This window comes from Sander lucioperca, chromosome 10 (assembly GCF_008315115.2).
Source record: "Sander lucioperca isolate FBNREF2018 chromosome 10, SLUC_FBN_1.2, whole genome shotgun sequence".
NCBI lineage: Eukaryota > Metazoa > Chordata > Actinopteri > Perciformes > Percidae > Sander > Sander lucioperca.
This window is the reverse complement of record NC_050182.1, coordinates 30,096,759-30,162,780: the sequence shown is the minus strand read 5'-3', so window position 1 is coordinate 30,162,780 and position 66,022 is coordinate 30,096,759. Positions and strand designations below refer to the sequence as shown.

The following is a 66,022-nucleotide window of genomic DNA, read 5'->3' as shown; positions in this document are numbered from 1 at the left end:
TATTATTAATAAAAATTGTTTCCACATTTAAGCTTGAAATAGAGCCTGATGTCAAAATGTACCACCACGAAACCTTAACAACTTCACATCCTATTGTGATGTATGACTGGGATCAAAACAAATTATAAAAAATAAATAAAAAATAAAATACAGCACAACTACAATAGATTGCTTTTGATAAAACAACAATGATTGATTTCTTCATCTTATTTTGGTGTGAAAGGGTTTGCACCAAACACAGCAAACAAACAACCTACATAATGTTCAATTGACAGTATTTCAAAAAAAAAAAAAAAGTTAATTCTATTGTGTTCCATCTAATTTTATTTTATAATCAAAATGTCTAAGATGACTACTACATTTAACACAACCCCACCATTTGTTTAACTTTCAAGCTAGAAATCATTCTAGAAGATTTTGTGTCATTGTATTGTGTCATTTTGGAGCAAAACTCTTCAGTTGCAACTGTCCATATCAGCAATGATAAAGATCCCACTTGGTGATTAGTGTTTTTCTTTTCACATGCAGTTTGTGCTTATTACACTACTCACAAAAAGTCAGGGATATTCGGCTTTCGGGAGAAATTTCAGGATGAACCTAAAATCCACTATAACCTTTACAGGTGAACTTAATGTGACCTTCTCTAAACTTTTGAATGCGCATGTCCAACAGTTCAATGTTTCAGTACTTTCTGCACAATCGCTGTTCTCTAACAAGGAGCTTAACGGCAAAATTCACAACAGGTGTTTGATCCATGAATCGACCAATACATTTCCTGGTTCAATTAGAATTGGTATTTAAACAGTCCTCCTCATCATGCTGTTCACATTTTGACATCATGAGACCAAGACGACACCTAACTAGAGATGGTCCAATACCATTTTTTGCTTCCTGATACCGATTCCGATACCTGAACTTGCGTATCGGCCGATACCGAGTACTGATCCGATACCAGTGTGTCATATGTTTTATTATGTTTTAACAACTGTATACTACTATCCCTGTATGGATGTGATATGATTTCTATCTTTGTTGTCGGTCTGGCTCAGGTTAAACTCTTTGTGAAACATGAACAAACTCAAACAATGAACGCCCCAGAACTTTCTTTTATTATCCAGTTTGACAGTCAGTTATAACGGAAAAAGAACATAAATAAACTACTTTAACGTAGATTTTCTTTAGGTCTTTATTATGTGGTATCGGATCGGTGCATAAACTCCAGTTCTTCCCGATACCGATACCAGCGTTTTAGGCAGTATCGGAGGCGATACCGATACTGGTATCGGTATCGGAACATCTCTACACCTAACAATTGATCAACAGTACCTCGCCATTGCGAGGCTTCAAACAGGATGTTCTCAGACGGAAGTGGCCACTGAGCTTAGAGTGTCACAGAGTGTCATCAGCAGGTTGCAACAGAGAGACAGAGAGACTGGAAGAGTCACAGAAAGGCATAGAAGTGGATGCCCATTGGCCACATCCCACACTGATGACCACTTCATTGTGAACAGTGCCCTGCGGAACCGGATGATGAATGCCACTCAACTCCAGGCACATTTAAGGGAGGTGAGAGGCACCCAAGTGTCATGTCAGACCATGAACATTTACATGAGCGTAGCCTGCATGCTAGACGACCTGCAAGGGTACCTGACCACACCACCAGGCACAGGCGTCATTGGCTTGCTGGACAAGGGACCAGTGGGCCTCAGTGCTGTTTTCTGATGAAAGTCAATTCACGTTGAGCAGAAATGATGGCCGGCAACGATGTTGGAGACGTCAAGGAGAGCACTATGCATCAGCCATTGTTGTCACCAGACGACCCTTTGGTGGTGGTGTTACAGTGTGGGCAGGTGTGTCAAGTCAATACAGAACTGCCCTACACTTTCTGAGTGGTACAGTGACAAGCCCATACTACCTGAATAACATCATTAATCCAGTCATTGTGCCCCTGCATGAACAACACAGGCCTAATTTCATCTTCATGGACGACAATGCTCCAGCTCATCGAGGTTGCATCATTAGGGAACGGCTGCTGGAGACTGGGGTACCTTAAATGGAGTGGCCCTCACTTTCTCCAGACCTGAATCCCATAGAAAACCTATGGGATCAGCTGAGTTGCCGTGTTGAGGCTCGTAACTCTGTACCCCAGAACCTCAATGACCTGAGGGCCGCCCTTCAAGAAGAGTGGGATGCCATGTCTCAGCAGACAATAACTCGACTTGTGGACATCATGAGACGTTGTTGTCAAGCTGTAATTGATGATCAAGGGCACATAACAAGTTATTGAGACATTGACATTTTTTTGTTGTGGTATACCCACCACTGTTGTCGGCTTTTGTTTCAATACATTTTTTGAGATGAGGAAATCACCATTGCATGCTTCTACTTATGATATTATACTACTGTAGCTTGAAGTTTTTACATTTTCCATAAATTTCACCAGATATCCCTAACTTTTTGTGAGTAGTGTATATTAACCACACATGTATAATCTATATAGGCAAAAGTGAAATATGCAGAGCAGTCACTCACAAGTAGTGAGTCATCATTTTTGTTTTTCCAGTAGAAACAGTTTGTAAGTGCCATTACATTTCAGAGGGAAATATTTCACTATTCACTGCACTAAACCCTAAAACAAAACAGACATTTTACTCTTCCATTGATTTTTGGCAATACATTGAGTAAGCTTTATCTACAGACATAAATAACAGTGTTGAATAAGTGATGTCATCACATGACACTTTAAAAAAAAGTTTTAGTCAAATGTTGATGTTTCTCCTACAGCATCAACACTAAATGCCATATTGAGCGTGAGAGATGATCTTGTCTGAGTTTATGGTAACCAGAGCCCATCTACTGGTCAACTACAGTAATGGCATGCTTCTTCACTAATGTAGCCCCAAAACAATATATAGCCTACTACAGTATATTACATACTACAGTATATTACAGTATTATTATGTACAGTACTTGTACCACTATGGATCAATCAGTGCAATTACAACACCCAGAAGTTATTTTTAGGACTAGCTCATACGTCAAGGATTTATTAGACCGACACCTGGATCATTTACAGCTTTTATAGATATCACAACACTAACACAGGGAAGCATTTTGATCCTCTGGGGAAAACCCAAAACCAATAAAGTCTTTTTTATCCTTGTGAGTGTTTGATGTAAAAAAAAAAAAAAATGTACTTGAGGAAAGCCGATGGTACATTTATATACACAGCACAACACCAATCTGTCTATGAGTCTTCCTGGTTCAATAGTTTATCTGATACAATCCAAAATGTATTTAATGTTTGACATAAGAAAAAGTCTCAGATAAGCTGTCAGCACTTGACCTTTAAACCTAGTTTCATGTTGTTGTTTTTTGTTTAATGTGAATAAAACATTAAAACAGTTGTGATATGACAATGTATCATATTCTATGATAAACAGATAAAACAGACCATCACTGTAACATCAAATATCTAAGGAATTCATAAAATAACTACGATGTGCTGACGTTGAGTTAGAAATGTTTAGAATACACCATCCACAGCATGAAACTACATATTTATATGCAAGCCATCGTGCAGGTTTTAATCAACTGATGGTCCCTCCGGTATCTCTGATTGAGATGAATATAATTGATAAACTAATCATAAAAATATTAAATGACGCACTTTCCTTGGAAGTGCCCCTCAGCGATTACTAGAGCATGTTAGAGAGAATGTCATGAAAGGGAGTGTTGGTCTGGGGATAGACACTTCTGCCCTATAAACCATTACACTTTGCCCTATTCTATGTTATGCAGTGTTGCACTGAATGGATTGTTCCTGCATGGGTTAAGTTGTTCGGATGTTGACATGAACAGGACAGGCAGCTGTCACGTAAAGAAACATGATCTTGTGCCCTGGTGGTAAAGAATCATTGCAATGCACAGCAGAGTGGGAAACACACACTCTGCTGCGAGGGTTAGTTTATGTTTTTGACTGTAGGATCCGCTTGTTGTTGCATGACACAGTACAGTCTTGTTGGAATACACCCCCCGTGGTAAATCCCCGGCAACAGCTGTGTGCATACAGTGTGTGTGTGTGTGTGTGTGTGTGTGTGTGTGTGTGTGTGTGTGTGTGTGAGTACCTTGGGCTATTGCCGCACTGAACATTCTTGGGGAACAGCTGTGGAATATTTGACCACTGGCTGCATCAGGATTGTTTAACAGCAGATCTCTTCATTGACAAGTTTCTCATTTGCTGAGTTGCTGATGAATGGGCACTAATGCAGCTTTATGGATGCCTAATAGGCCTCACTCCTTTATTATAACAAAAGCTCATAAACGCTGAGGCAGGCAACCTATTATGACTAATGATGAATAATAGGAGGACAAAGTGCCTCTGAACAGCCTTATTATTTATGATTGTAAAGCAATTATTTCAACTTATGAGCATAATTTTCTTGATTTATTGCTGAACTCTTTCACTCAGCTAGAAAGATGTATGATACAAAGGTCTATTCTAAGAGTGGGAACATAGTGTTACCAATCATGATCAGTTGGCTGTGACCCAAAAGAATGCTTTTTGAGTAAATCAGGACACAGCGCACTAAAGCATCTAAGGAATGTTTACTGAGTGTGTTGAATCAGTATGGGTTGTATCTAATGGGATGTGACCATTTTAAACTAAATATACCACTGGGGTCAGTCCTGGTACGGCATATGAGTCATTTAGAGGATTCAGTGCTATTCAACTGTATCACGCTCACAATGTGAATGTATGAGATTATGCATACCGAAACATAAGAGCATTACTCGGCCACACTCCAATGGGATTTTGGGGAAACAGATGCCAATTAGACCATGGCGACTTCCCCTCAATGTAAATTTACATGCAGACATGAAATATCTAAATCACCACATGTTGCTGATCCCACACAGAGGATCAGCAACATGTTTGAGACTGTTTTAGGTAGCGTCTGCTTCTTAGGTACACTGAGAAAAACAACCACAATGTATACAAATCTCTCCGTTTCACAACTGATATTTGGAGTGCTTTAAGTGTTAACATCAGGAACCACATAATGCTGATACTGGTGATCAAGAACGTACAACCAAACTGTAGAGAGTACATACTTTTCACCTGGTACATGTTGTACCTGAAGTGGAAGAATTGCATTATACCTCAGACATAATATTTATTAACACATTCCATTTTGATTTGACTTTATATTTAATCATGTACAGTATGTAAAAATACCAACATCTCATACGATAAGATTAAGAGAGCAGACAGACAGGAAATTCATCTGTAAAAAATGTGTCTTTGAATACTATTTAACTGCCTAAATTCAAAGTGTACAGTTACAAACCAGCTAAATACAGTATTGTTTTATGTTATTTGGACAAATACATTTTGCAGAGGGAAGCACCCTATGGAGAGATCATTCTGCCTTTGTTGTGAGACATAAAAAAGTAAGTATAGGCTAATGTTTGAGGTTGGTTGAGTTGAGAGGTGACAGGAAAAAAGTCTCAAAGCTGATCAAACCGAGGATGTTGCAATCACAGTATGGGCATTTTAACCACTAGGCCCCAGATTAAAACAAAAGCTCATCAGTTTTCTTTTTCTTATTTACAACATTTAGAACAGTAACTTTTAACCTTCAGTCCCCATAGATCAAATCTACAGTCACGTAATGTAGATTTAAAGCAGCTAAAGTGAGCTAAACAACACAATGCCAGACAGAAAACAACAACCTAAGCAGAGTTCTTCAGACAATGGCAAAGAGAGGGACTTATCGAGGAGAAAATGTGAGAGTTTGCTTGTTTGTTCGGGGAAGAGGATCTTCCTGTTTTGGAGCTCAAAGTTGGCTGAAGTGGAGATAATGCAGTGGTAGTCTCAGACTGTCTGAGGGTCAGGGGCAAAGGAAATAAACAAAAAAGGCACCAGTTGCATGCAGAAAGTTTTCTAGCATGTAGGGCGGACTATATAGCACTGCATCATATGTTCTCAATTTGAGGGCCACCCTTCATCATCACAGCTGTCCTTGGTTAAAAAAATAAAATTAAAAAAAAACTTCTAAAATTGCTTTCATCTTCCTACCAATGCACTTGATACAAAATTGGGATGTGCATTACATACACACATGTTGCAGCTTTGTCAGACAAATGTTAAAAAACAAGTTCTCAAACACATTTTAAACACACACATTATATTGTATAAACTATTTGGATTTAGTTCTACCCAACAAGTGTGACTATTAATCATTTGGCTTATTCAATAATGTAATATATCATCCATGAAGAAATTAGTGTGATGTTTTGACAGAGATATCATTGAAGCAATAGGCCAACACACATTTTGAATTGTCATTGTAGGAAATGCAGGTGTAAATAATGAAATTAATGATGGCTGAATTCCATTTAGCTGCTTTGATTTTCTCCCTGGTATTGTGCATGCTGGCCCACTGTCACTCTCACTGGAACACTTAATATAGAACAGAGCCATCGTTAGTGTACTTAGTAACACCTGTGCATTTCCTACTATAAAAGTGTGTGCTGTGAGAAAGGCCTATTCATACACAAAGATACAAGTTGAATATTTGCCTACATGAGATTTACTGTTATTTAGAATAACTATAATTTCCCAAAGCACTCAGTTGATTGATGACAAAAGGTGACACTCCAAGCTTTGCTGGAAACCAGTGATTTTCATGTACGTACGTATGGTGGCAACAGTGAAGTGGTTCACTAGAGGTTCTCCTATTCCAGCACCATGGACAGAGTTCTGCCAGTGAGCAGCCTGTGGTTTCTCAGCTGACACAGTAAAGAGTGTTTATTTCTTTACCTAACGTTAGTTAATCATTAATCAGCATTTGTGTGTTTGTCATATAATCTTTATCTCTTTCTGTTTTACAGCACAGTATGCTGTTGTTTATTGTTGCTGTTGCTGCCACTTTGCGACTATAATGTAGAAATGCCTCAAGTTAAAATTAATCACCATGTCATCAACCCCCAATGGGCGCATGTAATTTCCGATGATTGACCTTCGACTGGCCTGTTACTTCCTGCCATTTCTCCTCTCTGTGTTTTTGGACTGACATGAATGTTGAAAATGTTTCCTGTTTTGCTGTGTAGGACGGCTCTAGCCCTCATCTGCACTTCTTGCATATTCAGGCACACATGGACGATATGTGCAGCGCAAAACACTGCATTCTTTCAACAGATCCTTATGATAACGCAGGCTGTGCTGCCTTTGAGTAGCAGGGGAAGTTATTATTAATGCGTGCCTTGAATTCCTGGGCCATTCATCCGTCTCAGGCCTCCTTTTGAACTCAGAAATGGGTTTGCTTGTCACACAATAGAATCACACATGCCGCCTAAAAGTTATTTTTTTCTTGAAAGTATCCTTCACGTTTAGTTTCTTATCAGTAATTTACAAAGTGCGCCTTCATACAGCAAACAAAGAAGCTCATGAATTAGAAAATAAGACAAAAACAAGATGAAATTTTCTTATTGTTTTTTAGTCTTCATTTATTTTTATATTCAAAGACTTTGACAGATATTGAGAATGATATATATATATATATATTTGATAATAAACCTTTTTAACATGTGCCCCCAAAATCACTCATAACAAAAGTAAAATTCTATAATTGTAAAATGACATTTTACAAAAGAATGAGTAAAAACATGCAATGTATGTGAGACATTCCTGAACATGTATGTACAGTATGTACCTTTTCCTCTGGTACATCCTTCTATATCAGTGCTGGCCTGGCCTGTCTGTACAGTGACACACAGACAACCTTACAGAGCAGACAGCCAGAGTCAAACATGACCGCAGGCACAGCATTCTCTTAACACGATAGTAGCTCCTCTCAATGATGATCTTCCACATCATTTTCCATGATGTGTTTGCAGAACTCTGTCACGTTTTCCACCCTCTATTCCCGGGTACAAACAGACATGTTAGTGGTGCTTCAGACCTTTCTCCATCTGACAACATCTTTCAGCAGCCCTTTGTTCCCCCTATCTATCAAAGGAGTGTCATTTGTTCAGGTGCTCGCTGCTCTCTTTCTCTCACTCTCGCCGCCTCAGCTGGCACATTGTTTAGCGGGTGCTCTTCTGCTGAGAGGACTCATCTCTGTGTGAATCAGCAGAATCCTGAGCTCTCTTGGAACTGCTGGCCGCAGCTCTGAGGGCCAAAAAGTCAGTCTCATAATCAAAACTATGATCAAAATGTCAGTGAAGTTGTGTGTGTTTTTTGAGGTAATCTTGTCATTCAAAGCTCACCTTAGGATGCTGAGTAAGCTGAGTTGATGTCTCTTTACAGATCTCTTTGATGACATGAATTCAGGACTGCACAAAAGAAACAGTGTAGTTACCAAAAATGACCAGTGCCTTTGAAATCCAGGCTCACCCTGACATTGCAGTTTGTCACTTTAAATGTTTTATTGATATTGCTGTGGTTAGAGAACCCCAGAGGTGTAGTCTACGTGATATGCAGGTATACACAGTATACCCACTAAGAAAGCTCCAGGATTTCCATATACCCACTTAAAAATGCCCAATGACCCACAACAACATACTTTCCATTATAGTTTTGATATTTTTGAATTGTCATCTGTGTTTTTCTTTTTCACATAGGCTAAATAAAGGTATTTATTTATTTAATTCTCAACATGGTTTTTCATTGCTTTTAAACTCCCACACGCTTTACTCCTTCGGCCCCTCAGAGCCAATCAGAAACAAGCATTGTGAACTTTGTGCACCAGCCTAAGATTGTTCTGCTCCCTCAGGCCTCAGCTGTATTGTTTTGGTGCTCACACCCCCTGACAATAAGGACTTACAGAACACAGTATAAACACATTTAGGCTAATAATAGCACTGCAGTGAAATGAGATGCTCCCTCACGCTGCACCACTCCTTGTCCTCCACAAAGGGCACTAACACATGCCTTTACTAACTAAGCAATTAAGATGGAGGCTACCAGATCTGGGTTAAAACATTCACAACTCTCAACTAATGCTTGAAGGCTGTGTGGGATGCTCGGGCCCCGACTCACCTGTGATGGCAGAAGTTGGTACAGGTTTGATCATCACGGTTGGCACAGCTGCAGCGGCCAGTGGACCTTCTGCGTCGGGACAAAGCGCTGCCTAGCCCATAAACTGTTGTCTTACTGCAGATAGAAAGGTACATTCAGTGCCAATGCATGTGAAATAAACATTCTGCAGACTTTGCTCTTTGATACCTTTCTGCACCACTGCTCATTTAATTATACAATGATAATGACAGTCCATGTTTATTTTGTAGATATTGGCTTCAAAGTAAGTATGCAGCATGTGTGTGTGTGTGTGTGTTTGTGTGTGTTAGGGGTGGGAATCACCAGAGGCCTCACGATATGATATTATCACGATACTTATGTCACCATACCATATTATTGCATTTTTAAACATATTGCAATATTCTGCGATATATTGCAATTCATTACCTTTTTTCCAACTTCAAATTATGTTCCTAAAGCAAAACTTTGTCAACATCTGTTTTGTCTAACAAAAGAAATGTCTCTGGTTTGTTCATCTCACTTCAATGTTCCATCTAGTGGACTGAAAAGCGATTGATCTTATTATTCTAGTACCAAAAGGTTAAATTATCATGTGCAATTTATATAACAAAAGGTCGATACTTGGCGTCCGTGTATCGATACAGTATTGCCACAGAAAATAGCACGATACTATGCTGCACCATTTTTTTCCCCCCACCCGTAGTGTGTGTGTGTGTGTGTGTGTGTGTGTGTCTCATTTGTGTCCCTAGACGGCGTGTCCTCATGCTCACCTGGGCGTGTTGATCCAGATGATATCTATGTGGCAGAAGTAGTGGCATTCAGAGTCCAACAGGTTGCTGCAGGCGCAGCGCTTGGTCCTCACTCTCTGTGCTGGGACCCAGTCACCAGCCTCCACCTCCGGCTGTTTCATCACCGGAAGACTTAAACCTAGTGCGAGACAAAGAGCCACTCAGTAACAGTGATCCAAACGCAGCATCAACTCCAAACTGTCAGTGGCCTCTGCCTTTACTCTTTTCCACTTTACTGTTTCTCAAAATACAAAACAGAAAGGTGTACATCACCATTCTACTATGTACATAATTTGCAAGTGAGAACATACAAAAAACAGTGAGCAAACAGACTTGTTATATGGCAATGTATAAATTCCTTTAATTCCTTTTATGCTAACATCGTAGGCAGTCAAAAAAGACTAAATCTAAAAGACTCACAAACAATCTCCTCATTTTATTTTAGATAAAAAGCCTGCATGAAATATGGAAAACACTTCCTCCTACTACTACTTGTACTTGAGGTATCATCATAATAAATCACAAACTGTCAACATCTAGCAACAGTAAAAAAAATCTCATTGACATGAAATTAGCAGCTTTTGTGTGATAAATGGATCCTTTCATGTTTCCTGTGCTTGCCAAAGCATGTATGTGCATCAACATATAGTGCTGACTATTATGCACAGTGTGATTGAGATTAAAGTGTTGCAACCCAGTATGTGAGTCTACACTGCTGACAAAAACAAAATAGCATGGCAATATGGTTTTTTTTCTCTCTCTCTTCTAGCATAACTGAAAAAGGTCAATTGTATGCATATCCCACCAAAATAACATATATAGATATAGACATAAAATAGATAAAATCGTCAAAAAATAATAAAAAAAAGTAGACTCACCATCCTCTATGGAAGCCCAAAGAGTGATGAAAAGAAGAATGCTGGTGTGAGTAGACATAGTTGATAGCAGATGGATGAAGCTCTGCAGAGATATTATCCATACAGTTACAGCTGTGTTTCTAATGTGCTGCTGCTGTTTGTCTGCAGGTGTCTGAGCTCTGTCACTCTCTTATACCTCACATGATGTCATGACAAAAGCTCCACCCACGGCTGCTTGCTACAAAGCCACAGACCCCAGGGTATTCCAACCTGTGATACATTACAGGATTATCTGATGCTTTGTAGCCTCTCTGTGACACTGGTGTCAGCTGCTGAGTGACATTTATGTCTGCTGCTTGCATTTGAATGAGGAATTGTCTCTTTCCTATCCCAATACATGAAATTTGAGCGGGAGGAAGAGATAAAGTCAGAGGGATTACCTAATATGCAAGAGTAGAGAGATAGAGGCTGGATATGATTTAAAAAGTGATGGAAGAGGACAGAGGCAAAGGAGCCCAACAGTGATCTCTGGGAACACACGTGGGAAGCGATAAGAGGGAGATGCAATGATATGCTGGGATACAATGGAGACATTTTAAATTGGGTTTTCCCTAAACCAGTTTCTCTATTGGAAAACAAATACATAAATGAAAGGTTAATACTGATATCCAGACCCAAATATGTAAATCAAAGGAACATTTTCATTTTCAACATTTAACTTGTGAAGCTACTACATAATACAAAGACTAACATTATGTCAGTCTGACCTTTGAATGTATTCTGAAACAGTATCAACAAAACTTATAACCTTTTAAAGACTTTCCAGGGACTATTGTTATTATTATTATTATTTATATTGTCATGATGTCATCATGAAGGCCGTGCTTCTTTTTTGTTCTGTGTGTTTTTGTTTGTTTTCTCTCATGTCCCTCCCTCCTGTGCCAATTACTGTGAGCTGTGGGCGCGGCTTAGCTGGCAGGTGGCACCAGGTGAAGCTCATTCCCTAATCAACCTCCTGCAGTATTTAAGGCTGGCTCTGTGATCCACTTGTCGCCAGATCATACTGTCTACCAGTGTGGTATAGTGGCACTCCTGGCTCCCTGTGTTCTTTGTTATCCTGGTGTTTTAGCTTGTGTAGCTAAAGTATTTTCTGTGTTTATCTCTTGTTGCAGCCTGCCTTGCTTGCTCGTACTCCTGCCTGCCTTCCTGCCTGCCTGCTTGCTCACCCCGCCTGCTCCTCTCTCTCTCTGTAAGGATTGGACTCAAGCTCAATTGTTTGTTGGACTCTGGAGGAGGCCTTAGCACATGGTCAACGCCACCACTTCACTGGGTACACTCTGGAGAGCGCACTGCACCCACCACTCACCACTGGATTCCCTCGACACAACCCTCCTTTTTGCCACCAGCACAATTATTGTATATATTTCACTCATTAAACACTTAATCTTGATTATTGTGTTTTTCGTCTGCTTTTGGGTTCCACCTCCTGTGCCGTTCCGTAACATATATATATATATATATATATATATTTTTTTTTTTACATTATTTGGTTATAAGTAAGTTACATGCAGTAACTCAAATCTATTGCACAATTTGGACTTAATACTGAAAGTGGAAATTATCAATGTATTTTTTAATAATAATGAATCAAATGACTACTTGAAATCAATGTGACAATGTAAAAGTAAGTAATGTAAGTAAATTAAAAAAAATATTTTCTGAAAAGATTCAGAAAATAATCCCCTCAGACTTACAGAGCTTCATAAGAAGTTTCAGCTCATTGTTTATCCGTCCGGTCTGCAGCTTTACAATTTTGATTCACTCTCACCGCTCTCATAGACTTGTTTTCGGCCGCAGCAGGCAGCTGTTTTCAGCAAAAAAGCTCTAAAAACCCACTGTACACTATCTGCTCAGCACCAAACGGCAGATACAGTTAGAGACTAGCTGGTGAACATAGCAGAGTTTTTATCAGCTAAAGAAACCGATCATTTCCTCAGGAGTTGGTGGAGACCAAAAACAGAGCTAAAAGAGAGTGAATATTGGATTTACATTCATCAGACAACCAGAACTTAACCAAATGAATGACACTATTGCTCAGTAACGGCTGGATGTGTGAATTAGCAACTGTTTGCTAACAAATTAGCCACATCAATTTAAAAGGTGTTTCCGCTGCACCCAGTGGCAAAAAAAACAAAACAGTCATTGTAGAAGTTACATTTGACTTATTTGATGCCTCCATGATGAGCGGTGAAGGCCCGCACACAGATAAGCGCGCAGCTCTAACTAGGAACACTGCCTACAGGCAGCATTGTTTCATGTCATGTCCCACCCACATGGTGCCCCAGTGTGCAGGTCAGGCATACCAGAGGCATACAGATAGCCAAATAGCAGCCTTTAGTCATGTAAATATAGTAAATGCATCTTCAGATTAGCGGTGTGAATATTATCTTCACTTCATTCATTTCCCTATAGATGACAGATGTCACTTTTCTCATCGGCAATTAGACTAAAGAATATGAGCATTAGGAGTAAATCTGGCATTTTGTTTAAATGTTTTGTCTAGTGGAGATACACAAGCATGAAGCAGGCTGTGTGTTTGGCAAGAATATACATTGTAAGATGGATGTGTAGCATAAACACATAGTCAGTTTTGTTTGTTCAGTAATACAAGGGTTGAAAAAGTCCTATTCATTTGTCATAAACCCTTCTATTGACAGTGTTTACTAAAAGAGTCTTATAATCCACTTTCCATGAAACCTGACACCTGAACATATAGAACACAGAAGAGAGCAGACTGTACTTTTCCTATGTGCACAGGGCATGTCCCGTGCACAAAAACGTGCCAATGAAAACGTGTCGCAAAACAGAGAAGAGGACAAATTAAAGCAACACCAAAGCACTTTTCCTCTTCGGTCCCCCTTTAGGTTGGAAGCGGAATTGTCCATTACCGTTCTCATTCGAACTACAGATCCGCTACCCGATCTGGCAAACTTGCATAGTGCGGTTTTAGCAGATAGAGGGCCGCAAAGCGAATGCAGAAGTCGTTCACCCTGTTACGAGTTGATGAACCACTGAAACGATTTTGGAAACATTATTTTAAGGTACAAAATAATCTTTGGTGTTGCTTTAAAAAGGACAGTCATTAAAATGGTTTTGCTATTCAAAATACTTTCACAGACTGTTTTGGGCTTACACTTAAAGCTTCAGTCTGTTCCTACATCTTTCTTCCAAGACTCCCAGAAGAAGACTGAGCTACTATTGAGTCGTTCAGGATATTCTAGCGTCTTATGTATAATCTGCCAGACTTCCTGTGTGGAGGGGGACAACAACAACAATATTTTCCTCTCACGTAAAGATTTGTGCAATTTCTGACATGGCGATGACATTGCCACAGTGCATCACAATGGATATATTTTTCAACACATTCTTGCACCAGAGGTTCAGTTCCCTCAGGAGCACAGATGTGTCCCTCTCCACAGGCATCACATCACATTAGGCAGTCCCGAAAAATGGATAGCCAGTAAAAGTGAGAGTCAAAGAGTCTCTTTTGTCATTCAGCCACACCCGGATGAGTTTTGCCAGCTTTTGTCCGAGAAGCAGGTGTTTTTTTTTAATTAGCAACCTTACCTCCTCAGTTAACTCCTTAAAATACGATCTCCCCCAACCCCTCTGGCTCTGTGTGGTCAGCATGTACAGGGCTTCAAAAGAGGAAGAATGATCATTCACTTCAAACTATTTTTGATATAGGTGTCTAAAAATACAAGCGCCTCCCCGTTGCCTGTTTTGTAACATTTTCTATGGAATGTCAAGACACAGCAGCAATCATGTTCTGGCTTCTTCTCAACACACTCGCTGATTGTGCCTGAGTAAGCTTTACGCAATCCACGTCTTGCTGTGCTGATAAACATTGTTGAATAGAAAACACTGCAAGGATAGGAGTGATACATTTATGTGAATATTGTTTTATAATCCTAGAGCTGGATGTGCCAGACTGGAGTGCTTTAAATAGTTTAGACACTTATATGATATAATGTTGGAGGGTTTAATCTTCGTAGAATCAAAAGCAGCATCTGGAAGTGATACATGTGTGTCCTTATATTAAAAATGGGCATTTTCAGGAAACAGAGAATTAATCTACATTTAACCCATCCATAGTTCCTGAAGTTGATAGGTTGTTCAAATTCAAGTTGGTTCAGAGTAGATAAGAAGAATTTCTTTGGAAAGGTGTGTGTCCCCTCTTTACCCCAATCGAAAGTAAAAGCAATACAACCATAATGTCAAATGACACCAATGGGTGTTGGTGATTTAGTAAGGACATCTAGTGGTTCTACCACAGGCATACAGCTGTCTTGTTGCTCCCACAAGAGAGAAAAGCTTAGTAGTTTAATTATGAGAGTGTGAGTCTATACCTGCTATTCAACCCTGGCCACATACTGGCAGGTGATGAAATAAAGGAAAACCTAACACCTAAAGAAATGAGTGGGGAAGCATCATACAAGCAGATGCTTTGATGCCCCCGGTGGCACAAGGGTCAGAGAATAGGTTGGTGAGTATGAGAAAAAAGGATGCAAATCATATACCATGGCAGTAACAGTCACTAAATCTAATCCCTACTAAACACCCATGGGACATTTTGGAGTGGCGTGTTAGACAGTAGCGCTCTCACACCATCATCAAAACACCAAATTGGGGAATATCTTTTGGAAGAATGCTGTACAATCCTTGCAGTTCAATTGGAGAATTCATGCCGCGATAAAGCAATTCGGGCAACTTGTGGTGGTGGCCTACAACCTCACAAAGAAACAGGTCATCCACCTGTAGTGGCATCTTTGTCCCAATATTCTTTTTGTTATGTCTCCACAGAGATTTGGAATGCAATTCATATTTTAAAGAGAAATCAGCATTTTTAAAGGACACATTTAACATTTTGACACAAAACTACTTGTTTTTAAGAAGAAGGAAAAAGGAAAACACAACTTTCCTAAAGGGAGAACACACATTTGAAAGAGCCGTAGCTCACCACATTATTACATGGGGGCTGCAAAGTACAACCAAACCAAGACAATGAAATACCACAAAATTGTGCCACATACAACAAACAGGCACATGCAACCACGAGCTGCACCACAGAGTATACAAAATAACACAGAAAGTTCTACCTCAAGTAGCACAAAGTAGTTTATTCTTCATGACTGCATACAGCCTCAGTCACACACCCAGTAACACCTTCTTCCAAAAGCAGGTTAACAACCCCTGATACAGTCATAGATGTTTATCATGCAGTTTTCTGTTTTCTTTGTCCACGTTCCAACTTCACTATTCTCTTGTGGAAAACCAATCCAATGTGGTTAATAACCACTTGTCCTAAACCTCTCGCACTATAACACAAAAAATAAAGTACAAACTCCATTTGAGCAAAAACATAATACTGTACACATGGCGCAATGGAAGAAAGGCACAACCTCAAGGGAGTCTGGTGCATTTTTTATTTCTTCAATGACTAGAAATTTTTGCTGTGTGTGAAATCTGCAGGGCACTTAATCCTCAGGTACCAGCCAAACGCAATCCCTCATCTTTGCCACCAATTCAAGTCACATGAACATCATGAAAAAGACACACAGATGTAACAAAAAACATCCTTTTTCCAATAAAAAAAAAGTAAAAAAAAGAAAAGAAAAAAAAGATCATTGTCATCAAATAACAATAAATAAGGAGCACTCTTCCCTGTACAGAGATATATTTTAATCTAAAATCTTTTGTAATAAAAAATAGAACTTCAGTGCATTTCCTTTGACACGCTTCTGCTTCTCCTTCAATACCGCTACGACTCGACTCTCTCATTTACCCTGGCTTTAACGCAATGGCCTTTAGAACAGAAACAATCAAAACACCAAATATTAACCCTCCTGAACAACACAAAAAAGCAGATATAAAATTTCACAGCCTTCTCTTTGTCTATCTGTACTGTACATCTTGAAACACAAACCTGGACAGAAAAGGCACAAGTAACTACAATTTGCGTAATACTGGACAAAAAAAATGGAATTATTTTTGATTAAAGATTTTGGTCATTTACAAATTTATTCATATTCTTTTTACATATATTTAAACAGACATTGAGATTACCAGTATCAATAGAGATACAGGAAGGATATATTTATATTTATATATATATAATTTATATATATATATATATAATTTATATATATAGGTAGACATTATTTTCACAAAGAAAAAAGTGCATTTTTATAACAAACCTGAATATTGCCAAAGAACAAACATTTAAGTTAACAATAGTATTGAAAACTGTATAAAAACGAAGCATAATAAAAAAACAAGACTAGTGTAGCAACAAATAAAGCAAAATGGGATGCATGATGCATCAAGGTGTAGACACCGTTAAGTGCCGTCTGTTCTGGCGTCTTCTTTAGCTCCTCCCTCCACCAGATCACCAACAAACGCTGGCTCCTCCCCCTCTGACTGCTGTCCAATGACATGCGAGACTATGGGGGCTGCTAGACTGAGGGGTGCTCTTGAACTGTATCTGACGCAGTGTTTGGTGGTCTCAGTAGCAGTACTGTGGGTTTCAGCGGAGCTATGTGAGCTGCCATATTGCTTTGAGTCCGTGGTCTCCAACTTAGTTAGTGCAGTGCTGAGAACGCACTGCCCTGACTGGCTGGTTCCTGCTGTCTGGTGCTCTGACCAGTGGTCTCCAGGAGTCCTAAGCCCTTGGGTTCTGGGGGTCCCGCCCCAGTATGATTCAAATCTGGCCAGTGATGGCCCTTCCATGGGGGGAGACGTGGGGGACGAGGGGGTGGTAGGTTGGGACCTAGGTCTGGCCTGTACCATTTGGATCCCTCCGATGGGGATCATCAGATAGGGGACCTTGGCTTGTTGGGAGTGCATGGGAAGATGGCTGAAGATGTTGTCTGCTGTTTGGTGGCCAGGATAACCCTCACAAGTGGAAAGACGGAAAGCAGGTGGAAACAAGCTGGCTTCTGGCCATGTTGGCCCGTCTGCCGTTGTACCCCTTTTCACCTGTAGAGGGAGAAAAGACTTCATCATTAGGCTACATTTTATGGACTTGCTCTGTTAGTACACCAGGTAGTGTACACAGAGATCTTCCTAGGAGGAAAGTGCAGGAAATACATTGTGGTTGCTGTTGCTCAGTTAAAATTGCTATGCGCAGTTCTGTGCAGAAAGACTCACCGGTTTGACATGACTACTCTTTGTACCAGGGCTCTCCCATGGCAGGTATCCAGGGGTCCTGTGCAGGAGCCCGAGTGGTGAGGGAGGGGTCCGAGCTTGTGATGACCGGTAGCAGCTGGGCGAAATGGGACAAAGAGGAGAAAGGGGTCTGATGGGAGATGGTCCTCTCTCAGGGGAGGGTGAGACGTGTCTGGGCGAGGACAGCTCCGTCCTGGGGGAGAGGCTGTGGATGGGTGAGGACAGCTCCAGACGTGGGGAAAGGCTGCGGCTAGGGGAACAGCTCTCACTGCTGGGGGAGAAGGCTCTTGGGGATGCCTTCCAGCCTCGGCGGGAGAACAGCGCTCTCCTGCTGCCTGGAGATGCGACTCGTCTGCTGGGCCAAACTCCCCTTGGGGAGGGCTCCTGGCCTAGGCTGGGACTGGGGCCTGGGGGCTCAGGGTCAGGAGTGCCCTGCTGAGAGCGCCTACTACAGCTGGAATGCCCTGCTGTCGATGGGTGGGTGTCTGACGAACAAGAGGACGGTGGATCATCATGGGATGCGGACTCCTCTTCCTCGTCATCATCGTCGTCGTTGTCGTCATCGTCCTCAGACTCATCCACGTCGGAAAACTGATGTTCCTCCTGTTCCTCTGAGCCACACACGCGTTCATCGCTTTCTGCTGTTTGCACAGACAAAGACAACACATATACATCTTTTAAATGATATCCCTTTACATCCATGTTGTACTCTTTAAAACTCCTGTACTGAATGTACAAAGTGGTGACAAAATCCTTACACTAGGGGACAGGAAAAACACATTTACAGTACACTTACAGGAACAAGCACAAAGGGTTAGGACAGCGTACTGTATCTTTCTGACAAACATCACCCACCACCCATCAAACCCATGTTATAAATAGACTGAGGATGACAAGACCGGATTTAATTGAATAGCACCATGCCTCTATTCACAAACTATCTCAACAGCCTTGTGAATGGAAAGACGGTTTAAATGGCGCGTCCTTGGCTGCAATGAGTGTAGTCTATCAGTAAGAACCAGGGGAGGGGGGGGGGGGGGGTAGCAGAGGAAGGTTAGGGAGGAGATCGTGAGGTGGCTGGCTTTGAGGAAGACAGAAGTGTCGGAATGCGTATTGTCATACGCCAGCAACACATATTTGAGAACAAGGTATTCTTGCCAGACTGGAGCACATCAGGAGACTGTGGAATGCTCTGTATTATTCATTTATTTATCTTCTACTTTTTCATATTTCTTATACAAGCCAGAGGGAGCAGAATAGAACATGGTGTTGCATAAGCTGTCAGTGCTGAGCAGCTATAATTCTTCAGAGGCAGAAGTTCATCCAGCTGTGTACTAATATTTCTCTACAGTGGATAGGAAATATGTGAGATGCCTCCCCATCCCCTCTTAAGTACCTGTTTCCTCGCTCTCTGGCTCGTCCAGTGATGACTCGGATACTCCCATTGCCTGGCATTTTTTCCCATGAGCCTTTGACTTCATGTGTTTAGTAAGGTTCCCTAGGAAGGAAGAAGAAAAGCACATAAAAATTGTCCACGACTCACACGGAGCAAGGGCAGTGATGACATTGCAACAACAGAAGCAAAATAGACTGTTATGATATAATGGAAAGAATAGTAACATGAATCATGTTTGTAGTAACTTAGTAAATTCTCTTCTTACCTTTGGTTTTAAAGGCAAAGTTGCAGTGTTTGCAAATGTATGGACGGAGATCGGTGTGCGTTCGGATGTGCTTTTTCAGCATGCTGGGCTTCTTACAGCGGATGCCACACTCTCCACATATGTACTTGCCCCGGCCGCGACCTCTCACATAAACATATTCTTCATTGGACTTGTACCTAAGAGAGAAAGTAACAAATATAAAATAATAATAATAATAATAATAATAATAATAATTATAATAATAAATTTGGTCACCACAAAATCATAAATTATAATTACTTTTTTATATACATGCAGACCACTGATTTCACTGTGTGGTAGCATTTAGGAACTGAATGCACAAATACCTAGCTTCTTCACTGACCATCTGTGGTGAAATTTATATTTAATTTTATTTCATTTTAAATCTGTATTCATTGATTTTTTTTGCCCACTTGAGGCCAACGGAACAAGCTGGGAACACAGCATTAACATATCTTCATCTTGTAAAGTTGTTATGGTGAACTTGTTAGCAAACAGTTGCCTATTTATTTACACATCCAGCAGTTATGGAGCAACATTAGGATTCATTTGGAGTCATGTTTCTGGCCACCTGGCAAATTTGAGTATAATATTATTCACCTTTTACCTTTATTTTGGTTTCCACCAACTCCTTAGAAAAAAATTGGCTTTTTTAGCTAGCTGCTAACTTTGCATTTCTGACGTTTGGTGCTGGGCAGGTAGCATACCGTGGTTTTATATAGCTTTTTTTTCCTGAAAACAGCTACTGCTGGAAACAAGGCTGATGACGAAAAACCAAAACAAGTGTTCTGTAGAGCTGAGGGGGAGCGCACAGTTGGGTGTTAATTCTCTGTGGCTTCGTCACTACAAGCGACCCCTTTCACATTACTGCCATTTGACTTGTTCTCAGATAGAAATATTGATTAGTGCAGCTTTAATAGTAATGATGAATGTGGATGTGGGTTTGTGTACGGCACAAATACATGCACACACAAAATAGACACACACACAAACAAGGGAAACTGAGAAACAAGGCTTTCTTTATGGAGGCGCGTTGGGGAAGCCCCACCAAAACCCCAGCAGCACTGAGTCCCTTGGCCGTTACCTCCACTACACCCTGGGCACACAAAGAATAGCAGCTTTTCTGCTGAGATCGGGTGGCCCTGCCAACAACAGCAGCAGCTAAAGAGAGGGAAGGGAAGCCTGGCTATGGCAACAACCTAAAATAGACACTATATATATATAAATCAAGCAACACATTTAGGTCTAGTCTATAAAAACACTGTTTATACGCAATCTTGATGTTTACCAAAAGGCTTTTTGTGGACACAGTGGACCACAGACATTTTACATCTGAATGAATTGTCCTCTATGAAAAACTCCATCTGCTCTCACTACTCATGAAAAGACGTACAATGCACTCTGAAGTGTAAACATCAAATGTGTGTTGACTGTGTTTTAATTTCAGGATATGCACATCTACAAGAACCCAGGCTGTGAATGCTCCCTGTTGTATAACAAAAGCAGCCCCAGCAAATCATAACAAATACTTACACAACTGTGAAACAGTGGCATTATGTTGTATTCATTCAGGATCTGGTTACTGTTTACTGTCATGCATTTCTTGCCACTGCTAAAACTATCCACCCACATCTCCGGAAAATCAAGGCAGAACTTGCACTTAACGCATCAAATTTTTTAAAATATTTTACCATCTTAACAATCAGTGTAATATTAACGCATACCTAACGACTGATGTAGCCTAGTATCATCTTTTCATTACTGCTGTTACGGCTTTGCATGGTTGAGCGGTGTTAGAAGATGGGTTAGGTCTATGTTACTATGTGTTCTGATGTTTGCATGGCTTCCTATGCTGAAGGTGGATACTGTTTGATGTGTAGCTGTGCTGGGGTTTTGCTTCCTGTGGCACTGCATGGCAAGCTGAGAAAGCTTTTCTGTTGTTTTAGCTGTCTGTATGGTGTCTTGTTGACTCTTGTTTGTGTAGTTTAATCTGTACTAATGTCTCGTTGACTTCTGTCTGTGTAGTTTAACCTGCACTAATATCTTGCTGCTCTTGCTGCTCTGGTCTAAAATCATCTGGCCAAAGGACTATAGTTGAAAATTAGCCGGCTGGCTAACACTGGCACATTTACAGAAATGTTGATTAATGTGTGTTGTCCTTTATAAATAAATAAATAAAAAAATAAAAAAAAATCAGCAGCACGTCTCTCGGTAAACTCAACCGACAATCTGCCCCTGCTTGTGCTGTAGCGTTACGGCCGTCACAGCAGATTGGTGAAGAGAATACCACTTTCAACCAAGTGGTGTGATTGATTGATAAGACCATTGAATTTCAAAGCAGCGACAACAGAATAACAATAAAATGCAATACTGCAGGTCCTGAAACATACTTCAATCACTATTTGGCTCACAGGAATTTGCTATGACCATTTGCCACTGTGGTTAAAGTGTCATGACAAATCTGCAATGTTAACCACTTACACCATGGAAATCAATCTGCATGTTTAAACAGAATCCAGGCGACAGTTCAGCTTGTGCTCACTAAGAGGGATTAAAGCTGATGTTTGACGGACCTTTGCTGCCACCAACAAGGAGCAGCTATGCTTGCTTAATTGCTAAGACATGAAGAGAAACCTGCCTTGGTCCAATATCTGTTTCTTTAGCAGTGTGATACTAATAAACTCTAGAGACCCCTGTCCCCCCCCCCCCCCTCTTTCTTAAAGGGATCTCTGAAATTGGATCAGGATGAAATCGTGCAAGTCACTGGAACGTTAACAAAGCCGCATGATGCATATTCATTAAAAAAAGTGTTGTTTGTTCTCCAGGATAAAATGAGTGGCACACACTCATGATTTCAAAGGGTTGATAAAAGGGAGATGGGGATAATGAGTCGTAATGGAGTCAGGGTAGAAAACATTGTGCTGTGTTCAAGAGTGAGGAGCTGTGCTCATTTGTATGCAAAGAGAAAAGGGGTGCAGGTACACAGAGAGAAGACACAGACGAAGTTGGGAGGGAATGAAGTGAAAATAATTCATAGGTAAGTAAAACTGGAGGAGTTGCCGAAGTGACACAGGGAAACAGAGGACGTGAAGAAGGGAGAAAGCGGTAGGCTGTTAAGGATGTAAATGCTCTTTCTGAATATGTGTAATGCATGGCTGCAAATGATAAAGACTGGTAATTAGTGCCTTATCTACTGTTAGGCAGACGACTCCTTTGCACTCAATCTGTGTGCACATTAACACAAAACACAGGCCTTAAATGTGTAAGTGCTGAAACACACACACACACACACACACACACACACACACACACACACACACACACACACATATATAAGAAAAGGCCATTCCTAAAAATCTCTTATGTCTCCTTATATCGCTAAAATATTTTACATTCCCATCAAAAAGAAAACCAGTGCGTTCTGAAATTTTCGCTAATTGGGAACATTTTACCTTGATTCACTACTCCATCTTTTACTGCTCTCCCATTTATTCTAATACAATTCTAATTTCTACTGTTGCTTCAATGTGAACAGATGTGGGGAAACGTTCAGCTCTAAACACAGTAATCCTGGGAAAGATGAGAGGGTCTGCTCTGGAAAAAAATCCTTCAGACATTTATAGAAAGCACAAATATGTCAATATGTGAATGCAGTAAAGTGTAAAAATGCATGCAGGTTTGAAGACAAACACATGCACGCATTGCACACAAACATGACAATCACGATAGATTACTTGCAGATGGCTTCACACTGTTCCTCTATGTTTTCTCAGTAACTTATGCAACCATAAAAACAGGTATTAATGAGTCTCACAAAGTGAAGTTGGAGACAACCTTTTCCCCATCTTCCCCGTTATCTCTCCATATTAACATTTCTAAAACACAGACATGAATGCCAGCAGTAAGAGGAAAAAGCTTGGCCGCAGGTACAAATGAAGTCCCTGCAGGTTTCACTGGTTCCACTCCCATCTGTTACTGTAATTCTCTGTGCACTCTTGTCAGCTCTCCATAGTTGCTGTTCTGCTTTCATCAGGCATTGGTTTGTGACAAAAGAACACATTACTTGTGTTATGAGGCCCTAAAATTATTCACAAATATTGAATTTTGAATTAAAAGATGTGCACGTCAACAGCCTCGCTCTTGTAGTTCTTACCCGCCTTCAAAGATGTGAACACGAGAGGGCTCACTCTGTTTGGAGGTAGAGGGTTCTTCCTCTTCTACCATCTCTTTATTCTCCTCCTTGTCATGCTGCTGCTGATCCTTTACTTTAGTGAGGGTGCTGGGTGGGGTGGCATGTAGCTACACTCAAGACACACATTGACAAATTCAAAACAACTTAAAATAAAATGTTAACAGTTTTACTGTTAAAAGAGTATTCCACCCAGTTACACTCCCCAAGACCTGTAAAATCATGGAGTTTCCCATCAAGCACACTAATGGGGTTATATGTAAAACCAACAGATTAGCTAAAAAGATAATTATATTATATTCTATAGAAGATTAAGGTCTCTTTAACAGAGGGGTTTTAAATGATAGTACAGTAAGTGTATATTGTGATTATGTTTACCTCTGACACACGCGGGGTCATGCTACTGGCAGGGACCAATTTGCTTTTGGCCTGGGCTGTAGCCATGGCCATGGTGTACGTCTCTGAACTGTGCTTCTGTTTGGAGCACAGCAGAGACAACGCCACCTTAGTGCTGAGGCCCGGCAAGTTGGGGTTGTGAGCACTGATGCTCCAGGTAGAATAAACTGAGCTGCGGGGGTCCCTCAGGGTAGACGGGTTGGGTTTAACATAGTTCAGGTAGCACCAATTGACTGAGGTGGAGGTGTGGAGGCTGGGGTACGAAGGGGCGGCTGGCCTTTCAACCCCCTTTTCTACAACTTGCACCTCCTCCTTTCTTTTACTTGTCTTTTCAGTAGACCCCTCCTCTTCCTCCTTTTCCTCTCTATGATGTTTCCTTGGTACTTGCTCCTGCTCGCCCTCCACTTTCACAGTTGTCACCTCTCCCCCCTCTGGCTGAGTCTTCTCCCCCTCTTCCAGTTTTCTCCCAGTGGCTTTACTTTCTTCTTCCTGTCTTACCTTCTGTTCTACATCCTCTTCTTTCTCTCCTGTCTTATGTTGCTCCCCTTCCTCCTCCTCTTTTACCCTTTTCTGGTGACGCTGGGCCTCTGTGCTGAGCTCCAGACTGGCTGCAGGAGAAAGCATGCGTTTACTTCCTCCAGCCCCCAGTGGACCGTATCCCTCCCCAGATCCTGAGGCCAGCTCCGTGGGTAGAGACAGGGGAAGCAGGCTATTGATGTCTGAGGAGGGGACCTTCAAGTAGGACCTTTGCAGCTTGTCCCGCTCCACCTGGCCCATGATGACCATAGCTGTGCAAGAAATGGGTTCCTGTGAGCGAGTGGAGGCCAGGATCTGGGACAGGGTGGTATACATGGCACTGGCATAGGTAGGTATATGGGTCTGGACTCGCACTGGCACCACAAGGGACACTACTGGTGTAAGCTGTGCCAGGCATGTGGCGATGACAGGCTGTGGGTGGTGGTAAGAGATTCTTACAAGGGATTGATATGTAAGGGCAGAAGACATGGAAGAGATGGAGGGTCTGCTCTCTGTAGTGGGAGGGGAAGGAACATGCGCAGTAAGTCTTGGAGGAAAAGGCAAGTACAGAGCCTGACTAGCTCTAGTCCTAGAAGAGAACTGGAGAGGAACTAGAGCAGGAAGCTGATGTATTGGTATACCGAAACGTTCTGCCATGTGGATCTGCGCTGGGTGTATCTGTATAGGTGAAGGTACTGTCTGTGAATGTAAGAAGGCTCTATGGATGGTTTGGGTGGACAGTACTTCAGAGATTGCTGTGGTGACAGGGAGTAGCTGGGATAGTGATCCTGGGGAAAACGTTTGCTGAAAAGGGAGCACATCCTGAGAGGGCGGAAATATTTGTGGCTGTAACAGCTGCAAGGCTTTCCCTGTGGCTTCCAGGCTGAACCGGGAGCTTGCCTCTGTTGAGTAGAGAGGAGGATGGATGGAGCGGGAAGGCCCAGGCTTTGGACTCTGTGCTCTGGACAGCTGACTCATGATGCCCCCTTCCTCCTGCTCAGGTTCACCTAAGGTGGCATGCTTCACAAGGAGACACTTTCTCCTTTCTTTCCAGGAGGATGCAGACTGCTGAGGGGTCAGTGACCCATAGTCAAATGACTTACTTCTGGTCTCTGAGACCTGCTCTGTTTGTTGGGGGCTGGCTGGGGTCTGCTCTGAGGCTGAGCGCCTCATCTCCTTGTGGCTTTGGTGGTAGGAAGGGAATGGCACCATTAACATCTGGGAGCTTTGGCTACTGGGGGCCCAGACAGCAGGCTCTGATCTTGATGTGTCCTCAAAAGAAGCAGAAAGGCTTGAAGTGTGGGAGATGTTGCTCTCTTGACTGGGGCTGCGAGGCAGAGACACAGACTCAAAGCTCGACTCTCCAGAGGACTGGGCTGCTTCTGCCAGACGGAGTCTCTTCTTCTTTGGTGGCAGCTTCTCTGCAGGAAGCTGGGCAAGACTCTGGCTACGTTGAGGCCACTGGAATTCCTCCACTCTCTCTGCCTCCTAGGACAGATAAATTGTTTATTTATCTATATTCGATATTGAATGCTCACCTGCTCATACTGTTTGTTAGGATGTTGAATTTAAAAAACACCCTTAAATCAATGCATGTTTCACATTTACTTGAGGGAGTTGAAATTGTGTAAAATGTACAAAAACGTATAGCCAAATACTACTTTAAATAATCACGTACCTTTGATGAGGATGCCGTCACTGGCAGCGACACAGATGGCATGTCAGCATCAGGCTCCACAGTAACAAGGATCTCTGGCACTTGGATATTTGGCTGGCGGATGAGGCGAGATGTCGAGGGTGATGGTTTTGGCTCGGGTTGTTGTGTTTGCTGACCCTCTCTGAGGTCTGGTTCCTGACTCTCCATGGATATACTCTCCTGCTTCTCAAAAGAGCTTGTGTGTTGGATGACAGACACACCCTTCCTGTCCTGCTGCTGTTGTTTTGGCTCAGTCTGTAAAGAAACACCTAGAAACAAACAAAAGAAAGAAAAAGAAGCTACCATTGTATTATATTGGTATGCTTTTGAATGATGACATTTAATTTTGCACTTCATTCCTTTAACCGCGGTGTAGTGTAATTTCACACAATGAGTTTTCCTTTGCTTTACATTAATGATGTAGAAGCAGGTATTGATTTATTATTAATATATTCTCCTTAGCTATTCAGGTTTGTCAGATGTTAAAAGAAGATAAAAAGGTATGACAGATAAGAAACGTATTGCTAATGTTGTTCTGATCTGCCGCTGCAGGTGATACATAAACAAACCTGAGTGGGCCTGGCTGTGCTCTGGTCTGCTTGGCACAGGAATGAGGTTTGCAGAACTGCCTGACATGGCTACAGATCCAGGGCTGGGAGGATCCTCCTCTAGACTTTCCTCTTTTCTCCTCTTCCTCACTGCCATGGCCAGCGCTCGAAATTTATAGTGGATCATCATCTGGGGGCGATCCTTACTGCATGTTTTACTTGCATCCCCGCTCTCTTGGTCCAGGGTTTTCTGTCCTGTGCAGATGCCTTTGTGGGCCTCGTAGCCATCACTGTATTGGAAGTGGGCCCCACATGCCTCACATTCAAACAGGCTCTGACTCTTTTGCTGTTGTTGTTGTTGCTGTGGCTGCCTGGCTTGTTCAGCACCTCTGGCTGAGGAGGAGGAAGTGGGGCCTGCCTCCTCCAGCATTAGCTCAGCTCCCAGTGGAACTTCTATGGCAGGCTGGCGTCTAAGCATACGCTGGGCATGGCCAACCCTCATCTCTGCTACCAATGCTTGCTGCTCATCGAATGACTGGCAGAGACGGTAACCTCTGGGAGACATGGTGCCAGAGGTGGAGGGCTCTCCTTGGCTGGTAGAGGATGGCATTGAGTGGCTTCTAAGAAGAGGCACCGTTGACAGCTCCTGGGCACCTGATGGATCTGCCTCAGGATTGTGGAGTTGCTTCAAACCACTGGGGCCAGGGGCTTCTCCTTTGGGATCGAATGTGTAGGGATCTTTAGGGGTGGTAAATTTGGGTGACTCCATGCTGCTCTTCCTGGACAGAGAGGAGCGCCTGGGCTTTACACTGTCAATCTCACTGGTGTCCACTACCGCTTCATTGATAGTGATGAGCTTGGTAATGTGTTCTATTACTTGGGTTTTGGGTACAGCGAAAGGAATGTTCTTCTCCTCCGTTCCTGAGGATGAGGAAAGTGAAGAATGAGGCTGCTGCTGATGAGGACTGCGCTGCTGCCCTCCCATCCTTCCATATTTCCCTAAAATAATTTCTGCGTAGGTTTTGGCACTGGCACTGGGAGGGCTAACTTGGGACAGGTCAGTGCTGCCTGACCCGGAGAAGTATCCAGACTCTGTGCTGCCCTTACTGCCAGGGCCTAGAGAGGAAGATGAGGTGGAGAGAGAGGAAGGAGGGTCATCTGGAGAAGCCAACGGGCCACGTTTCCTTTCACTAAGCCTCAGTGCCAGCCTTTGCTTGACAGCCTGGGAGTCTTCTGGCTTCTGGCTCTCCTCTGAGCCTCCCAACGGCTCCTTTCCACCTTTTCTTTGCTGGCCCAACATCACCTTAGCGGAGGATTTTCTGTGTTGGCCCGTCTCTTCTTCAGACTCAGTGCTTTCTCCCTCTGTGTGTTCCTCAGGGTCTTCTCCAACGCCACTGCCCTCTGGTCCACTCAAACTAGGCTCATCACGACTGGACGCCAGGCCTGCTTTAATGCGATGGGCATGGGACTTGCGGTGCTTGTACAGGTTGCTCTTGGTCTTAAAAGAAAAGCCACAGGGGACACAAGGGTAGGGTCTTTCTCCTGTATGAGAGCGGATGTGTTTCTGAAGAACACTTGGCTTGGCACATGGACGGCCACAGTAAGTGCACACATATTTCCCTGGTTTTGGGGGTTTCTTCTCCCCTTTTCTGGGTGAGCTGACCCCTTCCAGGCCGTCTTGGCTGGACTGAGATGGGACCCCATGACCATGCTCACCCCGGGTGGAGGAAGTAGATGGAAGGGATGAGGTTGATGAGGCAGCTGGAGAGAAGAAGCTGCCTCCCGAGGGACCTGGGGTGTCTGAATGCTGCCATGCTACCGCTTGCTGCTGCTGTAACCGAAGCAGAAGGTCAGTACGTTTGGGTTGGCGACTTTGCAGGCGGCCCAAGGCTCTGTGTACAGGGCGAGGATTAGGAGGCTGCTGGGGCTGCTGAGGTGGACAAGATCCCAGAGAGGATTCAGCTGTCACATGCTGCTGCTCTTGCCTTCCAGAGCGCTCCCCATCAGCCGGACGGCTGGGCTCAGCCTCCATAGAGTGGGGAGGAGGCCTCACAGACACACAAGGAGGGGCTCTGGGAGCCTCATGGGGCTAACCGCATGGCAGCAGAGAGGTCAGATGCAGGGGAACATCGACAGACTGAGTTGTAAATCACAACGAAGGGCCTTTTTCAGTGTGGGCCAAGAGTTATTCAAGATGACCAAATGAGGCATCATTAAAAGGTGCCCTGGAGCTGCATGGTTGCAGGTAAACATGGATCATCTCTCCGTACAAAGCAGTTCTGCTTCTGTCCAGCCTCAGCCATTCTAACAGCCCTCCCAAGGTCTTCTCTGCATCTTCTGGGTTGGTTGTCAAGAGTGTTAGCCGTTTAGCTTCTGAATGGGTCTAAAGAAACAGAAAAAGACAAGGAAGGACTGAGTTACAAAAATATAAGCATATTATTAGATTTTGTCACAAAGAGCTACAGCATGACAAAGTGCTGTTCCCTATTTCTTCTCTTCACTTGCTGAAAAACAGCACAGCAAAACACAAGGGGACCTTGTGAAGATGACTTAGGCTTCTTGACATCCTAAGGGGTTTCCTAAAACCCTGCCATGCAGTCTGAAAAACAGTTATGTTGGTAGAGCAGAAGGCCAAATCATAAGTTTCCTATTACCAAACTCCCTATTAAAATTTTCCCCCACATACCATACTATGACAAATAGGGTTACATTTCCTGGTGTAGTGTTGAGTGGGGTTAATGTTGTAATGAGAACATTAGCAATGTATTTGCATCATCACACATGTTATTGCTCTCATCTGTCTTGGCTTCAACACTTAATAAGCAGAAAGTGTGCATTGATTCAGGAGACAAAGGCACACCTATACTGTGAATCTATTAAGAAATGTGAGGTCAATACGTTCATGTTATTGGCATGGTGGCGATCTGAGCACACAGACATCTAGTATGTGCATGTTTAAACACGTCCTTAAAATTTAGACTCCTTTCAATTTGAGACTTCTACTCAAAACAGACACATCTGATTCATATCTGACCCACGACTGGCCAGCTCTGCAGGAGTCAGAGCAGCTCAGGGCCAGATGGGCACCATCCACAGCACAGGCACCAACAGAAGAGACCACAGTGTCAGGGCAAGGAGTCAAAACAAATGTTGGAAATATAGCCTATGCTTATCTGATCTGGCACTAAAGCTGAAGGGGGTAAATGGAAGGGGTGCTGTTTTCTAGTGGATAAAGGGACTCAGCAGCAACTGGGTTTCAGTCTACGCCCCTCACACTCTGCGGTTATACCGCCACCAGGGTGCAGTGTTTATGAGGGGCCAAGAGTGGCTGCTTGTTATGAAGTCTGTTGTGAAAGGGTACTGTGAAAACTTTTATCAAGATAAATCTATTGTAATATTTCCCACTCACACACTACTAGAGAGCTGTGTTTATGAGGAACCAATATAGCTGATCATGGAGACTTGCGGGTACGACGAAATCTCCTCTTTTATCAAGATGTATGTTCTGTAATATTCCCCACTTACTACAAATCCTGCACTCCATCTCAACTCGAGACACAGGATTCTTGTATCGCGGCCAATCAAAACACATTCTGGGAATAGATGGGGACAATCATAACATTTTCACTGAGCAGCCGTGCCCAACTGTAGACAGTTCCAGCACAGGCTCATCCAGAGTATCAATCACCTCTCAATACAGTACATTGACACTACTTGGGACCCCCCCGATTCTGTCAGACTCGGCAGATCAGCGCTTACTGAAGGAGGACGCCTTGTGTGTTCACCTTACAGCTGTAGATCTCTTTGATGGTGTAGACAGCGTGCACCACCTCTTACAGCAAAGAGCATACCAGGAGAGAAGATAACAAGGGACTGGAACTGATACAGAGCACCTCTGAAAGGAGATAAGAGATAGAAAATGTATATATGTTCTATAATATTAGAGATATGCATATGAAGTAGGAGTAAGAAAGAGTGCACAATGACGTGAGAAGAGGTGGGGAAGAGAGAAAAGAATCAGGGATCCAGTGGCTAAATAAACAGGCCCAGCAGAAGACTGCAGCTCAAGGTGCCAGTGGTGGCAAAGCAGCACTGACAGATTTTTTTTAATGAGCCACACTTTTGCTCTCTCCATATGTCTAAAAAAAACAAACTGCGAAGTCAGCCTTCATTAGAGCTAGTTTACAGTGGGATAAAGAGAGAAAGAGAATCAGTCTTCCTCTTGGAAACTGATTCTCTTGACAGATTCTCGGCTCCATCTCCACGTTCCCCCACATCTACTGAGCGCCGATCATCTGTTTAGTGTGTGTTTCTCCAAGCAGACCAATGCTTTGATTACAGCAGACTTTTACCATCAACACACAGCAATTAGGCAGCATAACTTATAAATAAATTATATTTCACTTTTCTGTGTTTTCATTTGCTGTCATCTGCTTGCTTTCTTCAGCTATACAGGAAGAATTTTGTATCTGGTGGCAGCCTTTTCTGTCTTGAACTGTTGAGCCAGAGAGACACATTACTCTCTAGAATTACATGTAGATAAGCTAGATCAGGAGGGAATGGAGTTTGCAAAGGTGTTATACATCAGATCCTGACTGAAGAGAGTTACATTTTAGAGAGAAAAAATAGATGACAATAAAAAAAAAGTAAGAGAGAGAGAGGGCAACCAAGTTAGTAGAAGGCTGATGCTGTGCATAGAACGTAGCAGGATTGAGCAGGAAAGCACAAAGAGCTGTAATAAATGTCTTTGCTCATGTAGTCGGTTATCGGAGTGTAATTTTAATGATCTTTGGCATAGCTATTGATGCAGCCCTTAAACAGGGCGATTAGAAGGTTTTAAGGTTGGGGAGAGCATTGCTTACATTATTCATGGCAGTCTAGACTGCCAGCTCTGAGCGGGGAAACACACAGTCAGGGGCTTGCCAAAAAGAAGGAAAGCCAGAGTCTAGCCTACATCAAGCCAAAACACACACACACACACACACACACCCTACAGAGCACATACAGTGTACAGTACGATTCTCCCCAGAGCCACTAACACACAGCAGCCCTGAATCTACTCTGACACATCTTACCAGCCAATCAGCTGCAGTGCCCTGAGGTGACCTACCCTCAGCCGATTCTCCTGCTGTTAGACGAGGGGTTTTCCTTTCTCATCATCCTCATTCCACAGAGATGACTTGTTATCAACGGCGCCTATTACATGCAGCACTATGGGCTTATACAGTACAGACACTAATAGAAATCAGTTGACAATGACAAGATCTCAAGTAAAGCGCATAGGTTATGTAAATTTGTCTAGCCTTATTGATGAGGGTGGCGCAACGGCGTTCTTTACTCTGCTCTATTTTTAGGCTGAGGTGTGAGCAGGAAGCCACTGATGCAGCTGTTAAACAGTGTTATGTTGTTTTGATTCGAGGTGTCAGATCAAAACCACAAAGCTAATATTAGTAGCAGTTTGCAACGACAAACTGTGAACACTGGAGCATTTCACCCCCCTGGTTTTTCCACCTCCAGTATGGCATGACATATTGTATGATGCTGCACAGAGCAGTCTGGTGGCGTACGCCAAGATTTGTTGTGTGAACTAGTTTCTGGTGTCTGTGCCTAAAATGTGATTAACGACCGGTCCTCAGAGAACAGAGAAGAGAATGAGTGAGGAAAGTGTGTGTGTGTGTGTGTGTGTGTGTGTGTGTGTGTGTGTGTGTGTGTGTGTGTGTGTGTGTGTGTGTGTGTACATGCAAAGGGGCTTTGTCAGCAGAAACAGGCACTGATGCAGGTACCTTAGGGAGCCCTGACACATGTATACACACACACACACACACACACACACATATGCTGTCACACACACTGCCTCCTTCCATCATCTCTGCTGTGTGTAATAAGTCCAGCAGTTCTACTTCTAATACTGTAAATCCCATAAAACAAAGATTTAGCTCAACTCCTGCTCAATACGTAGCGAAGGAGCTCTGCAGCAGTTTTACAGTTAAAACTTCATTATCATGCAGAGGAGAGTATGGCCGGGCAGAGTTTGTGTTCATTTCCTCATCAATACCCAGACGCATTTATGCAGCTGTTAATGACGGATACAAATATGGGCTAAACATTAAATTACCTGGTGCCCTGAGAACAGATAAACCCTCTTAAGTGCTTTCTAAAAAATCTGCTGTCATACCCCTCCAAACAAAACACACACACACACACACACACACACACACACACACACACCTCTCTCTCTCTTCCCATTCCCTCTTACTGGCGGTAGCCTGGTGCAGGTTCCCATGGAAACCAGCCTACTCTGAGCAACGGCAGATGGAGAGGGAGCTGGAGGTCTAAATTTATCTCCCAGCATCCTTTCTGACTAAAGACGCACACTGGCAGCAGGAAGTTAGGAGGGGAAATGCTTGGCCTCGGCATGCATTGGCCAGCTGGCATGACCCTTGACATCTAACCCCTTTCGAGTGACGACGGGTTGAGATGACAGCAGATACACACATACAGTAACATCTGCAGCAGTTTAAACCGCAAGGGTCATGATCTCAATGAAGCAATACAACATTTGATACTGCAGGAGGCTCTGCAGCATACCCTATGTATAAGGCAAATGGAAAGTTAAACCACAGTCCACCAACACCAAAAACAGAGCTGTCGATCAAACCACAAATCCTAGACGGTCACACTAACCATTTACAAAACCCCAGGAAGAAACAGTTTGGTTTGATAGTAAATGACTGGAAAAGAAAGAAACCCAGACAGAACCAGACGCCAGATAGGGCGTAAAACCTCAGAGGCCAACACTCACACTCAGCCGGGGATATCACTTCTGTCAGTTAAAGCCTCTCGCTAAGGAGGACGCCTCCTGAAAAAACAACACATACCAGAGCTCTCACTCACTCTCAGCTCTGTGCGGGATGCAGCGGGATCGTTGCACCTTGGAGGCGAGAGGGTGTAGAGAAGGATTGCACAGGGCTTTGATAAGACTGGCAGTTCACAACCGTCACAGTGTTCACTTTGATTAAACACAAGCCAGTGAACTGCAGGTCAATACCGGCCTTCAAACAAACATGAGTGGCAACAGCAGAGCCGGGTAATGCACACCTCGAAGGCAGAAGATTGCGCTGAGAGTTTTAATAATACCCCTGGCAGCAGAAAAAATCTGGTCCTTTTGGTGACATAATCAACTGTAAAAGCAAACTGACCACAACTTGGACTAAATTGCAGGTTACCGGGTTTTCCATCATTTTATTTGCGGCCAAGACATTCACGGATGGAAATCATCTTTTCATACTTAGTTCGTCAATTTAAATTATACAGTTCAACATTTGTCTCAGAGCGCTTTACCTCTGTTCGAAGAGGAACTCTATCCTTAGACCCTGGATTCGGATAATTCCACAAAGTTCCCTGAAATTCAGGAGAAAAAAAAGAGAAACCTCAGGCAAGATCGACAGATGAGGGATCCCTCTTCCAGAACGGGCATTGAGTAGGAATCTTGCACCACAAGGGAGACTCTTTCCAACTTTAAATAAGTCTGTGAATTTGAATCATTGTATCATAATGTCCATACAATTCAGTGACACTCTTTGACATGCAAAAAACAACTCAGGTATGTTGTCCTTAAACTGAGTTTTTGACATTCAAAACTTACAAAATACTCCTCTGGGTGCTTAGGTGCTAGATTATAAGGTACCCAATGACAAATTAGAAATAAAAAACGAACACCCTTGGAACAGCTGCAATAAGTTAATAACTCATTTTCCATAGCTGACAAGTAAAGTAATGAAAGAGAGGAGGGAGACTAGGGAGAGAGCGGAAGACAGAGATGGATTTAAATAAGACAGGAAGACAGAGTGAGAAGGACAGAGAGTGAGAGGTGGGCACAGATAGAGAGAGAGAGAGCGAGAGAGAGAGAGAGAGAGACACAGTTTAGATTACCTGACAGAGCAGTCTGGTCTTCCCCCTTAGAGACGCTTCACAGGCACTGTGAGACAAGCAGGGAGAGCCAAAGAGTGAGAGCGGATATGACTGTTTGAGTGGGTGTGTTGCAGAGAGAGAGAACGAGAGAGAGAGAGAGAGAGAGAGAGAGAGAGAGAGAGAGAGAGAGAGAGAGAGAGAGGCTGGGTGTAAGGCAAAAAAGAGTGATGGAGAGAGTGAGAAGGGACGACAGTAAATGAATGTTTCTACTGTACAAATGTAAAGGGAGGAGTAGCAAGATGCGGTAGCAAGAAGAAACTAAAAGCGACTCATATTCTCACAGCATGAGTAACCTCTCCACAAAAATCATACCATCCTCTGCGAAACCACAGTGATGGCAATTGTCACATTTCTTATTACAACCAAAGTGCAGGACAAACCAAAAAAACAAAAACAGGTTCAGGACAGGAGCTGCTGTTAAACTCGCACACAATCAGCTGCTGATGGCGTCACACTGGATAGGATTACAAACAGGTCCTACATGGGTTTTCCCATCACACAGAACCCTGAGGGCTACTCCTTGCAGTTATCACTTCCTTATCAGCAAAGTTATCTTATTGTAGTGGCGGATGAAGAAAAAAGCAGCAGGGATTAACCGCCTGTCTACAAGAACAAGTTTTATTTACGTTAATCTTCCACTCTCAGCCACTGTGCTGCATCTGTAAATGAATTCCAGAGAGTCATCCATTCAAGCAAGCCCCCGCATTACGCAGAACTTGGGCTAGGCCTATCAGCGGTGCAACACGAGAGAGAGAGAGAGAGAGAGAGAGAGAGAGAGAGAGAGAGAGAGAGAGAGAGAGAGAGAGAGAGAGAGAGAGAGAGAGAGGGAGAGAGGGAGAGAAAGAGAGAATTAAGAATGAATGGAGGTCCTGCTGTTCTATAGAGCTTTGCCTCACTGGCAGAGCACAGGAAGTGTGAGTCACACGCTCTAAAATAAACACACTCACACAACAACGAGCCGGCGCACAGAACAAGTGGATGGCTGGGCTGCTGATCAGAAGTCAGGCAGAGGGAATATGGATCCACAGGCCAGCAACACATGGTGGTCTGGGGGGCCTCACAGCCAGATGACGGGATGTTTCTCTCCTTCTCTAATTGATCAATTATATTTATTTTATTTTAGTTTGTCTTTTCAACCTCATCTAACCATACACCTGCTAATTTGCTTTCTTTATCAATTTGTCCCTCTGCTCTTCTCCTCTGCTGTTGTTCACATGTCCCCCTATTCTTTCTCCTCTGCTCTGTGTTTCCGCTCTGATTTCATTTGGTCCCAGTCAATAGGAGTGCTGTTCAGGACTTGGTGATTACCCCTGGCTCTGTGCAGCTGCTGGCTGACTGCTGTAGGGGACTGTGCTGAACTGATGCTGGGCTCCTCTCACAGGCTGCTGGCTTTGCGGGCCGAAGCACTGTATTGTGTCTGCCTGAATGTGCTCATTGTCACCCTTTACAGCACGCACCTTCTATACTGTACTTCCCTGCGAGGGACCTTCACCCATCCGTCATCCCTTTGTCCTCTGTTCTTCAGACTGAACAGTTCTGACGGGAAGGTTGGGGGGAGGCAGAGGCCTGGGAACAAAACTGCCACTGTGGCAATGATTGACAGGAAAGTTGCTCTACACAGACGCAACGATTAGTGAAGCCGGGGACCGGGCTGCAGACACACACAGTCTGGTTAAGAACTAGATAGAGCTGGCAGGCATTACGTTGAACAGTCGTGCAAACGCCAACAGAGAATATAATCATTTTGAAGACTGGGATAAAATGGGAAGTGCAACGATCATGAAGGTGTGAAAGCAAGCTTTCAGGATGCAAATGGTACCCATATGCTACCCACTGGCCCCAAGCATGTCAGGCTTGCATTATGTAAAGCTGTTCTCATTTTCAGTTAATGGAAACAAGGTTTCCCCTGTGGTATCTACATGTGATCATTTCACATACCTACCTATACAATATAATGCAGAGGCAAGCAAACACCTAAAATGTACACATCATGCTTTATAAGAAACTCCATGTTGTTTTGGAGCAGCCACAGACTATAATTTAGACCAAATGAATGGTTTGCGGATTTACAGACATACAGATGACATATTTTTGGACTTTCACCCTATAAACTGCAGACACAAGCAGTAAAACAGGCAAATATGGGAGTATGCAGAGAGGGTGCTCTCTGTTCTGAGGGTAGATTATTTCAGACGTGTGGTCTTCCAGTAAACTGACCCCTGTCTGTCCATAAGACTGTGGTATTATGATAGAAACAAAACCTATTTCAAGAGGGAGCCCACCTAGTGTATAAAAGCCACTGTGACTGAGTATTGCTCTACCTGTTTGCATTTATAAAAAAAAAAAAATGGGCTGAGTCTTCTGGAAACAGCATGCCAAACCACTAAATCCAAGTCATTACTTGGTTAAATGTAGCTGTATCATCACTTCATTCTCACACTCCACTTGAAAATGTAACAACATGAAACTTAAATACATCTAATTTGACATAGTTTGTAAAAATTTGACATAATACCTCATAACTTTTCTTCCAATGTACAGCTTTCAGTTTGAGAAAAGACCATGACTGGATAGCACCAACAGACAGTGTTATGAGTGTGTGTTATTAAGCAGACAGGGGAGCATTGCGCAACTAATGTCATATACAGTACTGGAGGAATGTCTAAATGTTTCTGATATGATCCCTTTGACCGCGTGACTCTAGGGATGTTAATGTGGTCTGTCAGTTGGTTGGGTGGTCCACCACTTTGGTCCCGACTGAAATATCTCAACAACTATTGGATGGGTTTCCATAAAATTTAGTACAGACATTTATGTCCCCCTGAGGATAAAATGTAATAACGTTGGTTATCCCCTGACTTTTTATTTAGCGCCATCATCAGATCAACATTTCAATTTGTCCAACACTGTTGGTTGATGGCAAAATGGTGCAAAAATGACATTCTCATCAGCCTCAGCTGTACTTTGTGTTTAGTGCTAATTAGCTCATGTTAGTATGCTAACACCCTAAACTAAGATGGTGAACATGGTAAACATTATACCTGTTAAACATGAGCATGTTAGCCTTCAGCTCAAAGCACCACTGTGCTTAAAAAGAGTACTCCACCATATAATCCAAACATTTAGCCTAAGTTTTTTGTAAATTTTTTGTCATACCTTGAAAAACGTTAAGCCTGTCGTATAAGAAAAAAATCACTTATAGTACTCCACCAGTTTATCATTACAGTTAGTCAGTTTATAACTAAGAAAATCTTGGCTTAAATCAGGAAATATTTGATCAGAAATTAAGCAAAAATCAAAAGTACCTTGTGCCAACTTTCAGCACACTTGTTTTAGATATTTGGATTAGGCATTCAAATGTACATATGTATTTTCACACAAACATACACAGGTATAATACAGCTAGTGGAGAGCGGTCTTAGACATGCAACCAACCGGCCTGCTAATGGAGTTGAGCATGCTAGTCTTTTGTTAATGCCAATCGATATGTATCCTCAGCAGATGTGATATCTGATCCTGTAAAACACTGAAAGACTGACCACCCTCTGTTTCACTCAGCATCTCTCTTTTTTATCTTGATGGGTTTCTCTGCCTCTCCTTTCTCCATTTATCTCTATTTATCTGAGACACAAAAATGTAAAATCCCATCTTTGCAGTCACTCTCCCCTCATTTAGTTCTCAATTTCAGCATGGCAACACACTCTCATTATATTTTCCTTTTCCATGGTGCTGAAGCATTAATAAGCGTCACTGTCTTTATATGCAGCAAAGTAAACTTCATGTATATTATGCGGAAGGCTACCAGGAAATCATGTCTCCAGGGTTGCTGTGGGTAGTCATTATGGAAAGTAGCCTGGCAATGAGTAAAGTCCCTGATTGGTAAGTGATACCATATATAGCGCTGATATATCATTAGCAATTTGCAACGGCAGTGTAAACCCAGCTATTTATACAGTATTAGAGCCTTAAGCATTAGTTTTGATTCACTGCCTCAAAGGCAAAATGGTCTTCTGACATGAAACAAACACATTAGGGACAGCAGCAGTGAACAAACAGACTCCGGGGCCTCATAGAGAGTTACTGTAACAGAGTTGAAACAGATACACAGTGTCTGTCAGAGAAACCTCATCTGCCTTTGAGCTCGACACCAAACATCAGAACGCAGCACGAGTGGTGTGCAAATGAAGTAAAAGAGTGACAAAGCATGGGGTGGGGGGTGTAGGGAGCAGGAGCAGATAAATATAGAAAGAGGAACTGACATTTTCAAAAGCTGTCCTCCCTGTGCCCACAAGTTTCAGTGATGCGTGGACATCAAGATCACAGTGCAAATTCTCCCACACAGCTTATTGTACCTGTCGTTCACAGTCGGCTGCGTTATATTTGGTCTCTTAAGTCATGGTGCAACTGAAAAGAATGGGCTGTGCCTGTGATGGGGCGATCTTCAGTTAAGGTGATTGGAGAGGGAACAAATATGAAGCTCAACCTCAATCTATTTTCGGTAGGTTAAGGTTAAAAATGTTTTGTTATTATCCAATGCAAACATGATATTGTATATAATACACACACACACACACACATATATATATATATATATATATATATATATATATATATATATATATATACATACATACATACATAAATATACATACATAATGTGTATTTTTCTGAACCACAGAATAAAAAATCTTCCTCTACATGCCGGTAAGATGTGCACGTGTGCAGTCATTCTTCATTTGAAAACAGCAGTCATTTCAGTGCAGTCATTTTTATTTTCACTGAAGTTATCTATTTCTCTATGAAGTCACCCATGTGGATTCCTCCCCAGTGATGGGAAACCCTGTGCTAGTTCCTCTTTCTGCAGCTGCTGTACTGCATCCTGTGTGAAGCTGCAGCAGGTACAGCAAGCACTGCTGTAACACTGTGCATGACCCGGCGCCGTGCCTTATCTGCACATCTCGGTAACCTGTAACTATGTGCATTCGAGCTGTTAAGTTGGAGATACTGGTGCTTTCAGCGCTGCCTGCACAAACACAGACACGGGGAAGAGTCAACAGGTGGAAGCTCAGCCTGAGTGTGTTCAAACACGAGGACTGGGCCGCAGAATGTATCAACACGGCCTCCGTCCCTGCCTCACTCTCTAGGCCTGGCAGAGGGACGCCCTTCTGATCAGGGAGTTTACTCAAAGCCAGGCCAGTCCAAGTAATTGCTACCCACAGTGACAAACAACTCCATTCAACCTAAGTGTCGGTTTACAGTTTACTCTCCCTCCTCCGCTGCTTGCCCCTGCTGCCCATTCTGCCCGGTGCCACGCTGCATTAGTGGCCTGTCAACAGAGGCTCTCCTGGCGCATCAACGCGTCGTCATCTGCCCTTCAAACCCAATGCACATATACGCAATGTGCCATAACCCGTCTGTTTATGTGTTTGTTTCTCTGAGAGTGGAGGTGTGTGTCTGGGAGAGAGAGGGAAAGAGTGCGAGACAGAGAATAACAAGATAGAGGAGAAACCAGTGTGTTCAAATGCGTAGGACAGAGACAGAGACAGAGAAAGAGCTCTTGTACATGGTCATTTTGTCTTCTTAATACATGGCTCCGACCTACAGTAGTGACTCTATCTGCCAACTGAGAAAGGCTGTCAAATGTGTACGCAGTGTGCAGCCTCTATATCTTGAGACTGCAGCTCCAGGGCTGAGTGAGACAGCTTATCAATCACACACGACAAGTGAGGCTAAAACAGTCTCTTAGCAAATCTGTTTGTGTGAATGTGTGGAACTGATATGTGTGGATTCTGAATGTATAGAATACAAGTTAACTATAAACTACACTAAAGGTTGCTTACTGCATGCATATCATGTAGGTTTTTGTGTTTCTCTAAAATAATTGTGGACATCAATACAAAAAAGGGATCTGGTTCTTGATTTTTTTGGTTGCTGTACTTTCATATCTGATCCTCCCAAACCCCTGATGTTCCCAATATTTCTTCTAAATATACCCTTAAAGGGTTGGCTCGATTGCACCAGAACATATTTTCTAACTCTTTAGTGGTGTCTGTCTGGTCCTGCAAATAGTTTTGGTTTAATTTTGAGATATCCGTCTGAGTCCGTCAATAATAACATTATTATCTCTTTACAGAAACAAGGACCTGGAAAATACCTTAGAAGCACCTTCTAGAAAATAAATAGTCCCTATGAATACTATTGTGTTCAATGAATTATCCATATAATGAAATTGTTCTTTTTGAAAGAGAAAAGTTGCTGTAGATTCTTTTTCCAAAGCAACCTTTCAATGCTGTGAACACCACAACAAAACGTGCCTCTGTTGTATTGGATTTCTACAGTTTGCCAGTGTCACATATGTATTCTTCAAGCTTGTTTCTCACTGAACATGTTAAATCATCATGTTGCTTTCACTGCATTAATCTTATCTTCACAGTAACAGTTGTCAACAGCAGAGTGCTAAAGATACAGAGCCTTACTGTACTGTAAACACAAAGTCGAGAAGGATTAAGGTGTCGAGATGAGTGTCAATACCTGCACGCTGCTTAGTAACAAAGCGCCAGGGACAAGCAAACATACACTGGGGCTCAATTTCTTTACCAAAACTCTGACTCCAAGTTTAAAGTTCCTGTAAAAAGAAGTTATTTCCAATATAAAAAAAAAAAAAATAGGGGACACCTTCATAAGTAAGTCAAACATGGCCCTCCCTATTGAAAAAACCAACTGGCCCACTTTGCATTAGCAGACAGACAGAAATGTGTCACTGGCTGTACTCATTGTTGCTGGGAGGTGTAGTCTAGTCTGGCCACTAGGGAAGGCCACACCGTCTGGTTCTAGGGCACGGAAACAAACCCATATTCCTGCACACTGCTTCTGAATAAGTTCAAATACAGTACATGACACACACATCATGGATGAACACTTTTTTTTCTCTCCCCCTGTCCAACCAGACCGTTCAAATTGCTCTGGAAGGTAAGCGAGCCCCGAAGGTCACATGACCCGCATTAGGGGAATTAGCAGGGCTTTACTTTAGCTGTCATCACCTCATAAAGATCTGGTAAGAGGAGGAGAAACCTGACTCGCCACCTCTTTCTCTCCCCCCCTTCTCTCCCCACCAACCTGCTCGTCCTCAGAGCTGCATCCTCCTGCCTCTGTGAGCCGGATCATTTGAATACAAAGCAGAGAAACAAAGACATCCTTAAAATAGAGATGCTGTGGCTTTCAAAGAAGCACACTGCAAAGACACAGTCAGAAAACAGAGGGAGAGAGATAGCAAGATGAGCAGGCTTATGGCAAGAAAGTGAGACACTGTATCGATGTAGGATAGGTGGCTGGATACATTGATTTCCTGTTAGTTCTTGCCCGGTTACGTACGGCCGACTTGTCATCCAATACAGGTTGAAGCACTGTCTCTGAACATGCCCTTAGCCAGGCTTCACTGGCTTTTCTGTATGGATACACACACATTGGATCATTATGTTACCTCAGAGAATGTTTCCCCACTGAGGATATTTACTGTAAGAGCTTTCTGTCATGCCAGGTTACAGGTACAACATTTTCTCTCCTAAGAACTGCAGATTGGGTGTCAAGCAGTTGCATGATGAAGCAAATCACTTCAATTATCAGTACTGATTGGGTACTACCTGTTTAAACCTGCTGTAAAGCAAGCAATATACAGTAATTGACAGCTGGAACCACATGCCTATTATAGTAATTTAATATTCCGCTAACCTGAAATTACCTAATTTTACCACAATCTTACAGAGGCATTTATGAACTGCTTATCAACTAGGATTATCTTCTCTTAAAGAAACTTTAAAAAAGGGGATGGGATTTCAGTTGTTTCCATGCTTTGAATTGACTGCCTCTGTGGTCAGCGTGGTCCAGTTCACCCTGCTCCAGATGATTCAGCTGTGCACCTCTTTTATGTTTCTCTTTCAAAAGCCAACACAATTCTCCAAATTGGAGAAAGAATTGGAGATGACTTTGATAGGAATGAGTATACGTATATGAAAAGTATTATTATTACTTTCCATTTTAACCACAAACCTTTCAAACAAACTGCACAATTGTACAGCTTGCTGTTTAATGGGAGTAACTCCATTTACAGTATCACATAGTCATGTGTTCAAACTGATGTATTGCTTTGCTGATTTGCCTGCCAACTGAGGATAACTGAATCCACACTGATGTTTGCCAAAGTAATAATATTTTGAGGTCGGAGCACAATTTTATTTCAAGCCATTAAAAAAATAAATATGTGGACGCGAACAAAACAAAAAAGTGTTTCATGGTTCTTGATTTCCTCCAGGTTAAAATTCCTCTATATTCCCTTCACAATAAAGTCTTCTTTCTCTGAAACACTGACTTTACATTCACACTGTAAGTGATATAATCAACAAGTCACTAGAAGTTCATTCATTTCCTAGAGAGCTGGAGTGAAGTGAAAGCTGGATGACATGCATGTTTAACAAGCTTGTCAGCTGACATTTTGTGGTCAGCAGCTGTAGATTCAGACAGGTTCAGTTAGGCAGTTTCTCCTGACAGGCACAATCAAAGTTTCCACGACGAAAACAGTATTTAGAAAACAGCTGAATCCAAATAAATGATTGAAAGTTATTTAACTCTTTTTCATTAAATGTGTAATTATTAAGAGTTAATGAGTGGCTTTAATCATGCTATTTTAACTTAAATATGATGAAGCGTTATAAAAAGGAATAAACATTAAACAGTATGATTTCCCTTTTTAAAGTCATTACATTGACGGAATTTAGGCTTATCATAGTCCAAATTTCATGAGTAAAGAGATGAATAAATCAAACAGCTACAGCTACTTCAGCAAAGCCTAAAGCTGACAGACTAACAGCATAACTTTCTGGAAGAATAGAAATGTGTTTACAGTACATTTAAATAGCAGATGGGACAATCATAAGCCTTAACCCACAAAACTTAAACAAATGGCAAGATGTGCCCTCCAGTGAGAGCGGAAATCTAATCTAAAGACAAAGAAAATCTAATCTGGGGACGGCAAGTAGGATAACTTTCATCGTTGAAGCAGTCCGACTACAAATTGAACAAAACTCAAACAGTGCATACCATCAAAGTTAACCGACATCTGAACAAATGCAACAAAGTGAAGGAGGTATAGTGAAGAGTGAGCTTACCAGCTGATGTTTATGATTGTGGAGAGAAAGTAGTGTAGATCAGGACTGTTTCAGATTCAGTGAGAACCCTCCCTGGGTTTTACACACACATGCACACGCTACCGAATACACAAACTGTCACAAACACAACAAAATCATATTAGGCAGGTCTTGGCAGACGCGATATTGTCAGCCCACAGTGTTCACTTTGCTCATTGTGGTTTGGCAAGACTCAACAGGCATTTGGTTGGAAGAGACGCCATTTCACTCGGCTGTAAGAAGGATGATTGACAGGTCTGGCCTTCCCTCAGACATCAACAAAAGTCTCAGTTTAAGGTTCAGTTGGTGTCTGGATATATATTGGCTTTGTTTCTATAATATAATATGGATTATATGAGAAAAATGCTACAAACTTGCTAGCGGTGAGTCGCTACAACAGAAAGTATGTTACTAGATCAATACTAAATAAAGTCAATGAATGTTACGAGTAGCAATATTTAGTGACCGAGAAGTATAATGAGTTACTGAAATAATATTATTTTCATACTAACAGTCTACAGCCATGTTAGCGCCTTCGTGAGGTTGCAGTCAGGCAAAGCAGTTCTTTAAGCTAAAGTGTAAAATGCTATCATGGTAATGTTTAGCGGGTAATAATGAACATGTTCCACATCTTAGTTTAGCCTGTTAGCATGTTAACATTTGCTAATTAGCAGTAAATACAAAGCCCAGCTATTGGTAATAAACCAAAGTATTGGACAAATTGAAGTTTTGACCTGAACGAGGCGCTAGATAAAAAGTCATCTGCAGCAAATTTTAGGGCAATTCATCCCATACAGTAGTTGTCAAGATAGTTCACTCAAAATAAAACATGTCAACCTCATGGTGGCACTAGATGAAAATTCAAGGGATCACTAAAGTCAGTAGGTTTTATCATTTTGGAACCGGAAGTCTCAAAATGTTATGGCAATCCACCCAATAGATATATTTTAGTATGGCCTTAAGTCGTGGACCAACTGAAAGAACCACATTGCCATCCACAGAGCCAGCCCACTAGCATGAAATTACTGACATTAGATAGAGGATAGAAATAAATACACATAATAAATATCACCCTCAGACTAAAGGCCTAGTCTGGCTTTAGAGGGATAACATTTTTGATAATCTTCATAAAGACTTGTTTGATGACACAGACTAGAGTAGTAAAGACTTGGCAGAATACAATGAAACACAATGTTCACCATGAAAAACTGCACTGAGGATAATCTGATAACACTGTAGTTACACAGAAAACCAATAAACAGTGCATTACACAGATTGATGGAATGAAACACTGATACTCTCTGCAAAGCAAACTACATCTTCTGAGTTGTTGCAGCTGCACTTGAACAACAAAAGAAGAGTGAAAATGTCACCCCCTTCCCAATCCTTCCAGCCACTCCAAAGCCATTGAGTATGCCATCCAACCTATGACTTGTGTATCTGTAATGCTGATAACAACATGACCAATCATGCACGCCAAAACACACAACCATGACCAATGAAAGAAAGACTGTTGTAGGCTTAGCAATAGGGACAGCTCGTTCTCACATGACCGGAGACACCATCCATCTCACAGGCGGACAAAGAAACATTATGCTTTTACACTGATAAAAAAAAAACTCCCAGGAAATTTAGCTCAAGAAGTTCACTCAAAATGTACAATCTTTGTTACACCACTTGCCATAAAGACAATTTTGAAATTGTGTAATCACACAGGGCATATTTCTTTTCTTTTTTACACCTGCAACAATGTATGTGTGTCTCATCTCTTTTCGCTCAGCAACAAATTGATTTCTCCACTCTACACCCTCCACTCCCCCTCCTCTCTCTCCAAAACTCTCACTAGGGTTTCTCCTGATCTCTCTCTTCTGTGTAACTTAGGCACTCCCACAGTAATGGACACCCTACTCAGGGGCAGCGAGTGGGAACCCAGCCCCACTGCTCCAGCTACTGTACTCTCAAAGACTCCTGATCAGATTATCAGATAGCTACATATTCACTACTCCAGCTTTAGTAGTGAGACAAAGAAAGAGAAAGACAGTCCTGGAGAACAAGGAAGAAGAGGAGTCGAGGGAGCTGAACCTCGGCTGGTCACATGTTTTCAAGCTGTGCAGCTCCTGGTCTCCTTGTGGGCGCGGGTGTCAGAGTGAAATATGTCGTTCACCCTGGGGCCAGAGATGCACCAGAAGCACCATGTGCCCAACCTACCACAACCTCCTTCTCCCTCCTCCTAGCTTCTTCACTGGCCCGGCAAGCTGTCAATCAGCTGACATCGGGGCAAAACTGGGTCCCTAAGAGGGCGAGCGCAGTGCCAATAAGCATATTACAGTTGCAGAGTGTTGATGAAAAATCAAAGTCTGCAGTGACTAAGCTGGGGTTGCTCCCTAGCACTGTGCTGACGGTGCAAAGCAGGGAAGAAAGGGGAGGAGGTGGGGGACTACCTGGGTGCAAACACTGGGACTGCTGACTGTTTGAGGTTGTTGAGGACGAGGATTACATAATAGAAATCACTATAACATCGCCAACGTAGGAAGAGCTTCCTACAGCATTCTCTGTCCTTTTCCTCAAAACATAATGCCACCAAGCATTTCAAAGTCAAAGCTTTTGTCTCAGTTATGGCTGTAAATCCTAATTCATATAAAATGTATAATATCCAATTAGTTTAAATTTACTGTTATGTGCCTCTAGCCCAGTATGTGCTGGGATATGCTGCAGAGATAAGGGTACAGTATAGAAAATAGATTGATGGATGTGCAGGACTTTAATGTGTTAGCCTCAACTATTTGCCTTCATTCCGTTTCTTTCCCCGGCTTCACCCACAAGCCATCCATCCTTGCTCCCACCGAAAAGTGTTGAGAACCTTGGCTTTAGCATCCAACAGCAGAGGATAAACATGTAGCCCTGTAACGAGCAGCACTCACTTTTTTCAACATCTATTTATTTTCTCAATTACACCGGGGCGAATCTGTGTCCGTAGCTCTGTGTGACAGACCATCTACAATATCAAACAAACCGTTTTCTATGCCTTCCATTCACAAGTTCCTTTAACAGAGCGATTCATGCTGAGCAGCAACATCACCTGACCATTAGTCTTCATCTGTTAATCCACCGTGACAGAGTGACAAATGTGACACGGGATTACTTCACTGAGACTGCAGGTTGCAGTGCATTGTGGAGCTTGATCCTGCCTGAGGTGATTCACCTGCTGTCATGCCTTTCATTTGACTGAGGCTGGTAGATGAACTCTGTCTCATCAAGGATTATTAGGATTTTGAGACAGACATCCAAATAAGCAAATACAGGTTAATCTTAGACTAACATTAAGATCAGTAGTACAGTAGACTGCGGTTGCTCAGCTGGACATATGCTTAGCGATTTCGCTGCATGCTGAGATCTCAGCAATTACACGAGTGGGTATAATGTTATCATAAATTATAAAATCAATGACCAGAGCTACAAAAATGAAACTAAGTTGTAACAAATCACAGTTTTCTGTTTACTAATAATCATATATACTTAATATATTTTTGCTGACTGTTTTTTAATGCTATGCAGTTTTAAATGTTTGGATCTATTATACAGCTGGTTTCTGTTCACCTCTGCTGAATGCAGACTTGACATTCACAATGAATGACACAACTCAAGCATGTTTCAACATTCTGCTAACATATCATATTGTGAATGCTGAGAATAGTTACCAAAATTAACATTTCTAAAACAGAGCAGCATGTTTAGCAGAATGGTTAGTTGTAATGTGAAGTATACGTGATTTGTAGTAAATGAGCTAAACATGGAAAACTACTGAAATAATCCTTTAATTGGGCCTCTGTTTATTTGTATCTGCTGGGACAGTAAAGTTTGTTCACTTGATGCGACATACTGTAGAGCCAATAGGGCTGCAACTAACGATTATTTTCAGTGTTGATTAATCTGACGATGATTCGTTTGGTCTATGAAATGTCAAAAATGTAACATAACTTGTCTGGCCAAAAGTCCTATTATTTATATGGCAAAGAGAAGCACCAAATCCTGCCATTTGAGAAGCTTGAACCAGGGAATATGTAGCCCCCCCCCCCCCCCCCCCTGAAAAAATGACTTAAACAATCCGAATGAATTTTCAAAATAGTAATTATTTTTCTGTCGATTGACTGATTGATTAATTGACTAATTGTTTCAGCTCTAGACTCAAGTTACTCACAGACTAATCTGATACAAAGGATCACAGGAATAAGCCTTTGGCATTGGCTGACTGCATTACATTCCTTGTCTTTACTCTCTTCCTGTCACTGTTGCTCTCTCGATAAGAAAATGTATTATCAAATAGGGAAACCCCCACGTTTGCTGAATTTAATTAGCCATGTGCCGTGTTTCTCAGAATCATTCCCCAGTAGTATTTAGCCATAGAACCAGTGTGCTTTGCAAAGTTTAGGCCTACACTTGGTGATTCTGATTGGTTTCATAAAATCAATCTGCTTTTTCCCCATCTTATGCAGGATAATAGCCGGCTATAAAAGACCCTTCCACCACTTTGGCACAGTACAAATGTACCGTAGTGTAGAGAGATAGGTTTGGCAGTGCTAGACTAGAATATGACAGGCACTCTGATTTTATTGAAGTACAGTGGTAGCCTGTGTTCTGTCTAGACCAAGTTAGGAAAGTTGTCTGTAGGAATGCTCATGCAAATATTGTCCTTCAATTAGGGGAAACAGACGCCCTCGCTTAGGTGCTGGATTATGGAAGCATCAGCAAAAACTTCGTACACATAAACAGTCACAGAATATATATAAACATGCAGAGACATACCTACACAATGTACACAAACACATCTTGTGTAAAAAAACACCTTTTTTTTGCAGTGTGACATCAAATGGAATACAACTGCGAAACCTGTACCCTTTTAAAGTTAGTTTTAACCTCAAACAGGATGTCAGCACAGCATCAGTAGCTTCGCAAAACCTCAACAAAATTGAAAAATGTTACCCCATCGCAACACACACAGACCAAAATCTGTAGAGTTTTGTGCCCTTTAATGGGGTGAGGAGCAAATGACCTTCCCAAGTGATGGCAGTGGACCACACAGCTGCATAATTAACAGCATCTAAAATCAGGTGTTCTTTATATGACCTTACCTGACAATGTCAGTGCACAGCTTGCCTACAGGGACTAGGTGGTAAATAACAAATGCACATGCATGTGTGCCACTGCACAGCACACATACAGGCCAACTTGTTTCAGATATTTTGTATGTTAGATTATGGATCATATAGCAGAGTATGGCCCAGAATATCAAAAGGAGCATGCCTCAGAGCTCCCCGCAAGCCAACACATCTCATTGCATGAAGGCACGCCAGGTACGAAAGCGTTCCTGAAGGCTGAACATGGCACAACGCAGACTGACAGCACTGTGAGAGAGACAAAACACATCTGGATTCTACTGAAGGCTGTTCCACAGATTTCACAGAGCTTTATAAAGAGTGCTGCTAAAGGAGGGGGTCCAGGGGTTAGTTCAACCGCTCTGCTTCAGTGACAGTGACATGACCAGGGAGTATTGTGCTGGAGCATCGCCTGCTGCCTTGATTTTCTCGGCAGATCCGCGGCTGAGTTGGAAGGATTTTCCTCCCTCCCCCCTTACAGAGCAGAAATCCCCTCGAATCCTCACTCGTACTTACTGCAGGGACGCTGTACATGCTGAGACAAAGGACTCCAGAGGAGGAGGAGAGGAGAGAAAAAGTAACAACAGAGGAGGAGAGCGAATGTAAAGAGAGGAGAGGAAAAGAAACAAGAGGAGAAGAGAGGAGAGAAAAGGACAGCAGAGGAAAAGAAACGAGAGGAGAGAAGTCAGAAGGAGAGCAGAAGAAATGAGAAGAGAAACAAGAGCAGAAGAGAGGAGAGAAAAGGAGAGGACTGGAAAAGAAACAAGAAGAAAGGAGACAGACAAAATGAGAGGAGAGTAGAGGACAGTAGAGGAGAGGAGAAGACTTTAAAGAGGTAAAATAAAAACAAACTGTCTCTCTTCTCCTTCATCCTCTCAGACACACACACACACACACACACACACACACATACATACATACATATATATATATATATATAGAGAGAGAAAGAGAGAGAGAGAGAGAGAGAGAGAGAGAGAGAGAGAGAGAGAGAGAGAGAGAGAGAGAGAGAAAACCAGGGTTTACACTTACCTAAAGTTTACTTTAGAAGTGTTAGTTAATCAACACAGATGAGTGTGGTGAATAGACACCTGGAGACTGATCTGTGTAGATGCAGTGTGTGCTGAGGGGTGTGGTCAGAGGGGTATCATGGGACCCAGTGAGAGATTTGGAAGAGGCAGAGATATCTAGTCGTGAAATATGATTCCTCGCCTGCATCAACGATCAATGCGCACACTGGGCATGCATCTATAGCTAATCCTTCAAGGCAACACAGAACCCTTACTAGAGAGCTACATGCCTGACCTCCTGAGGGTGAGGTTTAATTTCTTCATTCAAATATAAATATCCAGTAATTGAGAAGCTACTACGTGTGTTATCACTTCTTCGGGCAGTCCCAAGCAGCCTCTCCCTCCCAAGTGTTACACAAGCCTCACCAATGAGATCCTGGCTGAGCCCTTCACATACATACCTGTGGTAAGCAGCGCAGAAGCTTACAATCACTATTGCACAACACTGGCCACTGTGGAAAGTGAACACCTGCACAAAAATGCCCTCAATGTTGATACAAGAAGAACACTGATTATAACATATACAGAAGAGAACAATAGAAAATGCTAATCTATTCAGAGTGATACATGATGGCCAAGTAAAATGTTGAAGTGATGTAATAAACTTGTGGCCTATTTCGAGGGCAGGATTACCCCTTGACATTCCAGTTGGCTACCACCTGTGCCAAAGTAGCTAATGATTAACTCTTACGAAGAGGAGTGTTTGAATGAGAAACCTCTCTGCTGTGCGTCCTCTCCATGTCAAAACCTGTGCCGCCTGTACATCATTGTCCACATATATCATTACATGACCTGGACCAGGCAGGCACACAAACAGACCTATACAGTCCAGACCATTGCTCTCTGGCAAACACGAGGAAATTCTATCTGCATTTAAAGGGGCAGCCAACACAATGGCCTGGGCAAGAGGTTGAGTCGAGGCCAGACACTGACATCTGCACCACCCACACACACACATACACACTGACCAAATGACAAAAAAGCAAAACCACTGATTACAGGGACCACAGGACTATCTATTCAGAATACATTAAAATGCAACTGATTGCATGCAATAAAAATATTAGGCTAGTAGGGCATTTGTGAAGTTGCCAGACTGGCGCTCCTGGCATCCATTTTGCATTGTGTGTGTGTGTGTGTGTGTGTGTGTGTGTGTGTGTGTGTGTGTGTGTGTGTGTGTGCGTGCGTGTGTTTGTACAAGTGTGTATCTAAAAGTCTTGTTCCTGGTTCACTCCGGTCTCCCAGCACTACAGTGAGTCTATTCTTCTTGGGTGCTTCAGAAAACAGAATTAATGACCATCAGCAGGGACATGAAAAGGTTGTGTCCACCAACCACCAGGATTTTACAGCCTTCACTCAGTGTGTGTGTGTGTGTGTGTGTGTGTGTGTTTATTTTTTCTTGTAGGAGACTGATAATGCCATCCTTCTTGCATGCTCACGCAGAGAAAACAAAACTTTAAACATGCTCACACATGCCATTTAATACTTTGTGTAATCTGTCATGCATGAAGCAGAACAGTCTGCGAACTGACACACTTGTTCACTTTTTCTTCAGGGTCACACTATCTGTGTAACATCTAAGAATTTCACATCAAGGGTTCAGACTAAACTGTCGCTTTTACTTGTGAAAAAAAAAAAAATACTGTAGATCATTGCCTGATCCTTTGCTTCAGTGTGGCCATGGTTATCAGACCTTGTTATCTGCATGAGGTGTGTCTGAAGGTCTGAGCGGGAACTCCACACGTCCGCCTCGCTGCTGATGGCATCTCATGCATTTAGAGCAACACGTCGCCACCTGCATGGCTGACTCAGTGTGAGAGATGGAGAAGTGGAGTGGGTATGCAATGTGAGTGAAAGTAGGGATTCTGTATGAGGTGTTGAGTGCTTCTGTGTTAATTGGCAGAAAACTACCTTTTTCCATGTAGTGTGTTGCTTGTGCCAGGAAGAGATATATATACACACACACACACACACACACACACACACACAAACCTGCCTGACTAACTGACTGAGGTCTTCACTAATCAGTGTTAGTGCTGAGAGAGATGTTTGAACAATCTCATTGCACGTCTACAGCTATACGATTCTGAATACTAGAGCTTTTTGTAATGAATTGGCACTGCTAAGTATGAACACAGGTTGTACAGCTATACAGATACTCACATTCACTTCCAGCTTTAAAAAGTAGTAATTACTCTTTACAAGCCACCTTCTAAGATTTCAGCCAAGTTACAATGGTATAAAAACATCAAAGTAGCGCTGACTAGCTTTTATCCCCATCCATGTTTAAACCATAAATGGCAGTAATCCCCAAAGCCCAGATTCTTTTCAATGAATAAAATGCTTCACACAACAACACAACAATCTTGGAAATGTGCAAGGAAATGGAGCAGCACTCTCCTTGGGTGCCTGCTGAGCTAGCACCTTTCTTCAGCAAGCACCACAAGTGATCTTGATCCAGACCAGAGTGGAGCACTGTAAGGCTGCCACTTTGTGCTGATTCAATAAGAAATAATTGCATATTGGCCTCTCTCCACTCATCTACCTTCACCACCATGGTCTGACACTTTACTGTATTTCTGTGCTGTTACAGTAGAGACCCAGAGCTCGGGGAAGGACACTGCAGCATTGCTGCTATTGTTATTTTTTTACCATCCACATTCCTTTGGACTGGATGTGGAGATGCATTGAGGAGATATTGAACCTCCATTGATATAAAGCCGTATTTCTCAGCAGCACCCGGCTTTAGGGCAAACAGCTGCGTAACGACTGTGGTCTTCATCTGCAGAAAGCAACACTCTTCAAGTGCTATACTTACCTCACTTCCTGTCAAACTGGCATTAGAGACACAAAAAGTTAAATGACTTTGCCTCGTGTCAAACTTCTTAGTTTCCTGATTTCTTCACCTGATGTAATATCTATATGTTATATGTAATATTTGTTATATCAATATACTCACAGTCATGCTTAGGGACTCAAGCTACTGACAGTTAAGAGCAGTTGATAATTAGATAGATGGATCAATAGATAGATAGATAGATAGATAGATAGATAGATAGATGAAAGGTTAAAATTACTGCTAAATACTCAATGTGACTTCCATTCTCTGTTGGGTATGTAGCTACAGTATATGGGGAATGGGTTGTGAGGACACTATTTAGCATAATAAACATGTCAGACAATACTCACACAGTCATCACAGTCATTCATTGTGTCTGTATGCAAAAGTCATACTGTAATATTATTGTCATTATACGTAACTATGACTGTAAAGGTGAACACTGTGTGGGAAGTCTGACTATAAAAAGTCAAAATAACAGAGGGACTTGACAGTTGGTTAACTTCACACATCTATCATATTACAGCTGAGTACAAAAGCATGATGTCATCCCCTAAAAAAATGGCAAGTGTAGGTGTAGCCCATTACAAATAAAGTAGGCCTACAAAGTTTACAGGCCTGATTCGGGAATCTGTGTGACAGTCCGCACTGTTGCTCTCCTCAACCGGTATGCTATTAAGGACAAACGGGTTGAATGAAGGTATGAAGCATATATGCTGTCAGCTGTGTGTGCAGCGCCTCCGCCGCTACTTCACACACACACACACACACACACACACACACACACACACACACACACACACACACACACACACACACACACACACACACACACACACACACACTAGTTTAGAGTCTCCAAAATCCATCTGAACTGACTGCTGCTGTGAGCTCATCTTCGCATTTTTCCATCACATAGCCTACCATCATAACACATTACGAGGCAACTCAACTTCATGACACACTCTTACTGTAAAACACGGGTAGGATCCTGCGCTCAACTTCACACAATATCACTCCTCAACTTGACAACCGCAGCAACACAACGGAAACTAAGCAATAAACAGGCAATAATATTACGGTTAATATTTACCAGCTTGCTACAGTACGGGCGCTGCAGCCATTTATCCCGTAGCGAAAGGGCCAGAAGTCCGCATTTCCTGGAATGCGATGCTGGATAGATCTGCTCTCCGTGCCCGCGTTTCTGGGAAGGGAGAGCCGGATGGGCTCGGGGTGCTTCCCACTGTTGTGTCAGACCGGACAGCAATGCCACATTCAGCTGATCGCCACAACCAAACAACATCTCGCCCTACGCAAAACACACTCGGCGGCTCCGCACCACCCCGCACGGCAGATCCGATGGGCGCCGCCCCCCTCTCAGCCTCCACCAGTGGGCTGGCGCGTCGAGCCCGCTGCGTGAATAATCATGAGGTGGCAGAGGCAGCCATTGGTTGAAAGGAGACGTTTCCTGGTTAATGCTATTAATTCTAACTAGCCAGGCAAACTCATGCCCTGAGCTGGTTTACTTCAGATTTCTCTCTGATTCTGCAGCAATATTTCATCTCCACCGACTCATACCGCCACACAAACGCTCCTGTTACACCACAGTATATGAATAGCCTACCTAAAGAGATGCTGACATTGCATCACACACACAAGAGATAGGCTATTTAATGGAGGTCAGGATCTGGGGCCACAAATCAATTAACTGCTCCTGGATGACTGTGTGAACTGTTGAAGGGTCACAGGTGGTGTTTTGCAAACAGCTGAGTGAATTTCCTGCTGATCTGATGACTCTTTTTCTGACTGACCTGATCTCTTCATACCTTAGGGACAGAAGAGTCGGTGATGCAGGTCAGATCCAGTAAAGACCACAGAGAGAAGCAGTCCTGGTAAATGTGCTGCATACATTGGTTTAGATCAAATGGTGCTCTAAAGGCCAGTGGACGTCAGAGCTCAAAGATGGTGGTGATTGGCATCTCATCACTGTCACGGTGCACAGGTAATGGAGAAATAAAGCTGTTGTAAAAAAATAAAAGTCATGTAAGGACAATAGTAATATCTTTCATGATGTCTAGTGGAGGGGGAACTGTTGTAGAATACAGTTATTGTACAGTTAGCCCCACTCTTTTCTGTCTCATATTTTCAGAGCTGTCTACATCCAGCACGCTAACTCTTTGTTCCCGGTGTTGAGAACAACTCCGCAGCAAAGAGGAAAGGGAAGGAAAGTAGAGGAAAGGTGGGAGGGAGGGAAGGTGGGGAGAGGTGTCTAAAAAAGAGGAGAGGAGAACAAAGAAAGACAGTAGAGGGAAGTGAGAGACAGAGCAGGAGACGATTGGATGGAGTGCAGGGACTCGCTGTGGTGTGAGTTCTCCATACTGCTACAATATGACTCTGACAGGCTTATGTAACGAGACTGGCCTGGCATTTGGCTCACAGCAGACGCCGGCTGCACTGACTGTTATATAACTGCATTAGCTGCTCCTCTGAGCTGAGGGGGAGCATGCGCACAGGAGAGCCCTACACACACTTAAACACACTCAAACTTTCCAGCTTAGTGACTGCATTGCACTGTGGCCAGAGTGAGAGAATGGAAGCGATCGAACAAAATGAGAGTAAAACGCTGAAAGTCCAGTGGAAGTTCAACAATTTGCTAGAAACAAGCAGATCTATTTAGTTCCCACATTTTGCTCGCTGGAGAGAAACTACGCAATGAGTGTGACGGGCATCAGCATCATCACTTCCCTTCATTCAGCAACAGGTTTCCCATCCTGATAAGCCTATTCAGGGTTTAATGTTGGGTAAATGTTTCCAGTGCACATGCAGTATGCCAGCAGGGCTCAAACTCAATTAGCTCCCCTGCATGCAGCACATAATTTAATGGGCATGGATCCCACTCTTAAAACCCAATTACACCGTAGACAGGCATTTCCAGTCATCCTGTCAAAGAGGTGGTCAGGGATGCACAAGCCTCTCACAAAACGATGCTTACCCAAATCAACATCAGGGACCAAGCTAAAACAGTGCGATTATCTGTGTGTTTCACCGTAGAGAGTGACCTTCTTTTTAACAAGTGAATGCAAAATGCAGCGTAAAGCTGACATTTTGCAGACTAATGTGGGAAAAGGGGAGCAAAGATTAAGGTCAGGGATGACACTGCAAGCGATAGCCATTGTTTCAGTCAATCTGCAATTAAAAATCCCAGGATGTCTAACCAAGCATGGCTGCAGAGCTACACTAAGTGGTTCATAATCAGCGCATTACAGCCTCTGATCTCTTATTACAGAGACAAATTGCATCTGATGATAACAGAGGAAATGAAGGTGGGATTTATGACACTGGAGCCAATGGCCAAAGACAGAGAGCCTCTTAAATCTGTCCTAGGAGGAAAAAAACGAGTTCACATTTGTACACCTGATGATAACAGGGGAAATAAAAGTGAGGTTTATGACACTTAGCTAATTTGTTCTCAGATGCTGTTGGCTGTGTTCAGAGGCTGTTAAATTTCAGATGGGACTAATGGAAGAGTATAGTGCAAAGAGTTCTTTAGTCTCGTGAAACTCTGTCTAGTGCTTCCATAATGCTTCAATCACTGAGACAGAGAAATGAAAAAGCAAGAGGTAAGTTTACAAGTGTGAGGGCAGTTCTTTAAAGAGTAAAGTGTGATTGTGTTACGATTGGCCAGAGCAATAAAAACTAAAACAATTAAGATCAAAACACCAGAGATTTGGTCTGTTTCTGTTAGAGGAGGGACATCATCGGTTTACAACGTCTGTGCATTTGATGATGATGATCGCGCAAGACTCAACAGACCCGTTCGTCTGACCCATGAGGTGAAGCCATGTGTCAGACCAGTGTGCAGTGCACTGCTACAAAGAGACACGCCAGAACTTCCACTCTGCAAAACATTCATGCAATGTGCAGTGTTCCAGCTTCAAGACAAGTCCAGTGCAGGAACACTGAAACAGACAGCGAGTTTACACAAAAAATGTACTACTTTCAGCACTGAAACAAGAGTGTTTTCATGACGTTTGTTGCTCTAGTTTTTGCACATTTGCACCAATGTTTTTTTTTTTCTCCAGCCAAATTGCAAATACAATCCTATAGTTGTCGGGAGAGTCTTCGTTTCCTACACTACATGCAAAGGAAATAAGAATTAATTCTCGAAACTAAACTGTGACACAATCCATTAACTCAGGATTGTCATGGATAGGCTGAGCGAGGGGGGTGGCGCTGTGGGAGGGTGGAAGTCGACAGGAGGTAGTGTGTCCTGAACAGTTCCAGAAAGTGCCAACTGGTGTGAGCGACTGTAGCAGCCAAAACCAACAGGCCTTGTCTGCCAGCTAGGCGAGAAGGAAATAACACAGCAGAGGCTGCAAGCAATGGCACACACTCCTCTGTCTCTGTACCAGAACAAGGGACACATCAGACACATTTACTGATGCAATTTACAGTAAGGCAAGAGGGGCAAAAATCTGGTCAGAGCTATAATTATTTACTGGATACACATATATTTAAATTTAGCTTTGGACCTCTGTCACAGGAAGCAAACTGGCAGAGAAAACATTCCGCTAAGGGGCAAGAAATTAAAGGCTGGTGTGTGTGTGTGTGTGTGTGTGTGTGTGTGTGTGTGTGAGTTAGGGAGTGAGCAAGAATCCATCAGACAAAGTATGTGCAGAAGCAATGTGCAGGGTATGATTTGCTTGTTTTGGAGTGTCATCTACACATGAGGCTTCACACAGAACATGCTGTGATGTGTCTGTCAGCCCCTCCTTTGTCCCCAGCCCCCCCCCCCCCCCCCCCAAGATACCTCATGACCGTAACCTATGGGGTGATGTTCAGAAACTAAAGTGTTATCACTATCTGCACCCTGGTGACACATTAGAGATAAAGAGATGCTATGTAACATCCATGGGGCACCCAAATCACCCTAAACGTTCATGTTTGTATCATGTTAATTACCTTACCAGGTGTTCTTGGACCAAAGTAAATCCAAGGTAATCAAGTGATTTTATCAAATATTTTCTCCATCTATAAAGCGTACTTATGCGTAAGGATCATTTTACTTAATGTATCTGACATTTTTCATGGGGCACAAATGTAAGGCTTCTATTGAGGCTCCATCAAGACAAAGAGTGAGTTACAGCATTTCCATCTTTATTAAAAAGTGTGTATACATTAATTACAATATTAATTCATGTCATAGGCCTATGCCTTATTTGCATGTAATTACTGACTCAGCACAATGCAAGGCAAGGCGTAATAAGCATACGTCAGCATTAGTGTTAATTTTTTATTTTTTTTTTAAACGGACAAAAAGGCACTTAATAGTGTTTTTAAATATTACATGTTATGACCTGTTCTGCCTAAATAATTCAGTAGTGCGATAATGGTGAAATGTACAAAACATTCGACAAAATTAAAAATGTATTTAAAAAAAAAAGATTCAAATTTATCGCAAGACTCTAGTCAGTCTAGGGCAGTGAAATGTTTGAAAAGAAAATAACAGCCAAACGATAACCGTTCCAGGATTTTACCAACAAAATTTTTTTCACAAGTACAAAACACACTACTCTTATTTTAAGTTATTCCATTCCTATTGAAATTGAGGTAACCACTATATAATGCATAAAATGATTGTACCACCATCACAACCATCGAGATACTATGAAAGTCAATACCATTAAACAGCAATTGATCATTTCTGAAATGCGCCATTATTGTTTCGTACACTGTAACAATTGAAAAATTCCTTTTTCCCCCCCATCAATTCAATAACACGCTCTGCAACACTCTGGAAATAATGGCATTTGTGATATTGAGGGGTTCACGCCATCACCTCCTGAAGCGTACCACTGCACATCGCATGATGCTGACTGCTATGGATCAATACATCATGTCTCCCTGCTGCAAACAGACTGTTATACAGGTACGGATTGTTGCCTGTGGCTGTACAAGGCCAAACACAGTCAGACATGGAAAGGTGTAGCACCAGAGACAAATTACCCTATGTTGAAGTAGACGAGGAAGAGCTGCGATTAGACTTTTGGTCTATTAAGACTCTCTGGCATAAGGTGTAATGACGTGGAATTTGCATACAGCAATGCAGCAAAAGGGAAGCCCTGTTATGATCTGTAGGGCGTGTCATATTAGTCTTATCTAACTCTCACACTCAACTCACTCTGGGGCTCAGAAGGAGGGTTCCCCTCGTTGCCCCCAGCACTTAAAGAGTCCAGCTAATCAGGGATTCCAGACCTGGCCAATCAGAGAAGTCAGATCTCATAGGCCCTCAAAAGGGAATCTGTTTCTGAAATGTCTGAGGTATCGAGAAAGTGCCTTGTTGAGTCTTTGTGATAGGTCAGACTACATGTGGAAGGTAGGGAGTTGACAAAGATGCCATCGGCAAAGAAAATAACTTTAACAAAATCTGTAGTGACTGGCACACTAAATAATCATACTGGAAGAAGTAAAACAACACATCACAATAACAGCAGAGGCAATTACTTGAAAGAGGAATACAAAACATGTCCTTGATAACATCCTTACAGTTTCCTTCATAGCATCCTTCACACTGCCTAATGCACTAGGCAAGAACACAAACAAACAATCAAATACAGCTAGAAGACAAGGCGTACTCAGTTGAAATCCCTGTCAGGGAAGATGAGGGGGGCGATGAGGGTCCAGAGGTAGAGCCCCAGGCCCAGCCAGCTGGAGCTCATCTTCACCCACACAGCTGGCATACTGCTCTGCATGGCCTGGGTAGTGGTGTCTGGCCTGAGAGAGGGCACACAGGGAAAAGTACAAGTTAACTCAACACAAGTACTGACAAAACAGCACTGTAGGGGAGTAGCATTTTGATTTTTTTTTTCTTTTCCTAAATTGAGCTGATTGAGAAAATGGCATTCAAACTGTGTTAAAGGAAGGGCTAACTTTCAGGTGAAGTAATGTGCCCTCTGGTGGACGTACTGGAGGCCTACAATGCCTGTGCAGCAACTACTGAAAGCTACAGATTTCAAAACATTTGGGCATCTCAGAAGCATCAAACAGATGTGGGTTTGTCTCAAAATGGATCATTTTGTCATTGACATATTGGAAGAATTGTGTGTTTAAATACATATATATGCAGTTTTTTCCTCGTAAAACAATGTGTGGACTAATACAAAAGTAATCCCTCTCAATCGTCACTTATGACCCACTAGAAGTGTGTGGCTGTGTTTCTATCTGCAGAGACTCTGCCCTCTGCCTGTATTTTCTCTTTTTTGTTTATTTTAGTGAGTGCGGGACATTAGTGGGCATCAACAAAGAGCCTTAGGGCCCATGTGAGCTTGTAACCCCCAGCCAATAACAGTTTGCAGGCTGTGCAGCTCAACATTTCCAACCGCCGCATGATGCACAAGTCTAGCTGACACAGACAAGAAAACAGACAGGATGAAGCTATGCATTCCCTCATAATCCAACAATGCGGCACCTTCCTGCGGATGTGTTTATTTGTGCTTTAGAACATAACCGCCGTGCAACAATCCGAAATGATCGTTTTATTCCTCCGATTCACTGCTTTGTACAGCGCTCCCTGAGTGACCATCTTTGAACCCTACATATATATACTCATATCACCACATATTCTACCTTTAAATGCTGTCAGTTTGGTAATAAAAAGGCTTATTTGCATTTGTTTCTGTGTCACATACTGTATATGTTTATATTTAATATTTTCACTTTTTTACGCAAATTCAACAACAATCTTATCTGTTGATCACCAGTGATCCTACAGTTACAAGACTACAAAACTTTTTTCACAGCAGCTAATTTTGTCAACGATGGATCATTTCCATTAAGTGTCCCGGTAAGCATGCACATTACCAGGACCCTGGAACCAGCTGAACTAAGTAGAATGCAGTCATTTTTAATATTATTAATCATTTTCCTGCTATGACATGCCAAAATGTCTGCTATAAAAAGGCCTCGTCTCTAACCTTTAGGTCTCTTGTGTTATGTGTTTAACTCTGTAGGTGAGAGAGACTTACTGGTACCAGTTGGTGAGAGTCATCATGATGTACAGAGAGGCCAGACAGAGGTGGAAGTGGAAAAAGGAGTAGCTGTAAGAGACTTTCTCCTCCTCATTGTCCACGGCTCTGCGTATGCCGTCCTCTCCCATAACACCCTCTCCACCTGAACCGCCGCCCTCCTCTGTCTGCATCAGCTTGTTTACCTGGGTGTTACTGGACGAACGGATGCTAGAGAAGAGACAGACAGAGACAGTTTTACAAAAATATAAATAATACACAAAACTGAACATAAAACAGAATTTGTGATGGTTTTAAACCCACCTGGCATAGAGAGTACAGAAGAGGAAAATGATCAAACCAACAATGCCCTGAGCGTCCCACCACTGCACCTGTCCTGGGGCGCCGTCAGCAGATGGTTCAGTGGTGACGTTTGACACTAGACTCAACAGGCTGGGGTTACACTTGCGATCTAAGACATCGGAGCAAACACACATTAGACAAGACGATTGATTAGTTTGAAGAAATACAAACTACCCAGAGCCCCCAGAGCCCCCCCCCCAATACCATAATGTATCAACTTGTGCAGCTAGAACATACTACAGCACTGAAACAGCACTGTGGAGATAGTTCTGGCAATACGAGACTACAACATCGTTGAACCGCAAAAGAGATAGTTCTCCGGAATGACACGAATTATGAGCATTTTTTAAAAGAAAGGTTAAATTCAATTCTATGTGGGTTGTTGAGATGCATTTTGGAAATGGATCTCAAATGCCTACGTATGCCTAAAACTAACCCTACAGTTACCAAAAGCTTGCCTATTGTTGCCATTCACTTGGGAAAGGCAGATCACAAGACATGAGACAGGGAAGGCGTGCTAACTACTATTCTTATAGCATGCCATGGAAACTCACCAGTATGATCAAAATGCTGCAGCAGATAATCAGCAAATATGTGTATTAAAAACAAACAACGACTATAATCACAACTGAGCACGTAACCAAAAGCTACCGAAAAGAGTTGCAACTATATTTCAAGAGGAGACTCACTTGGATTGTTGGTCATTGCAGACCAAGTGACATACATGGTGTAGAGGGAGATGAGTGAAGCCTGGAGCAAACCAGAGTGTGGCTGAGCTTCCTGTAACAAATAGGACAAACATACCCAAAATGTGTTTTCAAATGTATCCGCATTAGTATGGATGGACGCGGCTTTAGACTGGTCCACACTGTACCTGTATCTTGGGCAGAATGGAGACAACAGAGATGATGATGCACAAGATAAGGTTGAGGCTGATGAAGACCTTGTGCTCTGTGCAGTCGTCAGGCTGCGTGTAGTAGACGTAGAAAAGCACCACAGCAGTGATAGCCAGAGCGTAGTGGATGAGGGTGAAAGACAGCAGGCCTGGAAATGACATGGACATACATTTACACATATGGATTAAAACAACAAATATAAAAGTGTGCTACTGACTTGGACAGCAGAGCAGATCTGTCTCATCTATTCAAATATTATGTCAAGTGTATAGTTTATCATTTGACAAATATATAGCATATCATGGCAAGAAACACCTATTTTAAGTGAATGCTGTACCTGCAAACCAGCATTTGTTGTCACCATTTTCAGCATTTTCTACCCACACCTTGTTCCAGGAATGGGCAAAGTCGATGAGAAGAATAAGTTGGATTAGGATGAAGATGAAGGATCCCACTACTCCGAAGTAAAACCACACTGTGAAGTGGAAAGGAAACACAGCTGATACAGCTTCCTAGATATTTCTCCTACTGTATGCCTGAGCTACTGATAAATCACAAAGTCAGGGTCTGCTCCAGAAAGAGATACAATATATTACTGTTTATAGTAATTCAACAGAGCATGTAAGTACCAGCATGAAAGGTTCCGTCAGGGATGAAGAAAGCTCCCACTGTAATCCCAATCAGGATCAGAAATTTAAAGAACCAGAACCTGAAAAATTCACAAATTCGCCATCAGTACAGCAGACAGACGGAAGCACATCCCAACATTCCTCAACACATGTATTCCATATAAACCCAATAAAGCACTTACCCATTTTGAATAGCTGCACGTGGGTCTTTGCTGCTACGGACACGAATCATGATAGCGAAGAACAGAAAGAAGAAGCAAGTCATGGCGAAGCACATGCGGTACACAGACTTGTAGCCCACAATGACATCACAATTAACCTGGTTTTCGTAACCAGGTATAGCACTTCCTCCTTGGCAAAATCCGGGGATCTGCAAAACAGCAGAAGGTCAGAAGATGTGTAATTAAGCTTATCCAGAAAGTATTTACTAGAAAGAATATCAATACTTCATTTGAAGTAACAGCATCTAGCGACATATTTTAATGCAATACAACTCTGAACACTGTCAATCAATCACATTAAAAAGAACAGTGATCTTACTTTACGGAGGTGTGTCTCCATCCCAGGAAGGATCATGATGACAGACACCAATGTCCCTAGCAGCAAAAAGAAGGAGAAAACCAGCCGTGTGATGGTGGAGTTGTTGGAGGAGGGACAGCAGCCACACAGAAGGCATGGTGCTGAGCCACACAGACAGGAGGCCTGTTAAATGATAGAGGATGACAAAGGAGTGGGAGGAAATAAAGAGTTAAAGCTTTGGGCAGGATAGCTTTTCAAATCAGATATAAGTCAAATGAATGTAGCTAGGCAACTGGTTTGGCAGAATACCAAGTTTTGTTCCATTAGAAGAAATACTGGGCTGGTAAATTTTTAAAAGTGCTAGCTATAGCTAACTAACCTATCTTGGTTAAATGTTTATAACGTTGACTTTAGTGAAAATGGCCTGTTCTCAGCGGTTCTGACACTTCATCGACCCCCAATAGCTGTGCTCATTCAGTACGTTATCGTTAACGTAGCTATTTCAAGGAACTTGCTGGGCTAGCTAGCTAGCTAGCTAGCTTGCTAAGTTCCTTGAAATTTGAAGCGTTATGTCTAGTACAGCTAACGGTTGTTATTTGACGTTAATAAGAGCGTATAGGACAGTGGTAGACTGTCACGTAACGTTAGTGCTTAACGTAACGTTAATTCCTTGGCTAACGTTAGGAAAACGAGAGTGAGCTAAAGCCTTCCGTTAGTATCTAAGATAATATACGTATTGAAATTAGATACTTACACAGCTGGCTAAAGAGCACAATGCCAGACAAGCCCCCATCTTTACATTAAAATGTTAAAATAAATGGTGGTGGCCTTTCGCTTATACACCAAAACAAACAGTTGTGAGTTGTTCCTTCTTCTCGTTCTTCTTTCCGGCAGCTTGCATACTTAATGTTGCACTATACTGCCATCTTCTGGAGTTCGTTAGCTTCTATGGTGTCCAGCATGTCAGCTTTTTCTCCTTTTCAGTCCTGTTCTTATTAGGAAATTGAAAAAGCACCTTCTGCCTTGTACACTTTCACCTCACTCGCTCCTGTTATCCCAAATCTTTCTCATTTTGGAAATGTGCAAAATGAGAAAGATTCTGGTACCTTACAATGATCACAAAAACCAGTTGGATGCTTCCCCATAATGTGATGTGTGCTGTTTAGGTTGCTGTCTGTCTCCTTGTTACTTGCTCTTTATTTTGTTCATCTACTTCTTAAATGTCTCCCTTTTATTGTGTTAGTCCAGTGATTTAGCCACTGCTGATTTACCTTTCTCCGCATGTGTTTCCCTCTTTTGATAATTTAATATTGATTTCAACAATTACTTTTTTGTCTGCCTATTTTGCCAACCTGTCTGCTCTCTCATTTTTAAGGATACCTGAATGCGCTGGGACCCAAATGAATGTTATATTCCCCCTGTCTAACCATTCTCAAATTTGTAAAGATGTCATAAAGAAGATCCTGATGACCTCTAGCTTACAGTACCTGACTTTTTGCTTGCAAGGGCCGACACAGAATCACTCAGCTATTAGGCTACAATGTTTCTGCAAATAACCTGTTTACTCCATTCTACTGCCATCAACATATAGCAAACAACTCAACTGTACATTCAAGAAATCAGATGTTCTTTTGCTAAATCCCACTTTAAAGCTAGTCACAGCAACTACACACCCTGTTGCTTCTGTTAGTGGGTCTTTTGATCCATCCGTACAAATTTGAACACTGTCTTTATACTTAATATCCCTATAATATTCATTGCATAAATATATGGTCTTATTCTTGTGTGTAAATGTAAGTAATTCCTGCTTTTCAAAATAAAAGTATTCACGATTACCTCAAATTACAAGCTTTACAACATAAAAGACCTAGTATGCTGGCCCTCCAAGAGATGAAAAATAAAATGATGCTGCACTTTTAGGAATGATTACACATCTTTGTGTTGTTAATGTGTTAAACATTGTTGTATGTCTTGTGCCACTGTTTATTTCTGCCAATCCAACATAGTACTGTGTCTGCAGAGCCCAGCGGATAACAGGACAGAAAAGATGAGGACTTTGAAACCTACCCTCTGTCCTCTTGCTCAGCATCTCAAAACCTGAATGTCTTGGATAACAAGAAAGAGTCTGTCAGGTGTGGACAGAAGCTTCTTCAAAGACCCTGCTGTTCGTATTGCACCAGCACAGCAGGGATTCAACAGTGATTGGGTTATTAATAGACCCTTTAATATCTGACCTGGAATAAGAAATATGTCAGTGCCAGACACTCAATTCATTATCTAGCAAGTTGGTTTTGTCTCCACACTACACTGTCTTATTATTCAGACACAGCTGAGTGGTTCTTGAAAAGAAAAGTATATCAAAACTTTTCATTGCCTTTACTCCACCCAAAATACTACTACGTGAGAGTATTTTTTTGTCCTGCCAGCTCAAGAAGTATGACTTAAAAGAAAAATG

General features: G+C 42.4%; 3 protein-coding genes across 10 annotated transcripts; all 3 read right to left on the bottom strand.

The window, feature by feature from the left end:
• Positions 1-7,612: 7,612 nt before the first annotated feature.
• LOC116049285 (endothelin-2) lies at positions 7,613-11,456 on the bottom strand. Of its 2 annotated transcripts, XM_031298808.2 has the most exons (5): positions 10,713-11,456; positions 9,817-9,973; positions 9,047-9,160; positions 8,275-8,340; positions 7,613-8,176 (listed from the first exon to the last, which is right to left on the bottom strand). In XM_031298808.2, the coding sequence occupies exons 1-5, from the start codon at positions 10,768-10,770 to the stop codon at positions 8,092-8,094; spliced, it is 480 nt and encodes a 159-aa protein (XP_031154668.1). In that variant the 5' UTR covers positions 10,771-11,456; the 3' UTR covers positions 7,613-8,091. The 2 variants fall into 2 exon arrangements, with proteins under 2 accessions (XP_031154668.1, XP_031154667.1); XM_031298807.2 differs by lacking the exon at positions 8,275-8,340 and having other exon boundaries at positions 7,619-8,176; positions 10,713-11,449.
• Positions 11,457-15,851: 4,395 nt separating this feature from the next.
• On the bottom strand, positions 15,852-54,514 carry LOC116049260 (transcription factor HIVEP3). 7 transcript variants are annotated; one of them, XM_036006670.1, is made up of 11 exons: positions 54,251-54,513; positions 34,878-34,923; positions 34,287-34,346; positions 26,967-29,328; positions 26,380-26,666; positions 24,168-26,189; positions 23,754-23,899; positions 19,580-19,755; positions 19,315-19,416; positions 17,901-18,559; positions 17,091-17,729 (listed from the first exon to the last, which is right to left on the bottom strand). In XM_036006670.1, the coding sequence occupies exons 4-11, from the start codon at positions 28,975-28,977 to the stop codon at positions 17,091-17,093; spliced, it is 6,042 nt and encodes a 2,013-aa protein (XP_035862563.1). In that variant the 5' UTR covers positions 28,978-29,328; positions 34,287-34,346; positions 34,878-34,923; positions 54,251-54,513. The 7 variants fall into 7 exon arrangements, with proteins under 7 accessions (XP_035862564.1, XP_031154617.1, XP_035862563.1 ...); XM_036006667.1 differs by lacking the exon at positions 34,287-34,346; XM_036006671.1 differs by lacking the exons at positions 34,287-34,346; positions 34,878-34,923 and having other exon boundaries at positions 15,852-17,729; positions 17,901-18,556; positions 54,251-54,514.
• Positions 54,515-58,293: 3,779 nt separating this feature from the next.
• serinc2l (serine incorporator 2, like) lies at positions 58,294-64,471 on the bottom strand. Its single transcript, XM_031298793.2, has 10 exons — positions 64,322-64,471; positions 63,589-63,750; positions 63,231-63,418; positions 63,049-63,128; positions 62,757-62,894; positions 62,398-62,567; positions 62,213-62,303; positions 61,485-61,632; positions 61,182-61,391; positions 58,294-59,931 (listed from the first exon to the last, which is right to left on the bottom strand). The coding sequence occupies exons 1-10, from the start codon at positions 64,358-64,360 to the stop codon at positions 59,793-59,795; spliced, it is 1,365 nt and encodes a 454-aa protein (XP_031154653.1). The 5' UTR covers positions 64,361-64,471; the 3' UTR covers positions 58,294-59,792.
• Between the last annotated feature and the right edge of the window lie 1,551 nt (positions 64,472-66,022).

Coding starts and splice junctions, on each gene's coding strand:
- LOC116049260 (XM_036006670.1), bottom strand. CDS start 28,977: ATGGAGGCTGAGCCCAGCCGTCCGGCTGATGGGGAGCGCTCTGGAAGG. Junction 23,900..24,167: donor TGACCCCGCGTGTGTCAGAG/GTAAACATAATC, acceptor TCTTGAGTGTAG/CTACATGCCACCCCACCCAG. Junction 19,756..23,753: donor GTTCACATCTTTGAAGGCGG/GTAAGAACTACA, acceptor TTTCTCTCTTAG/GTACAAGTCCAATGAAGAAT.
- LOC116049285 (XM_031298808.2), bottom strand. CDS start 10,770: ATGTCTACTCACACCAGCATTCTTCTTTTCATCACTCTTTGGGCTTCC. Junction 8,341..9,046: donor ACCAACTTCTGCCATCACAG/GTGAGTCGGGGC, acceptor TCTTTTGTGCAG/TCCTGAATTCATGTCATCAA. Junction 8,177..8,274: donor AGCTTACTCAGCATCCTAAG/GTGAGCTTTGAA, acceptor TTTGGCCCTCAG/AGCTGCGGCCAGCAGTTCCA.
- serinc2l (XM_031298793.2), bottom strand. CDS start 64,360: ATGGGGGCTTGTCTGGCATTGTGCTCTTTAGCCAGCTGT. Junction 63,129..63,230: donor CGTGCAGCTATTCAAAATGG/GTAAGTGCTTTA, acceptor TGAATTTTTCAG/GTTCTGGTTCTTTAAATTTC. Junction 61,633..62,212: donor TGCAATGACCAACAATCCAA/GTGAGTCTCCTC, acceptor CCGATGTCTTAG/ATCGCAAGTGTAACCCCAGC.